Consider the following 72,089-nt stretch of genomic DNA (forward strand, 5'->3'; position numbering starts at 1 on the left):
TGATTGCCCTAGCAACTCGAGTAGACATCCGTTTTCAGGAGCGCTCCAAAGAGCTGTCTCGGGAGAGACGTCCAGTCCGGCATCCCTCTCCTCCACAGAAGACCTCCGTACCTCAGTCTTCTACCGCTGGGATTCCCGTCCACGAGCCCATGCAGATTGACCGGATACGGCAGTCCGAACAACGACGAGCAGAGCGGCTCGCTAAGGGCCTCTGCTTTTACTGTGGTGAGGACACACACCTCCTCCGTTCCTGTCCGGAAAGGCCGGGAAACTCCAAAGCCTAGGGTTGGTAGGAGAGGCCACCCTAGGTGCTGGGACTCTCTCTGATCCGGTCACATGGACCGTGCAAGTGACAACGGGAGAGACGCGGTTCACGGCTGAGGCTTACCTCGATTCCGGGGCAGCAGGCAATTTCATCCAGCAAGCCACCGTGGACAAATACCAAGTGCCTGTTATTCCACTCAACAAGCCCCTGGTGATTGCCTCTGTAGATGGGAGACCCCTTTCTGACACCATCTCCTGGACCACCAGGCCGGTTGAACTGCGGATCGGTGCTCTTCACACCGAGACCATCGCCTTCTACGTCCTCCCTCACATGTCCCATCAGATCCTGCTGGGTCTTCCATGGTTACGGGCCCACGAACCATCAGTCAGCTGGGGTACAGGCGACATCACCCGCTGGGGTTCTTCGTGTCATGAGAGATGTCTAAAATCCACACAACCCATCCGACAACCTCTGGTTCCTGAGAACCTACCGGGGCTGCCCTCGGCCTATTGGACCTTTGCGGATGTCTTTGATAAAAAGGAATCCGAGGTACTGCCGCCACATCGTCCATACGATTGTGCCATCGACCTGCTCCCTGGAACAACGCCACCACGAGGACGGATATATCCTTTATCTCCAGCCGAAACAAGGGCTATGTCTGCTTACATCTCAGAGAGCCTGGCAAGGGGATTCATTCGGAGGTCCTCCTCTCCTGCTGGAGCAGGTTTCTTCTTTGTCAAGAAAAAAGAGGGCGATTTACGCCCCTGCATCGACTACCGGGGTCTGAATCAGATCACAGTCAAAAACAAGTACCCTCTGCCGCTCATCCCCGAATTGTTTGACCGACTTAGGGGGGCTCGTGTGTTCACCAAGCTGGACCTTCGGGGTGCTTACAATCTGGTGCGCATCCGCTCTGGTGACGAATGGAAGACCGCGTTCAATACGCGCGATGGACATTATGAGTACTGCGTGATGCCCTTCGGCCTGTGTAATGCTCCTGCCGTCTTCCAAGAACTGGTGAACGACGTGTTCCGAGACCTCCTCTACACCTGTGTGGTAGTATATCTAGATGACATCCTTGTCTTCTCTCCGGACCTCTCAACCCACAGAGAGCACGTACAGCTGGTTCTACGAAGATTGAGAGAGAATCGCCTGTACGCAAAGTATGAGAAGTGTGTCTTTGAGCAGTCTACACTCCCCTTTTTGGGGTACGTCATCTCTGAGACTGGACTGCAGATGGATCCCAAGAAGGTCTCCGCCATTCTCAACTGGCCTCCCCCTTCTGGACTGAAAGCAATCCAACGCTTCCTGGGATTCGCCAACTACTACCGCCAATTCATCCCTCACTTCTCTGCTCTGACTGCTCCACTTTCCGCTTTGACTAAGAAAGAGGCAAATCCAAAGGACTGGTCGCCTGCGGCCGACGCCGCGTTTGGCTCATTGAAGCGAGCTTTTGCTTCCTCTCCTGTACTCCACCGTCCGGAGTTAAACCGCCAGTTCACCTTGGAGGTGGATGCCTCCTCCTCAGGAGCCGGAGCAGTGCTCATGCAGAAATCCTCCTCCGGGAAGATGGTGACTTGCGGATTCTTCTCCAAGGGCTTCTCAGCGTCTGAACGCAACTACACCATCGGGGACCGAGAGCTCTTGGCAGTCAAACTGGCACTGGAGGAATGGCGCTACCTCCTGGAAGGTGCAGTGTATCCCGTGATAATTTACACTGACCACAAGAACTTGGAATACCTGCGGTCCGCTCAGCGACTGAACCCACGGCAAGCCAGGTGGTCTTTATTCTTTGCCAGGTTTGACTTTCAGCTTCACTTCCGACCCGCGGACAAGAATGTACGCGCTGATGCCTTGTCCAGGTCTTTCATGCCCATGGAGCAGGAGGAAGCGACTACCCAACCCATCATCTGTCCTAGCAACATCGTTCCGGTGGCCCCTGTCACTCTAGCCCAGATACCGCCCGGGAAGACCTATGTCTCTGAGACCGACAGGCAAAAAGTGTTACACTGGGGTCATGCATCAAAAACAGCCGGCCATGCAGGCCAGAAGAGAACATGGGGTGCGATTGTACGCCATTACTGGTGGCCATCCCTTCGCACGGACGTCGCTGCTTTTGTCTCTGCCTGCTCCTCCTGTGCCAGGAACAAGACGCCCAACCACTTGCCCCATGGCCGTCTTCTGCCTCTGCCGATACCCTCAGTCCCGTGGCAACACATAGCTATGGACTTTATTACGGACTTGCCATTATCCTCCGGGCACACAGTCATATGGGTCGTGGTTGATCGATTCTCCAAAATGGCCCACTTCGTTCCTATGGCCGGACTGCCCTCAGCTCAGGAACTCGCGGAAGCCTATATACATCACATCTTTCGCTTGCATGGCTTTCCATCCCACATCGTGTCCGACAGAGGAACCCAGTTCACCTCCCGCTTCTGGAGGGCTCTATGCAAACATCTGGGAGTGACTCTGGACTTTTCCTCTGCTTACCATCCTCAGTCTAATGGCCAAGTGGAGAGGGTCAATCAAATCTTGACCTCATACCTACGTCACTATGTCAACGCCCATCACGACGACTGGTCCTCGCTTCTGCCTTGGGCTGAATTCGCCCATAACCACCACGTCAGTGAGTCATCCTCCAAATCACCCTTCCATGTTGTTTACGGACTTCAGCCCGCCGTCCCGCTGCCTATATCCCCTTCATCGGATGTCCCGGCTGCTGATACTGCTGTCCGTGACTTTGCTACCATTTGGGACTCTGTCAAGGCGTCCCTTGGGCGCGCTTCCCAGCGGATGAAGAAACACGCTGACAAGAGACGTCTGGATCCTCCGTGTTTCTCTCCTGGTGACCTGGTCTGGCTTGCTTCCCAGTACATCCGATTGAAGATACCGTCCTACAAGCTGGGTCCTCGCTACATCGGGCCGTTTAAGGTCCTCCGCAAGATCAATGAGGTATCCTACAAGCTACAGCTCCCGGCCACGATGAGGATACCCAACTCATTCCACGTCTCCCTGCTCAAGCCGGTTGTCCTTGGTCCTTTCTCCGCTGCTGCCAGTCCGGCTCCTCCACCTATTGCCGATGATGACATCTATGCGGTAAGGGATATCGTGGCCATGAAGACCGTACGAGGTCGGCAGTTCTTCCTGGTGGACTGGGAGGGGTATGGTCCTGAGGATAGGTCTTGGGAGCCCAGGGAGAACGTGGGCACTCCTCTTATCCGTGCCTTCATGTCCCGGTTGCGGGGAGGGGGGCGTGGGGGGGGGGGTACTGTCACGCTTCCCGGGTCCTCACCCCCGCTCCCCGGCTCACCTGCCACGCTCCCCGCTCTCCAGCCACCGGATCCCGTCCGTCCCAGGGTCCCTGGACCCCGATCCCGGCGCCCGACAGCTTCCCTGGACCTGGCCGGCTCCCCTGCGTCCTCCTCGCAGCCTCCTTCCCTGGCTTCTGGCACTCGGGCGGCGCGCATGCGCATTAGGGCGCGCGCGCGGTCACTGACCCTTTCTTAAAGGGCCAGCGTCCATTAACAGGAAATGAGGTTGCACAGGTACAGGGTATATAGGGGGTCATTGTCCAAGGGGGCGGGGCCTGATCTTCGTGTTCCCTGAGCTAGGAGTCAGGTCTCCTGGTGTTTATGTGCCTATACTCACCTATCTCTCTTTGTAGAGCCGTACCTGCCGCGCCATCCAGTCTGCCGTGTCCTGAACCCCGCACGCTGTCCGTCTGCCAACTGACAGTCCGTACCATCTCGGATCCCTGCGGTGACCCGTCATCCCGCTCCAGAGGTTCCGGACCCCGCCTACTATCATCTCGGCTTCCGAACCTGAGCTACGTCACCAGTACCACCATCTGTGACTCCGTGGTCCCAGGGACTCCTCCGCTGCCCTCACTTGCACGGACTGTTCTGCCGCCCTTCAGTGCTTCAGCTGCCGGACTCCTTACCACCATCTTAGAGTCCGGTCCAGTGGATCCACCTCCTGGGTCTACCCGACCGCCCGGCCGTGACAGCACGTCTCCTGCACAATCTCCATAGATTGTGCTGGGGAGGCAGGACGCATGCAGTTACGCTGCGGTGCAGATCACAGCGTAACTGCATGCAATTACGCAACGTGCGCACATAGCCTAAGGGTATGGAGAGAGGTTGAATACAATCATAGTATATATAAGGGTATCACATACATGTTTTCAGGGCAATTAGAGGCTTTGTAGCACTTTTAATATGCTGTGAATCAATTTGCCTTAAATTGAACTTTGGGAAAATTTGGCAAAATTGAAAAATGCGAATTTCAAAACATATGCTCTTCTCTAATCTATACCTTTCATTGTTGTTTGTTTACCTAGACTTAACTCTGAATCTTTGACAATTCCTGAATTCATGTGTACACTGAGATATGTCAACTATGCAAATAGTTTAATCCAGTATAACAAAACGCCATTTTGATTCATAGTGCCAACTATGTATTAAGGCTAATAGCATTTTACACTGAGTCTGATTGTTTCACAAGGTTACGTGCTGCAGGTTATTGGGTAATACAATTATGTGTGGCTAGGAAATCCTATTGTATTATATAATTACACCTTTAATAGTTTCACTTATGAGATAATACAGTAAAGAACTAAACAATGACTGTTAACAATGATGCTGCACATTACATTGGAAATGAGAAGAACGCGTAAACAAACAGAAGTTGCTAAGTGACACTGCTATTGCTTGTATGTGCTGAACTATGGACTCTGAACCAACATCAGGGCTAGTCTGGGCTAAATATATTTAAGTGTTTGTAGTTTCTTTACAACCAGTACACTTTTTGTTTGCAGTAGTTTGTGAATATAAAGATAAATGGTTCAGTGGGAAAAGTTAAAAGTTCAAAACTTATTAATAACCTGTAATGTGATTGTTGCGGTCGCAAGCGCTTAGGAAACTCAGCCTGTTGAGGCCTGGTGGATCAGCTCACGGTGGCGGTCCCCCAGAACCGGACAAGAAAAGGGGATATTTACAGGAGAGGTAGGTAGTGATGCCAGCTGGAGTTCTGACCATGGGTGGCCAGGGGCTGCAGTGATGAGTTAAAGGGTAGATGGTGGAGCAGCCTAGAGGTATACCCTCTCCAGCTAGGATAGATCCCTTGCAAGATAGAGGAGGGTGATATAGTAGATGGTGCAGGAAGGGAGGAATGAAGAGGGTAGTGCAGTGCAGTAAGAAGGAGTCAAAACAAAATCTTTGCAGTTCTGCACCTTTTACTCTTAGATGATGGTGGTTACAGTATAGCCAGAGTACAAAGCATGTTATGTGCCCAGGCTCCTACAAGTCTTGAAGCAGCTGGGGTCCACTCATAAAGTGAGAGTCAAATGCCTTCCTGCCCTTTTTTGCTTGTGTGGAGTCTCAGGTGCCTGCGAGCTATCGTGGTTCTTCCTGTATAATTCCTCCAGTTCAGCAGGCAATCAAGCCTAGCAAGTAGTGCTGGACTAGTCCCCACGACTCTGGACTTTTCTATACTGCTGTGCTACTGGGTCTCCACAAATGACCAGCAGATCTGTAATCTGTCAGTCCCCACTTTCTGTCCCCAAGGTCTGCAATCCCTGGACGACCTAGGGCACTGGTACCCCGCTTTTGGCGTTGCCCTGGACTGAGCTCCTCGCAACCCCCAAAAGCCCCAGAGCTCCTTCTCCATGCGTCCCCCTCTCTCTCTTTTTCCCTAGGTACTCGTGCTACCCCTCTCTGGTCAGGGATCAGACTGTGGGAATGCAAAGGGGTACTCTGTGTAGGGAACTCCAACTACCTCCAGACTTGGTACCACCACAGGTTACAGGGGTGATATCGCTGTGGCCGACAGACCTCCAGGGCGACACATGATCGGGGTAGGTAATTGTGGGTGAGATACTTTTCTTCATTGCCATTCCACACTACATGAAAATGGGGTCCGGGATAGGTGTGTGCTGTTATTGTTAACTGGGCAATACACCTGAGCAGACTGTATAGTACTTTTGAACTGGGCAGGCCAGGACCAGATGGCATGAAGATGAACGAGGGAGATTAAAGTTCAACAATATACCGTATTTTTCGATTTATAAGACGCACCCCCAAATTTGGTGAACGAAAAGAGAATTTTTTTTTAATGTTAAATGGGGTCCATCTTATAATGCCAGTGTCCGTCTAACAAATCATATAGGGTATATGTCCCTCATAGCCCCCCATCCTAAAATTAGCCCCCTTAATCTGGATATGGCCCCCTTATATTGAATATAGCCCCCTTGTGCTGGCAGATGTCCCCCAGTGATGCCACATGTCCCCCATTGATGGCACACGTCCCCTATTGCTGGCACACATCCCCTATTTATGGCCCATGTTCCCCTGTGCTGGCATGCGTCCCCTATTGCTGGCAGCCTGGCACAAGTCTCCTATTGCTGGCACACATCTCCTATAGCTGGCACACGTCCCCTACAGCTGGCACAGGTCTCCTACAGCTGGCACAGGTCTCCTATGGATGGCACGTGTCCCCCTGTGCTGCCCATGGCCTCCTATGGATGGCACATGCCCCCCTGTGCTGCCCATGGCCCCCTATGGATTGCACACGTTCCCCTGTGCTGCCTATGGCCCCCTATAGATTGCACAGGTTCCTCTGTGCTGCCTATGGCCTCCTATGAATTGCACACGTTCCCCTGTGCTGCCTATGGCCCCCTATGGATTGCACACGTCCCTTTGTGTTGCCTATGGCCCCCTATGGATTGAACACATTTTCCTGTGCTGCCTATGGTCCCCTATGGATTGCACACGTTCCCCTGTGCTGCCTATGGCCCCCTATGGATTGCACACGTTCCCCTGTGCTGCCTATGGCCCCCTATGGATTGCACACGTCCCCCTGTGCTGCCCATGGCCCCTATAGACCGCACAAGTCCCCCTGTGTTAGATATCACCCCCATGCTGCTGCCCACAGTAAAATAAAACACTCTTTCCTTACCTTCTCAGCGCTATCCTCCCTCGTGTCTCCCTCCGTGCTTCTGTTCCTCCACCACTTCCTGGTTCTTGGTGCCGGTCATGTGATCGGCACAGCAGAGTGATATCATCTCTGCGTGCCTGATCACAGTGGAAGCAGGGACACCGGGCAGAAACGCTGGAGGGGTTAAGTAAAGCTTTTTTATTTTAGGATGAGCAGCAGCATGGGGGCCATATCTAAGACAGGGGGGGCATGTGCCATCACAGGGGGGCGCAGGCACATATAATATGCGCCGCTGCCCCAGCCCATCACTGTGGTGCGGTTTCAGCACCACGGTGATGGACAGTGGCTGTGCATATTATATGAGCGGGAGCAGGAAATCTAACGCTGCCGCCCGCAGCTTTCACCTGCCCCCAGCAGCGCTCCAGAGCTGCCCCCACCTCCCCTGGACCCCGCAGTGTATATACATATATATACACCCCCCCCCGTATATGCGGATTATAAGACGCACCCCCTACTTTCCCCCAAAACTTGGGGGGACAAAAGTGCGTCTTATAAAGCGAAAAATACAGTAATTCTTTTTACTAAATTGTTCTTTGATGCTATCCATAGAAGAATATATGTCACAATATGGTGACCATAGCTTCCTTTCAGTATGGACAATTGAGCTTCTTTTCACCGTGGACAACTGTTACTAGCGTCCTTCTAATACACTTCCTTCTCGTTTAATCCCTCTTTGCATGAGCGGTCTACTTCCCCTTGGTTTAGTTTCATACTGTTTAACCAGCCTACCTGGTCTGGCTTCTGATCTATCCAATATTCCCATCCACCAAATGCTCCAGTATATCAAATATCTTGTTACGTTTCCTTGGTCCTTAGGACGTATTACCTGATGTGTGGCTCTCCCTCTTCTTTGCACAACACCCTCTTACATGCAGGTCTGCAAATCATTCGACTTTAGGACTAACTTGTCTGAATATTCAGCTCTGTCTGCCTTGTTACTAGGAAGTTGCTCCCTGTATGCCCATGTAGCTCCTCTCCCTGAGCTAATCTGAACTGTAAACCCTGCATGTGCCTGTTCATGTGCTTATCAATAAACCAAATACATAAAACTACATTTAATATAGTGCATTGCATTACACAACATCATATTTTCTTTGAGGGTTAACGACCCCTGAACTTAACAGGTAAAGTCCTCCTATCCGGTAACAGTCCATAGGATTTGTCTGATCCTTCTCGGTAAGGCCCCTGGAACAGTAGGGAGTCAAAGTCCATCACAGTACATCAGTGCATATGGATCTTGTCCTTCTTAGTTAAGGATCCTGGAACAAAGCAATTCAGCTCACCAACAGTCCTTATGACAGAAGAACAGTCCACAAAGTGCCACAAAAATCTTAGAAATGGCTTATTCCTTAGCTGAGTGTGTAAAACCCTCCTACCGCTTTTGCAACTTTAATCCAGCATGACAACGCGCAACAGGCGCAGAAAAAAAAAAAAGTTCAGCCATGCGGCTTCTTCAGACTTCATTACCCACGAGGGAATATGTCAACAGTCCCTCTTCATCAAAGGCTCTTGGGATTCAACTGTGTTCTTCATGAGACTGGACTGATCTCCAAACCTTCTTAGACTGAGGGGTTTCTCAGTATTTGCCCCCCACAACATAAACAGGTCCTCCTAACCCAATAGGAACTTTCAGGTTGAAGAAATCATGGTATCTTTCTTTTACTTTTACTCTGGGAATCCTCACTGAAAACCCACCTGGGTGGAGGATCCCTTTTTCTCCAAGGTTGACCTCTGGATCTCGACTGTTCTGGTGCAGATTGAAGCTGGTCGACATAGACAAATGCTACGGCTTGTTGAGAGGTAAACATATTGGTTGACTCTATGATTGCCCTAGGTACATCACCACCAGTTGCACCAGAGAAGGAAGCTGTTCCTCTTGTCTCTGCTATTCTACATCTAAATTGCATGGCCGTTCCACTCCCACAGCATCCTACCCATGTGGCCCATCCACTTTCATAAAGAACACTAATTTCCTTGAGTACAAGCTGTGCAGCCTCTGTGGGAGCTACTCCCTCTTGAATTCACTCCGGTTGATGAACACAACATCTGTGGTTTTGAAGCAGTACCCCTTCTTAACATCAAAATGATGGACCTCCCCATGAGAGCATTGCTCCTCAAGTCATTGTCCTTCTTGCCACTCTCATGCCATCCACTCAGCTTCCCTCTTTTCTTTGACTGCTTCCTCAACCTCACATAGGTATTTCATTAACTTGTTAAACACTCCTTGGCCCTCCACAGACAATTGGGGCCCGGGCTTTAGACGATCCTGCACACACCATCAGGTACTAGGGGATGCTGTGGGGACAGAACCCTGATGGCTTAAGCCTCTTCTGGTGCTAAATGGGCCAACACTTCTGGTTCATCTCCAGACCCCCATTTGTGGTAATACAGGGGATGCCGGTCCATCTTGGGTGGTTTGACTTCCGTCCTCTGGCTATCAGGTGCTCTATCACTATCGGATTGTGCCTTCCCCTGGTGTATAACAGGATGGCTGAGAGAGAACCGGGTTAAATGCTGCGCTAGAAAACCACAATTCCGATGGATAAAGTGAAATCCTTTCCTTTATTGGCACAAGTCTACGCGTTTCGAAGGCATACCGCCTTCTTCATCAGGACAAAACAGTACAAGAAAAGAACAGCATGACATGTGCTGCTGCACGGCGTGAGATATAAAGCATTGAAAAAAATGAGTAACCACGTCATCAGGAATGATGTCAGAGAGCCAGTGACTCATTGCCACGTGGAGCTCTTAGAGAGGAAATGGAAAAAGAAAAAAAAAAAAAAAAAGGAGAGGGAAAGAGAAAAAAAAAGTTTATGGTTGTGATTAGAGATAGGGTGTAACCAGTTGCACTTGCTGGAGTGCTGGATATATAAACCAGTTTGATATAATCAGAACGAAGAAAAAAACAGTGACACTGAAAGATTGATGTGAACAATCGTGAAAAAAATATATATATGTGTATATAAAAAAACCTTTTTTCGCTGTGAATAAATATAAATGTAAATGAATATGCAAATAAAATGATATAAAAAGATATATATCTATTTGATTACATGTGTATGCATATACCTATATGAAAAATCTCTTTATTTACATATATATAACATGTGTATATATAAAAAATGCAAATATAAAAAAATATATATAAAAAAAACATGGGGATAAAATGTGTATGGGTGTATAAAAATTGCTAAAGGATTAAAAGAATTAAAGAATTCATATGGACTGGTATATGAAAAAAGTGTACATAGAAAAAAAATGTTTTTAATATTCGTGTTCTCATCCAACAATTATAAAGAATAATGACCAATAAAAGGCCAAAGAGAATTTTTTTTTTGTTTTGTTTCATTGGAAGTGTAGGGCAAAGTGTATTTAAAGAAGCAGAGTCGCTGCGATAGAAAATATGTGAGACAGAGGTGAAAAGAGTTCAAGCCAGATCGTGAGAAAAAAATGTACTGAGCATGCGTGAGCAGGCACCGCTCACTATTATCTGAACCCACTGCCAGAGGTGATGCAAGGACAAAGCGTGGGAAAAAATAAAAATAAAAAGCGCATGCGTGAATGAAGGAGATAGTCGGAATGAGAAATTAGGGTGAATAAATCTGAAAGATCAGAAAAAACAATTTGAAACAACTATATATAACAGATAAATTAGTGTAAATGATTGTATACTAGCGAAAAAAGAAGAAGCATGATGCAAGAAAGAAATAAGAGGCAACTGTGTGCGCTCCCAAAAGAAAAAACAATAAAGAGAGAAAATATATATGTGTATATATATGCCTTATGGTCGCGATACTCAATTAGAATTATGCACAAACCAAACAGAGAAAAACACATGTACATTAAAAAGGAGGGGCAATTAGCGGATGAAAGGACATACCACCAAATCTAAAGGCATATGTCCATGTACAACACACATATTGAAAAAAGAGTCTGTTTGGAACATAAAAATTAGGAGTTATAATCATGGTGCAGTTTATATGCAAGCTGATTAAAAGAAATATGAAACTGAAAGGATAAAACGATATACTGATAAAAATATGAATATATATATATATATATATATAAAAATGCTATAAAAATGAAATATTGACCTATAAAAATAAGCTGCATGCTGATATTAGAAAACAATGGTAATTATCAAAGGATTTAATTAACAATTAATAAAAATATATATATTGAAGAGATATTAATAAAAGAAATTTATAAAAATTAATAAAAATTAATAAAAAAGATCCATAAGTTCATTAAGGCCATGGGGTTTTAGAGTACCAAGCTTATGTATCCAGTACGTTTCCTTTTTGCTCAACAATTCCATTCTATTTAACGTATCTGCTGGAATTTGTTCAATAGGAGTAATTTTAAAAGACATTGTTTTATCATGGAATAAGGCACAATGCCTTGACAAACCATGCAGCATGAAGCCTATTTTGACATTATGTCTGTGAGAATTTAACCTGCAATGTAGAGGCTGGCAAGTCCTCCCAACATATTGCTTACCACAGATACAGTCTATCAAATAAATCACAAAATTAGACTGGCAGGTTAAATGGTCCTTAATGGGAAAGTCCTCACTTCCCCTGGTGTATGAACACCTTGGACTCACCGAGCTCTCCACATGGAAGATCCACCCCCTGCTGACAATACGGTCTCTTCACTATAGTCTCAGCAACTGCCTGGGGCCTAGCCTCCTCTTCTGGTACATTCTGCTAGGTCCAACACCAAGATTGGCAGATTCAAAATTGGCGCTCTGTGCTCTTCACGGATAAGAGCAGGTTCACACTGAGAACATGACACTGAGAACATGTGACAGACATAACAGAGTCTGGAGATGCCATGGAGAATGTTCTGCTGTCTGAAACATTATCCAATATGACTGGTTTGGAAGTGGTCAGTAATGGTGTGGCATTTCATTGGAGGGCCACTCAGCCCTCCATGTCGTATCTATTACAAAGTTTATTGAGTTTACAGACATTCAATTTTACATATACAACCACACTAACATTTTATCAAAAAAGTGATCCGCGTGACTAAAACCTCCTATTCTTTCTCTATTTTTTCTGTTTCTGCCTTTCTTGTGGGGTTCGGCACCCTATTAGATCGCTAGAGAGATTGGTGCCCCCACACTGCGGCGACTCTCCCTACCTGTTTTTCCTACTGTTGTCTACCTGGATTTTTTACAGGTTTTTTTTTAGAAGAGCTAGGCACCAGTGCAGATTGGTTTAGAGATTTGTGATACAGAGGTATAGGATAGAGTTATATCTTTCCATCAATTGATAGGGAAGGTATAGGATTTCATTAAAAGTGTTGACCCACTAAATGGACTACCCAAATTGAATGACCTAACGCGTTTCTTCCCACACTTTGGGGTTCATGAGGGGTCTTAAAAACAAAGACAACTCTGGTTCTATCTTGATAGGGATTATCCTTTCTTTTTGAGGAGAGTGATTTTTCAGGTCCAATTATTGATAAAGATCTTATTCAAATTCACTTCTCTTCTCCCCCTTCTACTTCTACTCTTTTCATGTGAAAAAACACTATTTGCCCAAAGAGCAACAAGAGGTAACCTAACTAAAGCCCTAATCAAATAAACTTTATTAAATTATATAAATTGGACAAGGATTAAAATTGGCAGGTGGGAGGCCAATTCCGTACTAGATAAGTGCGGCCGTAGACCGATACTACTCTGGATAATTCCTAACGTAATATGGCTGGCTATCACCGACACTGCCTGTTAAAAAACTACCTAACAGCTAATAGCCTCCACTAATAGGGTGGTAGACATAGACATTACACATAGACATTGCTCTCAGGAGCTCACGCTTGGAATTTCAGTGGGCTGCTTTGCTTGGAAAGCCCTATCCCCCTTGTTGCGCTAGTGCCCCCGATCTCTGAGCTTCGTGGGAACAGTCCATATAGGCCCTGTCCTCTGCAGGTTAATTGCCGGGTTGCTTGAAGCTTCTCCCTGACTTAGGGTCCATGTACCCTGATGTTCCTTCGGTCCCAGCCTGGCTATTGAACTGCGGCTGCTGGCTATCCTCCAAGACTAGCCAAGCACCCAGTCTCAATTTCCTCTGACTCCTCCGGTCCAGACTAATGTCTGCGACCTAGGCTGCTTTTCCCTTGGGAGCTCCAACTCCCAGCTTCCCCGAGCTCCTCGAGGGCTACCACTCAACTGACTTGTCACCTCCCACCTCCCTGCCTGACCCCTAGGTGGGCAGCGCTCTTGCAGCTTAACAGCCCACTGGTGTTCCTTACAGGGTGTGGTGCGAGGTGTCACTAGGATTTGTTGATGCTGGTGGAGGCAGTACTGCAAGATGGAGACCCAGAACCATGGAGGGGTTCAGTCCTGCACTGAGAGAGAAAGATTGTGCAGAACCCTGTGACGACCTGACTAGTCCAGGGGCGTCACATATGATCAGCACAGCTTAAAAAAGGCAGCCAGAACTTCTCAATGTGAGGGTGGTTGGGCTGGAAAGCTTAAGGAGACTTTGTGGGACTGTAACTGATGTGCTGTTTACCAAGCTGGACTTTTCCTTTGGAATCCTATCTGAAGTAAGACTGCATTTACATTTATGTTCAGTGTGAATAAACACTGACCTTTTTGGACTAGAAACCTGTGTATGCCTCTTTACTGGGTCCTGGCCATCACCTATCAGACCTGAATCCCTACAATATTCAATAAAGATTTTTCAATGTTTTACTTTTTCAACATGTACATCTGATTGTGTTTTCTTTTTGTGTTTGCATGATTTGTGGTTTGTTCACATCCCTGTACATGACGTTGGCATAGTGGAGTCTGGGTGCCCCTCTATACTGCTACCAAACTTCCACCCCCAATAGTTTAAACCCCTTATTAAAATAACCACAGACACATAAATGGATGAAATGGCCACAGCAGCCTTTATTTAAACATAACTTACAATAACATTATAGAAAAAAGGGGGTTGTGGTCCTCGAAGCTCAAAACAGTCTGGTGATCACCCAATACTCCAATCTTACCTTCCCCCTAAACCCCCATTACTCCCAGCCGCAACCACCAACTCGGGAGCACCAAAACAAATATGAGGGGGAAGGGTTAAACCACCAAACACGGGAACCAGCACCACCAAGCCGACGTTCCCCCATGATCACCAGACCACTCCCCAAACCAGTAAATTAAAGGGGGTTCCACCTCCATTGGGACCCCCAATCCAATTTTCACCAACTTCGAGGACCCCACCCCAACCGCCACAGCCACTATGACCCGAAACAAAAATTAAGGGAGGGTGGGCGGGACAATTTCTTCAGCTGCCACCGCAGCAATGGCTTCTTCCCCCTTGAGCTTCACTATATTATCCCCTACCAGTCCCTGTACCCCCACCCCTTTCTCACCTCACCCTATCCCCCCTAGCCACGTCATGCCGGCCTCCACCTACCCCCTGGGGAGGGGGTGTGGGGTTCCAGCCGGGCACTTGACGTTGGCATAGTGGAGTCTGGGTGCCCCTCTATACTGCTACCAAACTTCCACCCCCAATAGTTTAAACCCCTTATTAAAATAACCACAGACACATAAATGGATGAAATGGCCACAGCAGCCTTTATTTAAACATAACTTACAATAACATTATAGAAAAAAGGGGGTTGTGGTCCTCGAAGCTCAAAACAGTCTGGTGATCACCCAATACTCCAATCTTACCTTCCCCCTAAACCCCCATTACTCCCAGCCGCAACCACCAACTCGGGAGCACCAAAACAAATATGAGGGGGAAGGGTTAAACCACCAAACACGGGAACCAGCACCACCAAGCCGACGTTCCCCCATGATCACCAGACCACTCCCCAAACCAGTAAATTAAAGGGGGTTCCACCTCCATTGGGACCCCCAATCCAATTTTCACCAACTTCGAGGACCCCACCCCAACCGCCACAACGAGAGCGCTTTGACCCCCTCAAACGCTCGAGACCCCCCTCCCTCACTTGACAATGCCATGGCCCACTCAAAACCCTTCTGAATCCCCAAAGACCATAAATCCGTTCCTACTGCATTCAGGTGGACCCCCTCCGCCCACCGGTAATCCTTGTCCACCGCCTCCAAACCAAAGTGACGAAGCGCCACATCCCCATTCCTCGCCCAAAGCTGAAATTACCCGATTGATATTATACGGGTCTTAATCAGTTTTAGTCAGACAGGGCCCTACGCCCCGTCCATCTTGGGACCATGTCTGACCAGCCGTCCAAAATCCTGGCACAGAGACCCACAGCCGAAGTAAATCATGTTTTACATCCCTTATCATATCCTGGCTCGCCACCATCCCCACATCATTTCCCCCAACATACAAGCCAGAATATCTGGCGCCCGATCCAGCCGCATCGCCTTGTGCACCTTGGGCAGCACCCGCATCCTCCGCATGCCCCGGAAACCCAACCACCTGATTACACCGCCCTTCGAGCAAAGCTCAGCTGACGTCCCTCCAAACGAATGCTCACCTGGATCACTGCCCAGTGCACAACGGCGTGGCCCCATATCCAGACCAAATAAGCCAGGTCGCCTGCAAAGAAGACAGCAAAACCTCACAGTACCATGACATAACCAAACAGCTCCCACAGCTCCCCCCATGTAAACAATACTAAAGGCACACGTAACTCAAATATCGCCTAGATGCCACCGACCTATCCTCCATACCACCTAGGGACTCAAACCGCACCCAGCCGCCTCCGTTCCCACTCCAATCCTAAAAGAATGAGGCGCGTAACAACCAGGATCCAGGCCAAAACCCTCCATGCATCTCCGAAAAATTGCCCGAAACTGATAATTTGATAACACAAACCATCTCGTGACAAAGCAACGGACCATCAACCCGTGGTCCCAACCCCCATTTTTTTTTTTTTTTTTTTTTTTTTTTTTTAAAAACCTTACCGGACACACTACTGACCCAGCCACAATACCCTGCACCACACACCGTCCTCTGCCGGCTTGATCCGTCCCTAGCCCCAGAAGCCAAAATTCCACCCCATTCTCGAGTAAAAGCACGTCTCGCGCCTGAATCCTCCCATGACCTTGCCGACTAACCGCCACCAACTCCCTAATCTTAAGCGCTCCAAAGAACGCAAGGAAAACTCAACGAAACAAAATAACCGCAAAACCGAATGACACACCAACACTCAAGTGGGCCCCCCAAGCGCTCCAACAAAGCAAGAGACACTGGCCTCCTCCTATCTACACTATGCCGCCCCCGGCGAAACCCCTTCAAGGCCCATCGTACCAATTCAAGTTTCCGGCAAATCCAGCCTGTTCTCAACTGAAACCAAAAGCCAGGCCCCGCCACCATCCGCCCCCATTTTTTCCTGGGACCAACCCCATGCTGACCACCGCCTGACCCCAAGAGCAACATGCCTACCTGATCCCCCCACCTATCAAATCAACCAAACGACTGAAACCAGTCCCCCCATTGTAACCAAGCCTGCTGATAAGCCGTCCAGTCTCCGCCGCCAACGATCCCTTGATCCAATGTCCAACGGCCCTCAACCCACCCTCCATAGTTCAAGAGGGCACGATAATCCCACGGCCATAGCCCCCCAGCGCCAAATCACTGAAGTGGCCCACTGGAAACGAGAGAGAGCGTCAGCAATAGAATTCAGCACCCCCGGCACATGAGACCCAGATACACTAGCATTGATGGACAAACAAGCCAACACTAATCTCCGCAACACTCTACTCACCGGGGGAGGGTAGCCGAAACTTTATAAATTGCAAAACCGACCCCCATGTTGTCACAAGCAAAACCGCCCCCGACCGTTCCGAAACCGCTCCCCCCACAGCGTAACTGGTGTCAAAATCGGAAAAAATCTTTCCGCCGCGCTAAGTGCTCCACCAAACCCGCAGAACACCCACCTCCGGCCCTCGCTCCGCACACCACTCGCCCCCAAAATAGGCCCCGAAGCCTTGACCCCCAGCCAAATTACCCCCAGAGGCTCCATCAACAGTGACCGCCCATTGCAGTCCCCCCCAGGAATTGTCCCCAAAAAACCTCCAAATCCGCCTCAAACTCGACCGACAACCGCACAAAAATGGTGAGGTGCAAGCGCCCCCACAGAGGCCATCCCAAGCCGCCGTGAAAATTCCGCCGCATCGGCATCCCCCCGAAATGTAAAATCGAATTTGCCCCGCAACGATTGCACCTCCCGCATGATGAGTTATCCAACCCTCAATGCCCTTGCCACCTCCTCCCTGAGGGCCACCACCTTGTCCACCGGTAACCAAACTCCCACCTGTCCGAATCAATAACCATCCCAAGGAAGGAAATACATGCCGCCGGACCCTCCGTTTTCCGGCGCCAAAGGGACCCAAAAACGCAAAGCCACCCACTCAATTGTTGCAAGCACATTCCGGCAAACCACAGAGTCCCCCGGACCGCCACAAGAAAACGTCTAAACAGGGAATAACAGCCTGCAAAACAGAAAACTCCCTAACCACCCACTCCAAAAAGGAACTAAGCCCTCAAACAATAACAAGACAACGAGCATCCCATGGATAGGCATCTATCAACAAAATAACTCCCCCCCCCCCAAGAACAGCCGAGCAAGCGCACACTATCCGGATGAACTGGCAACCGCCGAAACGCCGCGTCGACCTCCATCTTAGCCATCAGGGGTCCCCTTTTCCACACCGCCGCACCCAGTCTGCTGCTTCATCGAAAGACGTATCAACCACCCAGCAAAACTCAGGATCTATACCATCATGTACTGATCCCCCACGGATAAGACAAGAGGTGATGGAGCCGAAACTTAATCCTCTCTCTCATCAGCACCACCCCCAGCGGAGAAAACCACCAAAGCCGGAAGGTCGGGGGCCGAAAAAAGGTCCGCCATATGCCCGAACGACACCTCCCCTGACAACTTTTTCCGAACCACCTCCGGATGCTGGCTCTCCAACTGTAAGTTCTTAAAACAAAAACGCCCCCGCCCCGGACCCGCTCCCGAAGGAATACAAAACCAAATTCAAAAACCCCTTGCTGGTAACTCTGCCTCCTCCCTCCTCGAGAACCTATTTAGCTAAGGGAGCATCTCGTGAAGCTTCACCAGAGTCTCCCCCTGTCGAATTACCAGGCCCCCCCTTTCACCCTATTGCGCCGGAAACACTTCCCCGCCCCATGAATGGGTCCACTACAGTGCAAGCAGTGGTGCTTAAACTCCACAGCTCCCAAAACATGCATTGGTCCTCATAAAAGCCAGTTAAGTCCTGCGTTACGGGATACCAACTGACCTCCGGTTCCCCCGCCGGACTGTTACCCATACCGCCCCCCAGCCTGGCCGGAAACCCCGGCCACCCCTGGAAAGGATTGCCCGTACCTCTTCCGTGCCCTAAACCACAACCAGAGCCCAATATCCTCCTGTCCCCACCGTATAGACGGCCGAATAGCTTTCCTCTGATGAAACTGTCCGTCATATCACAACCATGCCTGCCCCCCATGCACCCAGAGGCTTCCCAAATGAAACCCATATAGCAACAAAAGGTGCGAACAATTGTCCGGCGTCTCCTCTCCTATCACACTGGCTCGAATTGTGTCTTAGGCTGATCGTAATTGTTTTTTTTTTTTTTTTTTTTTTTAAAAGCAGCAAAGAGAAAATTGCAACCTATTCTTCGCCTTATCAACCAAGTGAATCCGGACCTTGCCTTTTCTTGCCGGCACCGAAACCGACACGGGCTCGGACTCCCTTTGTACCCCCCAACCTCCACTGACCCCGGCGGAGCCGCCCGTCCCTGAGCCCCCCATGGCAGCACCCCCGGACCCACCACACTACCCGGAACATAAACAGCAAAAGGAGACAAACAAAAACACAAAACTATACTCACCGAGCTGCGCAGGAGCTGTGATCCCACCAGCTGCCAATCCGGAATCCTGCCGTCCAGCCGCCGCCACTGGCGCTGTGTAACTCTCGTGCCCGTCATCCTCCACCTGACTGATCAGCGAAGGTAACCTCGGATCGGTCCGTCCTGAACCCCATCCAGGTGGCCCCCACACCGCTGCTCCTGGCTTCAGACCACCAGGCTGCCGCTGAGACCCAGAGCCATCCTGCTCTGGCCCGCCGACCTCCTGCCCAGGGATCCCGACGTCCATCCACCGCCGCCTCCGCAGTCAAGCCAGGCCGCCCGACAGGGACATCGCCAGCGCGGCCCGCCGTAGCCTCCAGATCCTCCTGATGACAGGCAGCAGTAGGCCCCTCCCCCCTCACGGGCTGAGGCCTACTAACCACCGCCGACCTCAGCCGCGGCCTGGAATTCCTCCCGGCGTGGAGGGGGCTCCCAAGGTTGGACACCTCCCCCACCGCCAGAGGGTCCCGTACGGGGCTTCCCCCGCTGCCGCTGAGGCCCCGCAGGCGCTGCACCGAACCGCCCCGACTCCCGCCGAGGCCTGCGAGCAGGCCGTGCCTACCCAGATCCACCGGGAGTGAGACGCTCCGGAGGCCTGGACCTGCAGTATGGCCGCCCCCGGGTCACAGGGGAGACCTCCGCGGCCGCCTCAGGAGCCTCCCGCGACCGTGGACCACTACAAGCCGGCCACGCCTGCGGCCTAGCGGGAGCAGACGCGCCCGATGCCTCACCGCCGGCCAGCACTGGCCGCCACTGCTCCTCTAACCAGCCCGGAGGTTGGCGCCGGGCTGCCTCCCGCAGCTCCTCCATGAACCTGCGGACCTTCACAAGTAAGCTGCAGATAACTGAACTTTTTTTTTTTTTTTTTTTTTTTGTGTGCTGTATAAGCTGCTGACAATTTCTTCAGCTGCCACCGCAGCAATGGCTTCTTCCCCCTTGAGCTTCACTATATTATCCCCTACCAGTCCCTGTACCCCCACCCCTTTCTCACCTCACCCTATCCCCCCTAGCCACGTCATGCCGGCCTCCACCTACCCCCTGGGGAGGGGGTGTGGGGTTCCAGCCGGGCACTTTCTCTGCATGTAAATAAGTAATATGAATATTCATTCTCTACTATATATAGCAATGCAATTTTCACTGCTGAATATTGTTTACTTAGAGAGAAAGGAAGTCTCATAGACAATGAATAAAGCAGAAATGTGTATGTTTGACCTCCGGTTCATTCTGAAGATTAGTGGGGTCTTGGATTGTGGTCTGACTGCTATCAATAAGTTATCCAAAGACATAACTTATTAGCGTGATACAACCCTTTTAATTACCCCCTTCAGTTTACACACAGGAATTTACCTTTTAGGGATCATGTGAGGGGCTGATTGCTGAAAACCTTCAGAAGACCATTCTTTTGTCTTGTTTCTTGATGGAAACTAATTGTCCTGCACTGAAAACCCAGATCAGCCAGTATAGCACAATGGAGGCAGGAAGTCAAGTATCAGAGATTGGAACTTTTTAGTGAAACTATTTGGTATAACTGACTGTGTGTGTCCTGTTGGGACCCGGTCGCTCTCAGCCCTTAGCCACATTGAGGCCTAATTTAGACCCATGGTAAGGTTTTAATATTAGAGAGTGTAAGTACTATCCCAACTGGGTACACCTTGACGTTTGGTGGGATAGCTTTATGCTTTTTTTGATCAAAAACAGTGTTTACGAAGTACCCTATGTTTATATGCACTATGCTTTTATTTAGTTACAGCAGGGTATGTTTTCACAATTTTTTCCTTGGTTTCTATTTGGTATAATTGTTTCACTGTATATTTGTATTATTTTGTTTTTCAATATTTGAGCACTGTATTTTGGCTCTGAATATTGGAATTATTTTAGCACTGTAAAGTGATTCTTTCCTGTGTATTTGTTGCATGAATTCTATATTTGTTGTTTGTATTGTCTGTTTAATGTCTATATTGTGTATCTGATGTCTGTCCTGGGTTATTTTTTTTGTCTGAATATTGTATTTGCTGTGTGTATTTATTATGTGTATTTGATGTGTTATTGTGTTTAACCCCTTCACCCCAAGGCGATTTTCCATTTTTGTTTTTTCCTTCCCTTCTTCCAAGAGCCATTACTTTTATATTTTTCCATCAATATTACCATACAAGGGCTTATTTTTTCGTTCTTTTGAATGACACCATTCATTTTACCACATGGTGTACTGGAAACCAGGAAACAAAATGGGAGGAAATTGTAAAAAAAATGAAATTCCACAATGTTTTTTTTTTCTTTTTTTTATTCATTATGTTTATTATATGGTAAAACCGATTTTTCAGGTAGGGACGACTTTGTAGACACCAAACATGTGCTATATATTTTTACTTTTACTTTTAAAGTGGTAAAAAAAATTCAGACGTTCATTCAAAAAAAGAATTGCACTTTTGTCGCCATTTTCCAAGATCCGTAGAGTTCTTATTTTTCGGCATCATCGGCTCAGTAATGACTTATTTTTGTGTCTTAAGCTGACGTTTTTAATTATACCATTTTTGCGTAGATACGATGCTTTGATCGCCTGTTATGCATTGTAATGCAAATGTTGCGGTGACCAAAAAAAAGTAATTTTGGCACTTGGACTTTTTTTCTTGCTACACCATTTACCGATCAGATTAATTGACTTTACATTTTGATATATTGGGCTTTTCTGAATACAGTGATACCAAATATGTGTATTTTTTACATTTTTGTAATTGTTTTATTTTCAATGGGGCAATAGAGGGGTGATTTGAAGTTTTAGATTTTTTTTTCATATTTTTGAAAAACTTTTTTTTTACATTTTTTATTTATTTTACTAGTCCCCAATCACTGCACAATCCAATCGCTTTTCCTGATCAGAGCAATGTTTCAAAATCACTGTAATCAGGAGAAATGCTGATCTCCTGTGAGTGTCAGTGCTTTTGCCGCCTCTCACAGGAAGTGACTCCTGACAGCGTCAGGGGTTATCATATGAACCCCCGCTGTCACAGAAACACATTGGTGCCCCAGGATCATGTCACCGGGCTTCCAGTGGCGGCGGGGAACAGCACGATTCCCGCTGCGGCACTTTAACACTCACTGGCAGTGCTTGACAGCGTGATCTATGGGGTTAACAGGTGCACATGTCTGCTGATCAGATCAACAGACATGTGTGGGGATTAACGTCGTAACTGGTGGGACACAATCAATAATGTAATAGTACGTCATTGGTCGTGAAGGGGTTAATGTCTGAATTGTATATTTAATGTCTATATTGTGTATTTGATGTCCATATTGTGTATTTGCTGTGTGTATGAGATGTCTGCATTGTGTATTTGTTGTGTTTATTTTTATTTCATGTATGTATTATATTTTTGTTGCTGTTTTGTGTATTTGATGTCTGTATTGTGTATTTATTTTGTGTATTTGATGTTTTGCACTGTGTTTTTGATGTCTGTATTGTGTATTTGTTTTCTTGATTGTGTATTTGTTATGTGCTGTGTATATTTGATGTATGTACTGTGTTTTTTATGTATGTATTGTGTATTTAATGTTTAATTGTGCATTTGATGTGTGTTGTGTGGGTAATGACTGTATGGGTACTTATATGTATTGTGTATTTGATGTCTGCGTTGTGTATTTGCTGATGTATGTATTGTGTTTTTTATGTATGTATTGTGTATTTGTTGTATGGATTAGTGATGTTGAAAGCCATGCCATTGGCAATGTATTTTGCCATCAGGGACACCTCAGGTTTCAATTGATGTACCAAACTATACATACTGCTTAGTGCCAGCTTCAGCAGCAGGACTTTGCACGACGAGTCAGTTTGTATTGACAATATACAACTCTGATTCAGTGTGGCTTCTTCATGAGATCCACATTACTGCAGAGAAGAAAAACTTGGCAATCTACCGTATTATGAAAAGAAAACTTGATGGAGAGTATAACTAAAGGAATTCGATATAGTACTAGAACATGCACCCCTAGGTTGAAAGGCACTCAACAATCTACTGAGAAAGAGCAGATGGTTGACCTGAGTATGATCAAGTTTCATGATGCGCCAGGATCAAAGTTGCAAGGGCGGTTTGGTGCTGAAATCACTTTTTTGGAGGGGAAGATTAAAAGCTGCAAAGATATCATAAAGTTTTGAACTTGGAATGTATGAACCATGAACCAAGGCAAACTGAACATCGTCAAATCCGAAATTGACAGAACAGGACTCGACTAACTCGGAATTATCAAACTAAGATGGACTCATGGATTCACTGCAGACAATTCCAGTCAAACGAACATTGGGTATACTACAGTCCCTAACAGAAGTTCTGTTGCTTATCCATGTTATGTAAATAAAAGCTTTTAACCTGACTTTAAATTCATCCATTGGTTTCATAAATTACTCTTTTGAAAGCTGAAACCCTCCCAAATTTGGTTTAGGTTATAAAAATAAATCTGCAAAGCTGAAATATTGATCATTTAATGAACACAGAAAGGTCAGATTTTGGCAAGACAAAAGGTTTGTCGCCTTGTCATATAATGCACCCAATCCTAGTTTACATCCTCACCTGTGCTCACTAAATGATCGGTTAATTAGTGGGTGTGTATAAAAAGAAACCCAGCACCGCAGACCTTCAGTTGAACTGCAACTTGACCTCTGACAACATGCCAAAAATCCACCCTGCGACCAAAGCCTTGATTATCAAGAGGCTGAAGAATAGATCTACTGCAGAGGTGGCTGGCACCTTTAATGTGTCTCAGCGTCAAGTACAAAGAATTAAAAACAGATTTGAAGAGACTGGAGATGTTTTTGACAAGCCCTGGTCCGGCAGACCCCGCAAGACAACTGCTCAGGAGGAATGTTTGTTGGTTAGAAAATCTAAGGCCAGCCCCTCTTCCACTGCAGCAGAGCTCCAAAAGGCCTAGTCACCTCAAGTCCCTGTGTCAACTAGAACAGTTTGTAGGATTCTGTCTCGAAATGGCCTCCATAGTCGAATCAATGTGGCATTTGCTAAGTCCCACAGCCTGCTAAACAGATGGACGCTGGAAAAGTGCCTGAAGGTGGATTTCTCTGATGAATCTTCAGTTGAATTACACCACAGCCACCGCAAATACTGCAGGAGACCCACTGGAGCCCATATGGATCCAGAAAACAGTTAAGTTTGGTGGTGGAAAGATCATGGTCTGGGGTTACATTCAGTATTGGGGTGTGCAAAATGTTTTCAAGGTGGAAGGTAATATCAATAGCCTAAAATATCAAGAAGTATTAGTATGCCGCCCCCACGTCAGCAGCCAGGCTGCTAGGATCCGGATCCGCCGTGGCTTGAGGGGTCTCCGGACCTGGGAGTCGGGGTCGCATGGTCACTCGGATAAACGGGGGGGATATTTACATTGGATGGTATGTTTGAAGTTCGTGATGCCACCCGTGGTGCGTGGTAAGATGGAGTACTACCGCTGCGATTGGGAGTACCTGGTGGCAATGGAGTGGGCAGCTAGGCGTTTAACCCTTCCACAGATAGGGGGGATACCCCGGGACTCGGTGATGGTAACGGGAAGGTGCTGTTGGGATGGTAAGGGTCACTTGTGTACTCACTCAGTCCAATAACGCTGACACCGACAACTGTGGTAAACCAAAGTTCTGGACACCGCTGCCGCTTAGAGGGAGCATGCCTGGATCCCGTGCCCATTGGTGTTGCCTGTTAGTCTGTGACCTTTGCCTTGGCACCTAGTCTTCTGGTTGGTCCCTTTAGCCTGAAACTAATCAGGTCCCGCTCACCAATATGGCTAACTGGGTGAGCTTGCTCTCAGGGTTCACGCTTGGGATTTTCTGGACCGTGTAGTGGGAAAGTCCTATCCCCCTCGTTGCGCTAGTAGCCCGATTTTAGAGTGGGTGGAGAACGGATCTTGAATGCTCCGTCCTCGTTGGGTAAATTGTCAGGACGCCTGAAGCTACTTCCTGACCTAGGGTCCACGTACCCCGTCGTGCCCTGGTTCCTGCCCGGTGATGGCACAAGGCCGCCAGCTGTTCTCCTCGGCAGTCCGTGTCCCTTGTCACGATCCCCTGAGACCGGGGTCCAGCTCCTATCAGGCCCAGACCAACGTCTGCCACCTAGTAGTCTCAAGGAGCCAAGCTCCTGACCTCTCCTCTCGAGAGTCACAACTTCCCTCACTGACTGTCTCCTGACCTCCTCTTAACCAACCCCCCCAAGTGGGCAACCCTATTTCCTTCAGGTGTGTCTGGTGGGTGTGTGCGGAGTGTTCCTAGGATTTTGATTAGCTTGTTCTTGGTAACACCAAAGGTCAGGGACCCGTAACCAAGGAGGAGTTGGATACTGTACAGAAGGGAAGATTGCACAATACCCTATGACGACCTGATAGCCCAGGGCGTCAAATTAGCTACCTCTTACATTCCCAATCATAAAAGGGGTCAAATTCTGCAGCAGGATGGTGCTCCATCTGATATATCCATCAGTACAACAAAGTTCCTGCTGGCAAAGAAGATCAAGGTGCTCGAGGACTGGCCAGCCCAGTCACCAGACATGAACATCATTGAGCATGTTTGTGGTAGGATGAAAGAGGAAGCTTGGAAGACAAAACCAAAGAATCTAGATGAACTCTGGGAGGCATGTAAGACTGCATTCTTTGCTATTCCTGATGACTTCATCAATAAACTGTATGATTCAATTTTGAACCACATGGATGCAGTCCTTCAAGCTCATGGAGTCACACAAAATATCAAATATGGCTCTAATAGCACCACACCTTCATTTACCAATGTTATGCAACATATCTTTGTATTACAAGTTAATTATTTATATCCCTCTTACCTCCCCACCTGTCCTCATCTGCTGACCTGCTCCTAAACCTCAGATCGCTTCTAGTATCGCGCAGACCAGGCCGTCCACTCTCCTTCTCCCACCTGCTCTCCCTTTCTCTACTTCTCCTCACTGCTGGCGACATATCTCCCAATCCTGGACCCCCACAGATGGGACACTCCTCTTTATCACCCCCCTATCGCTCCCCATCTAGTAGTAACTACCGCAACCTCTCCAACATAAAATCCATTCCCCTCTCTGCCACTCCGCAGCCCCCTCTCTCTGGAGCGCTCTGGAATGCCCGTTCCGTCTGTAATAAACTGCACTTCATTCACGACCTCTTTACCTCTAGCAATCTATCCTTTCTGGCCCTCACCGAAACATGGCTGACACCATCCAACACTGCCTCCCCTGCTGCGCTGTGCTACGGCGGCCTCCACTTCACCCACACTCCTCGCCCTGGCAATAGACAGGGTGGTGGAGTGGGCCTCCTCCTCTCTAACAACTGCAGCTTCACCCCAATGCCACCTCTACCCTCCCTTGTCCTGCCTTCCTTTGAAGTGCACTCTGTCCGCATCTATTCTCCCTCCAACCTCCAAGTGGCCGTCATATACAGACCCCCGGGCCCAACCACTGCCTTTATTGACCAGTTCTCTGCCTGGCTTCTACACTTTCTCTCTGCTGACATCCCCACTATCATCATGGGTGACTTCAACATCCCCACTGACACCCGCCAGTCAGCGGCCTCCAAACTCCTCTCCCTCGCCTCATCTTTTGGTCTAACTCAGTTGTCCGCCTCTGCCACCCACAAAGATGGCCACACACTAGACCTTATCTTCACCCGTCTCTGCTCTCTATCTAACCTCACTACCTCCCCTCTCCCCTTATCTGACCACCATCTGCTGACCTTTTCAGCCCTGTCCTCCTCACCTGCCCCCCCTGTCCAGCACGTATCACACCCCCGCAGAAACCTTGCACACATCAACATACACACCCTTTCTGACTCTATCCTACCGCTGTCCTCCATATCTTCACTCCACGACACAAACAGTGCCACCATTTTCTACAACGCCACTCTCACATCAGCTATTGATTCAGTCGCTCCTCTTGTGAACGGCAGAGCAAGACGAATCAATAGACAACCCTGGCACAACAGCCTCACTAAAAAACTACGGCAAGTGTCTAGAGCCGCAGAGCGGCGCTGGAAGAAAACGCACTCCCAGGAAGACTTCACCACATTCAAAAATACAATTCACACATTTCGCTTGGCCCTTACCTCTGCTAAACAGAATTACTTCAAAAACCTCATATCCTCTTTAACACACAACCCCAAACAGCTATTTAACACTTTTACCTCCCTCCTTCGCCCACCGCTGCCCCCTCCAACCTCCCTCATCTCCGCAGAAGAATTTGCCACATATTTCAAAGAAAAGATCGACCAAACCAGACAAGTCTTTTCTGCTGAACCACCACAACCCCTTCATATAACAGACCACTGCTCCTCCCCCATAAACTTCCTCCCCACCATCACCGAAGGAGAGCTTGCACATCTTCTCTCAAAAGCACACCTCACCACATGCGCACTTGACCCCATCCCATCCCACCTCCTCCCCAACCTCACCACTATCCTTATTCCAGCCTTATCCCATCTCTTCAACCTATCTCTAACAACTGGTACCTTCCCTTCTGCCTTTAAGCATGCAACAGTCACACCTATCCTAAAGAAACCTTCCCTCGACCCAACCTCTACTACCAGCTATCGACCCATATCGCTACTCCCACTTGCCTCAAAACTCCTGGAACAGCACGTCCATGCTGAACTTTCCTCCCACCTCTCCTCTAACTCTCTCTTTGACAACCTACAGTCCGGCTTCCGTCCACATCACTCCACTGAAACTGCCCTGACTAAAATCACAAATGACTTACTTACTGCCAAAGCTAACAACCACTTCTCTGTACTCCTACTTCTAGACCTATCCTCAGCCTTTGACACTGTTGACCACTTCCTGCTACTACAGATCCTCTCTTCCCTTGGTGTCAGAGACCTCGCCCTCTCTTGGATCTCTTCATACCTCTCCAACCGCACTTTTAGTGTCTCCCATTCCCACACAACCTCTTCATCCCGTTCTCTCTCTGTTGGTGTCCCTCAAGGCTCTGTCCTGGGACCCTTACTTTTTTCTATCTATACATTTGGCCTGGGACAACTCATAAAGTCCCATGGCTTTCAGTACCACCTATATGCCGATGACACTCAGATCTACCTCTCTGGTCCAGATGTCACATCTCTGCTGTCCAGAATCCCAGAGTGCCTATCTGCTATATCTTCCTTCTTTTCCTCACGCTTCCTAAAGCTTAATGTGGCCAAAACTGAACTGATCATCTTTCCTCCATCTCCCCTACACTCTCCACCTGACCTATCCATTACAATTAATAACATCACGCTCTCCCCAGCACCCAAAGTTCGGTGCCTCGGAGTGACCTTTGACTCTGCCCTGTCCTTCATACCGCACATCCAATCCCTCACCACCTCCTGCCATTTTCAACTCAAAAATATTTCCAGAATCCGCCCTTTCCTCAATCCCCAATCTACAAAAATGCTAGTGCACGCCCTCATAATCTCCCGCATCGACTACTGCAACATCCTCCTCTGTGGTCTCCCTACTAACACACTCGCCCCTCTCCAGTCCATCCTTAATTCTGCTGCCCGAATGATCCACCTCTCTCCTCAATACCACCCCGCTTCTCCTCTCTGCAAGACCCTCCACTGGCTCCCAATCTTCTATCGTATCCAATTCAAACTACTAACCCTGACCTACAAAGCTATCCATAATCTGTCTCCTCCATATATCTCTGAACTAATCTCTCGCTACACTCCAAAACGTAATCTCCGGTCCTCCCAAGATCTCCTTCTCTCCTCCTCTCTCATTCGCTCCTCATGCAACCGACTCCAAGACTTCTCCCGAGCATCCCCAGTCTCCTGGAACTCACTGCCTCAACACATCAGATTATCTACTACACTTGCAAACTTCAAACGGACCCTGAAAACTCATCTGTTCAGAAATGCCTATAATCTACAATGACGCCACTGCCCCACCACCGTGCGGAGCTGCCGCCCCACCACCGTGCGGAGCTGCCGCCCCACCACCGTGCGGAGCTGCCGCCCCACCACCGTGCGGAGCTGCCGCCCAACCTACACCCCACCTACTGTCTCCTCCCCAAAATCATTTAGGATGTAAGCCCGCAAGGGCAGGGCTCTCTTCCCTCTGTGCTAGTCTGTCTATTGTAACTTGTATATGTATTCTGTATGTAACCCCCTCATGTACAGCACCATGGAATCAATGGTGCTCTATAAATAAACAATAATAATAAAAATAATAATAATAATAATAATTATTTATTTGAATTTCACATTACTTTCTGTGTGTGACAAAACTTTTGTCTTGCCAAAATCTACCCTTTCTGTGTTCATTAAATGATCAATATTTCAGCTTTGCAGCAACTTTATTTTCATAACCTAAACCAAATTTGGGAGGGTTTCAGCTTTGAAAGGAGTAATTTATGAAACTAATGAATGAATTTAAAGTCAGGTTATAAGCTTTTATTTACATAACATGGATAAGCGACAGAACGTCTGTCAGGAACTGTATAGAAGAAACGGTGTGGCTTTTATTCTCAACAGAAAATTGGCCAGCACTATCCTGAAGTATAATACAGTTAGTGATAGCGAAAAATGAAAAAAAAAAAAAATTGCATTGGTAAAAATAAAAGAAACGTAGAAGATGCAAATTAATCCATATTGAAAAAGCCATATAGGCATACAAAGTCCTACCATTTTGTGTGATTTTTAAGTGAATTGCAATACATAGTAAATAGTTATGGGCGAATCCAGACTGTAAAAGTCCAGATCAGAGCGGTTTCAAAGTTGCCCCAGTGCAGGGCACAGGATTCCGAGTGTTTAATCCAGATCCGTCACTCGAGAAATAAAAAAAAAACAAATGAGGGAAAAATAAAGAAAATAAGAATGAAGCAAGAGCTTCATACCTACCAAGGCTCCACTGCAGCTGGAAACTGCTCCTGCACGGCTGTACACTGCTCCTGTAGCCTCCCTGAGCCGCTCATCATTGTTTACTGTATCTATATGCACTACTTTCCCCACCCACCAGTCAGCATGGCTTCTGTGATTGATTGCAGTCAGACGCGCCTCCAGCCTGTGTGACAGCATCTGACTGCAACTAGTCATCACTCATCGTGGCTCATTCATTCTCTGTCTGCAGTCACAGTGGGCAGTCATGCTCTATGGCTGCTTGCTGCAGTGACTGAGATATAGAAGAGCTGGAATCGCCGTGGGACCTTGTGTGGATTACGTCAGACCTGCAGGGGTGTTTAAGGGGTTAGTAAAGTGGTGAAAGAGGGTGTTTTTTGTATTATATCCCAAATAAAGAATTTTCAGTGTTTGTGTTTATTTACTTTCACTTACAGATTAGTGATGAGAGGTATTATAGATACCTGCCATCAATAACCTAGAGCTTAATAGCAGCTGTGTACTGTTACTAGCCCCTTATCACCCTGATTGTCACCACATCAGGGCAATGGGAAGAGCCGGGTAAAGTGCCAGGATTGTCAAATCTAATGGATGCAACAATCCTGGGCGGCTACAGGTTGCTATTTTTAGGCTGGGAGGGCCACCAATAATCATGGCCTTCCCCAGTCTGAGAATACCAGCCCTCAGCTATCGGGATTTGTCTTGGCTGGATATCAAAATTGGGGGGACCGCATGCTGTTGTTTTTAAATTATTATTTTAAATAATTAAAGAAACAAAACACAAAACAAAAAACCTGCACGCGGTTCCTCCTTATTTTGATACACAGCCAAGATAAGCACAGGGCTGGGGCTGCAGCCTGTGGCCGTGGACTTTATCTGTGCTAGTATCATGATATGGGGGGCCCTATGTCAATTTTTTTCATGTATTTATTTTTACTGTATGGTTAGTCACACTGGCGTATGACTCACATGAGTGCAGCGAGAAAATCTCGCATTGCACTCGGTCCCAAGTAAGACAATGCTGCAGGTCACATCTGTGAGTTTTTCCTCAGCCCTAATCAGACTGTGGAAAAAAATTTGATATTTAAAAAAAAAAAAAAAAATTTACATTCATAATCCACATTACATATGCTCAGGATGGCTCTGCAGGCAGGAAATCACCTCTTCTACCGGTTACCTTCATAACAGATTCGATAAACAGCGGTAAAAAGTGGAAATTTATCTACCAAGCCCTTCTGCTGCAAGATACGGTACACTTCTACGGACGTCTGAGGTCCGTGTAACTTTTGTTCATTCAGCATCTCCTTTTCAAGTTCCTCTATACTCTTGCGAGTGTTAACAAATGCCTCAGCAACTTTCCGATTACGTCCTCCATAGCAAGTGGTAATGAGATCGGCAACTCCACAGCTCTACAAAAATGTAGAAGTGGAAACTTGACCTTTAGATCTTAGCAAAAGCGATCATTTCCATGAGTCCGAGACGGATAACAGCAGCTTTCGTGTTATCACCACACTTGAGACCATCGCAAAACACCTACAGCCACAATGTTCTTTAAGGCACCGCACAGTTCCACAGTATCTGTATCGTCCACTACAGTAATATAGAAATTTGGGGTCTGTAACAGTTCTTTGAATAAAAGGCCATGCTCAATTACTTTACTTCCTATTGTGGTCTCACAAAATTTCTCTGCTGCCACTTCATTTGCAATGTTGGCTCCCATCAGCACACTGATATCAATGTCCATTTTCTCACGAATTATGTCAGAAATCAACTTCAGACCCTCTGGGCCTTTATCTATACCCTTGATGAGCATTATACCAAGAGCTGTCGAGTTGACTTTTCCAGAGATTTCCTGGCAGATTTTGTGTATAAACTGGTGAGGAATGACAAACACGAGGAGGTCGGCACCTTTCACGGCATCAATCAGACTTGGAATGGCAACCATCGTATTACTGTAGTGGATGATGCAGATACTGTGGAACTGTGCGGTGCCTTAAAGAACATTGTGGCTGTAGGTGCCGGCTTTTGCGATGGTCTCAAGTTTGGTGATAACACGAAAGCTGCTGTTATCCGTCTCAGACCCATGGAAATGATCGCGTTTGCTAAGATCTTCTGTAAAGGTCAAGTTTCCACTTCTACATTTTTGGAGAGCTGTGCAGTTGCCAATCTCATTACCACTTGCTATGGAGGACGTAATTGGAAAGTGGCTGAGGCATTTGTTAACACTCGCAAGAGTATAGAGGAACTTGAAAAGGAGATGTTGAATGGACAAAAGTTACAAGGACCTCAGACGTCCGCAGAAGTGTACCGTATCTTGCACCAGAAGGGCTTGGTAGATAAATTTCCACTTTTTACGGCTGTTCATCGAATCTGTTATGAAGGTAAACTGGTAGAAGAGGTGATTGCCTGCCTGCAGAGCCATCCTTAGCATATGTAGTGTGGATGTGGAAAAAAATTGCAGCATGCTGTGATTGTCTGCAAGTCTCCTATCACTAGCACTGATACAAGTCTATGGGTGCAAGAGATGGGTGCAAGATCTCACATCAGATGCCATACACAAGTGTGACCCCGGCCTACGATATACGGTAGATGAGCATAGTATGAGCAGACACGCTGCCACTCAGTGTGGGGACATGGCTGACTGCAACCAATCACAGGCACTGGAGGGGGGCAGGACATATTCAATGAAAGGTATTTAGGTGCTCTGGAAGTAAATGCGCAACATGGAAGCAGTTTGCCTCCATGACAGATCTTCGGTAAGTAGATTGTGAGCATACTCCTACCCCTTTATCTCTTCTACTAACAATTTTAATCTCCAGTTTCTGATCCCCATGGACTTATATGGGGAACCGGATTCCAGATCAGAACCAGGTTTTAAAAAAAAAAAAAAGATAACAGGGATCCGCCGGTCCCAGTTATTTGCAAGTCCGCCAGCTCTAGTTGTAAGCCGTTTGTTAGTCATTGTTTAAGCATTTGCATATTTAATTGTTTTCATATGAATCTATTTTAACAGGTTTTATAAACTGCTGTTTTCACAGAATTTATTACCTATGAGTAAGAGTGCATAGTGCGCTTGAAACATGTTAGGACTTTGTATGCCTGTATGGATTTTTTTTTAATGTGGATTGATTTGCATCTTCAATAAATGTATTTGTTTTATTTTTACCAATGCTGATTTTTTCCATTTTTTTTTATTATGTCTGCCTGTGGTCACAAGCAATCAGCATCATGGCTTTACACCTAAGGAGCTGCAGTTATACATTATTGTAAGTAGCTCTTCTGTTTTTGGGCTTGTTTGCAGTTAGTGATAGAGTCATCTTGATATGACTAGTGATGAGTAAATATATTCAGCACTATTTGTTACTTGCACGAATATTAAGGTATTTGGGATATTCGTTACTTGTCAAGTATTTAGTTATTTGCCTTGTGAGTTTCAACTCCCCACCCCTCATGTTTGGTGCCTTTTTCTTTCGCCACTAAACATGCAGGGAATGCCTGCCAATCACAGTAATGCAGTACTCATATGTGCTACAGGCATTACTGTGATTGGTAAGTGTAGTGAAAATAAAAATTACATGTGGTTCAACCCCTATTTGTGATACCTAGCAGTAAAATAGAGACTCCAACATGCCATTTAAAAAAAAAAATAAAAAAAAATATATATATATATATTAGAATATTATATTAGAGTTGGAATGGACCTTCTGGGTCTTCTAGTCCAACCCCCTGCTCAAGGCAGGATTCACTAAATCATCCCAGACAGATGTCCGTCCAACCTCAGCCTGTTCCACTCATTGATCACCCTCACTGTCAAAAAGTTTTTTCTAATATCTAATCTGTGTCTCCTCCCCATCAGTTTCATCCCATTGCTTCTAGTCTATCCTTGTGAAAATGAGAATATAACTGATCCCTCTACAGTGTGACAGCCTTTAAGATATTTGTAGACAGCTATTAAGTCTCCTCTCAGTCTTCTCTTTTGCAAGCTAAACAATCCTGTAACTGTTCCTCATAGGACATGGTTTGCAGACCAGTCACCATTCTGGTCACTCTTCTCTGAACTTGCTCAAGTTTGTTGATGTCTTTTTTAAAATGTGGTGCCCAGAACTGGACACAATATTCCAGATGAGGTCTGACCAAGGAGGAGTAAAGGGGGATAATGACTTCACGTGATCTAGACTGTATGCTTCTGTTAATACATCCTAGAATGGTGTTTCCCTTTTTTGCTGCTGCGTCACACTGTTGACTCATGTTCAGTCTGTGATCTATTAGTATACCTAAGTCTTTTTCACACATGCTTTTGGATAGCTCCATTCCTCCCATGCTGTATATGCTCTTTTCATTTTTCTTGCCAAGATGTATGACTTTGCATTTCTCCCTGTTAAAAAAACATTCTATTAGTTGCTGCCCATTGTTCCAGCTTGTTTAGATCTTGTTGAATCCTCTTTCTCTCTTCTCTAGTATTAGCTATTCCTCCTAGCTTTGAGTCATCAGCAAATGTAATCAGTTTACCCTTAATACCTTCATCTAAATCATTGATAAAGATGTTGAACAACACGGGGCCCAGGACAGAACCCTGTTGTACCCCACTTGAGACAGTCTTCCAACTGGATGTGCAGCCATTTATGACAACTATTTGACATATATACAGTATATAAATAATTTAAAAAAACAAAGTGGGCTCCTGCCCATTTTTAATAATTAGCGCAGATAAAACAGACAGCTGGGGGCTGATATTCTCAGGCTGGGAAGGTCCATGGTTATTGGGCCCTCCCCAGCCTTATTGGCGCATCCATTAGAATTGACAGAAGTGACTTCAGTTGAACTCAGTGCTGGACTGTCAGATTGAGTTGCCACCATGACATGCAATCAGACAGTCCAGCAGTGAGTTTACCTAAGGTCACAGCTGGCAGCTCACACAAAGGGTATCTTAAGAACAGCCAGAAGTGACCTCAGGTGAATTACGTGCCGGACTGTCAGACTACTCTGCCACCATCACACACAATCAGACACTCCAGCACTGAGTTCACCTGAGGTCACTTTTGTCAGGCTTTACACTGCTCTTAATGAGTCACAAAGCTGCAATGAGTGGTCATGTGTTCTAATGTTACCGTTCACAGTGGCCTTTTCATGTAGCAGAGCTGGGATCATCCCATCATTAGATACAACTACAAGGAGTGCCGATCCATGTCACAGTTATAGAAATCTATGCACTAGCAACAGATATTGAGGAGAAGGACGTTAAACTATCAAGTTCAAGAAGAAATCGAAAGATACCAAAACATGACTTAAGGCCCCGTCACACGCAACCACATATCTAACGATATATCGCCGGGGTCACAGATTCCGTGACGCACATACGGCATCGTTAGCGACGTCGTTGCGTGTGACACCAACGAACGATCATTAACGATTGAAAATACTCACCAAATTGTCCATCGTTGACACGTCGTTCATTTTCAAAAAATGATTGATTGTTGAGATCGCAGGTTATTCGTCGTTCCCGAGGCAGCACACATCGCTACGTGTGACATCGCGGGAACGACAAACTACAACTTACCTGTGGTCACCGGCAATGCGGAAGGAAGGAGGTGGGCGGGATGTTACGGCCGCTCATCTCCTCCCCTCCGCTTCTATCGGGCGGCTGCTTAGTGACGCTGCTGTGACGCCGCACGAACCGCCCCCCTTAGAAAGGAGGCGATTTGCCAGCCACGGCAACGTTGCTAGGCAGGTAAGTCCGTGTGACGGCTCCGAACGATATTGTGCGCCATGGGCAGCGATTTGCCCGTGATGCATAAACGACGGGGGCGGGTACGCTCGCAAGCGATATCGCTAGCGATATCGCTGCGTGTGACGGGGCCTTTACTCATTATCATGAGAGATTTTAATGCCAAAGTGGGTCATCGCAAGCATGGAACCACTGTTGGGACTTTGGACTTAGTAAACAAAACAAGGCTGGTGTCACACTCGTCTCTCTGCTTAGGTTTCAAGCACAGACTAAGATAGAGTCTGACATGAGCCAAGACATACAACAACAGGGGTAAAACCACAACAAACAAGGGGTACACTGGGGACACTTTAACAACGGAGGGCCCTAGCGCTAGTGAGAGGAAGATGGACACCTCCACTTACCTGCCGCTGTGCCATGCACTCCTAGCCTGTTATGGATGGTATTCAGTATTCAATGCAGATATCCAAAAGTAGCAGGCCTCAAAATGGCGCTTGGACAGTGTACCGCACCCATATCTGCGCTCAGATATGGGATTTTTTTGTGATTCAGTGCTGAGTTAGCTTAATATAAAATAATGAAATAGATATACATATATATCTCAGAATAAGCTCTTTTTGCTGCTTGATCAATAGAAGAAGTGTACTTATTCTTGCATTCTATCCAGAAGGCTTCATATATTATTCTGGTACTTCCTTAATAAGCTCACTCATCCTTCTACTCAGACTCGCGGTCATCTCTGGTCTATATTTGCATGCCTGACATGTGACTCAAGATTTGCAGTGCAGCCGGTTTAAGATGTGAATGTCTATAAGAATGGCATTCCCACAAACTCCCCCTTATCAGTTGGCGCCCAATGTGTGGCTAGGACAAAATGTCTGGACAAAGGACAGCCGTGACATTGTCTCCATTTTCCAAATGGACTGCATGAGGGGGGGATTGTGCAACTCCACAAAAGGTAAAAAAACTTATATCTTACCTTTAAAAACCTTCTATGTTTCCGTGTAAGTGTGGGGTGTTAGCTGCCAGGGCCCAGACACCTGATGAGTGATCTCTGTGAGATAAGTGCTAGTTTCGAATCCGGTAATAACATCCCTTAAACGTTATGTATATAATATATATTATGTGAAAAAGTGTGTTTTATGTGTTCTGTGAAAGTGAAAGTAAACTTGCTGAATTATTGGGTTATTGCTGTGAAAAGCTGCACAGCAAAAAAAGGGGAAGTGCTCTGACACCTTGGTGGAAGAGGAGGTCAAATCTGGCATAGCTCTACATGATTGCCTTGCTCTCATGAGGCAGGAAACCTCTGGATTTGATACAGTGACTGATACATCCTTGGAAGATCCTGACTTAAATCTCTTCATGGATGAGTCAAGATATGCAGATCAAGGACAGTTCCACATGGGCATGGTGGTGGTAACATAAGATACTGTGCTGATAGAACAGCGGCTACCCACATCCCTGTCTGCACAAGAAGCAGAGGTATGTGCTCTCACTGAAGCCTGCAAGATGGCCGCCAACATCTACTGTATGGAAGACAAAAGACTTGATCACCGCCAATGGAACTCCTGTACATCCCCATGAGGCCATAGAAGAAATGCTTTGCTATTGGCAGACAGAGTTGCGGTGATCAGGACTGAAGCCCACATTGGAGGAACCTCAAGAGAAGCAATATGAAATGCCATCAATGACAAAACAGCCAAAGAAGCAGCAATGTGACCACTTACCATGGAAACAGTCAGTAAATCTGCGCTCCTTAAGTGACCACGATGTGAGGAAGAAAGAAAAAGATGGAAAGTGTTGGGAAAACATGGTCTTGACCCTCCAAAAGCAAGCCTTAAAAGAAGAAAAAGATAAGTGTATCCAGGGTGGAGCTGTACAGAACGAGAAACAGCTGATACTGAGATAATGTGCAGCTCTGGGCTCCCGAAGACCATAGGAAGTGACCAAGGACCTGCTTTCACGGCCAGCCAAACAGATTTGGCAGGCCTTGGGGACAGAACTGGCCCTACACACCCCATGCCAGGGGCAGAATAGTGGGAGTGTTTAGAGCTTGAGGCAGTGCAAGAAACAGGGAAACAAGGGCATGAGAGTCTCCCCCTTGAATTGCTCAGTGTCAGACATACCCCAACAGGCACCACCAAGTTGAGGCCCTATGAGATCCTGTTTGGATACTCTAACTGAATTTGCTGTTGAATTAACTAAACATTTGATTAACGAGTTTTCTCCTCCAGTCCAGATCCAACCAGGTCCTTATCAGGAGATTCACCAGACAAGCCCTGGAACCAGATACGATGTGGCCTTCAAAGTCCTCCTGATGACCAGCTTTGCTGTAAAAGTTGAAGGGAGACCCACATGGATGCACGCATCCCACTACAAAAAGATGCCAGACCTGGGACCAGGAGATGGCTGTCTCCCCTCGTCTACCAGATAATGCGTAGCTTCATGTGTCAAGAAGATGGCATTGAAGGTTGTGGACTAGACGATGACTATGCATACTGCATTTGATGATGTCTCACCAACATCACCGGAATAGTCTCTGAGTGCAACCAATCCTGATGAATATAAACTGATGAGAGGACTACCACCACCTCCTTCCCCCAAATACTGTATGCCAGTATGGAACATAGCCATGAGGGAAGCCAAGGGGATAGGGAAAGGATCTCACTTCCTTATGCATACTCTGTTGGGTGAATGAAGGGGTAAATCCACAAGGGATGGGTTATCTCATAGGCAGCGAAGTAACCATTGGCATTAGGACAGATCGATAGACTCAACAGAATTAGGGAAAGATTTTTTGCTATCTCCAAAGGGGGGACTGTTATGGATGGTACTAAGTATTCAGTATTCAATGAAGATATCCAAAAATAGCAGGCCTCAAAATGGCGCTTGGACAGTGTACCACACCCATATCTGCGCTCAGACATGGGACTTTTTGTGATTCAGTGCTGAGTTAGCTTAATATAAAATGATGAATAGATATACATACAGTATATATCTCAGAATAAGATCTATTTGCTGCTTGATCAATAGAAAAAGTGTACGTATTCTTGGATTCTATCCAAATGGCTTCTTATATTATTCCGGTACTTCCTTAATAGGTTCAGTCATCCTTCTACTCGGACTATGTAGCTATATCACATGCAAGCCTGACATTTGACTCTTGATTGGAAGTGCAGACGGTTTAAGACGTGAATCCCTACATGGATGGCATTCCCCCAAATTCCCCCTTATCAAGCTAGTCCCTATACAGGTTCCTCACCTGTTGCCAAGCCAGAACCTGAACTCCTGAGATGACCTTACTATTGTATTGTCCATGGCTAGGGAGTGGGCAGTTGAAGGACACTAGCCTCACCACTAAACTGAAACCACACACGAGGAAAGGAAGACATACAGGGGGAAAATTCAACAGCAGACTGTTGCAGTCAGCACCAAGACTGCAGCCACACCAGCAACTTCAGCAAAGGGTATTAAACAGCTCCTTCCAGCTCCAAGGTCAGCATCCCAATGGCAATGAGAATAACTGGCACCCTCTGCTTGAAGCAGAGGGTATATACAGTCATATGAAAAGTTTGGGCACCCCTATTAATGTTAACCTTTTTTCTTCAGAACAATTTGGGTTTTTGCAAGAGCTATTTCAGTTTCATATATCTAATAACTGATGGACTGAGTAATATTTCTGGATTGAAATGAGGTTTATTGTACTAACAGAAAATGTGCAATCCGCATTTAAACAAAATTTGACCGGTGCAAAAGTATGAGCACCCTTATCAATTTCTTGATTTGAACACTCCTAACTACTTTTTACTGACTTACTAAAGCACTAAATTGGTTTTGTAACCTCATTGAGCTTTGAACTTCATAGGCAGGTGTATCCAATCATGAGAAAAGGTATTTAAGGTGGCCACTTGCAAGTTGTTCTCCTATTTGAATCTCCTATAAAGAGTGGCATCATGGGCTCCTCAAAACAACTCTCAAATGATCTGAAAACAAAGATTATTCAACATAGTTGTTCAGGGGAAGGATACAAAAAGTTGTCTCAGAGATTTAAACTGTCAGTTTCCACTGTGAGGAACATAGTAAGGAAATGGAAGAACACAGGTACAGTTCTTGTTACGCCCAGAAGTGGCAGGCCAAGAAAAATATCAGAAAGGCAGAGAAGAAGTGACTGGGTGTGGCCCCCAAATCGGAAACACCTAGGAAAGGTAATGGCATACTTGCTGTCGAGCAACACAGACATTAACCCTCTGACTGCTTAAAGAAAGGAAAGTACATTTAAATCTGCAGAGGCAAAATGAGACTCAGACCCAGAACCTGTTACTCATCTCTTATAGCAGAGAAAATGACTGTGACATTGGGTGTTTCTGGTTTGGACCCCTCACAGTTCCTATATATACTTTCTGGGTGCCGGTTATTCTCTGATCCCATTCAGTTGGAAGCTTGGCCTGGAGGTGAAAGCAGCTGGAGGAGCCCTCTCTGCTTCTTGTTGTGTTTGCTGCGGCATTGGTGCTGACTGCAGCAGTCTGTGAGGTGCTTACTGTACGGTGTGGAAGTTTCCTGGTAGTCTGTTTACTGAAACCTTCAGTAGATTAGAAATTCTTCTTTAATCAATTCCATCAGTATGTTTTGCAACAATTTGGGTGTGAAGATCTTAAGACAGCTCACTGGTTTTACCCATTATGAGATGTTTCTTGTGTGGCACCTTAGTAATGATTTTTTTTTTTTTTTTTTTAAATTAGTGTGCACTCAGCTTAGTTTTACTTAGAGGTGCTAGTGAGGGGACCATGGTCCACAACATCTATATTGAAAAAAACACTGCACTCTCTCACTAATTAACAAGACAGAATAACGGATTTGCAAAACGTCAGTGTAAATTTATTTTTGGCGACTAATGTAGGAGACATTTCGCCTTGGAGAGCCTTTTTCATATCCAGTCGCTCCTGAATAGAGAAAAGCAGATTCCTGAAATGTGATGGGTGAAAGAAAAAGTATCTATCCAGTATACTGTGTAGGGAATCACAAAAATTGTTTTGATAGCTTGTCTGAAGGGTGCTTTACACGAGACAATCTATCGTGCGATAGATCGTCGGGGGTCACAGTTTTTGTGACGCACATCCGGCATCGCTTGCGACGTCGGGCTGTATGACACCTACGAGTGACGCAGTATCATTCACAAATCGTGAGTCGTGTACTCGTCGCTCGGTTTCATAATCTCGTTTAATTAAAATGGCGCTGGTTGCTCATTGTTCCCAGGGTAGCACACGCCGCTCCGTGTGACACCCCGGGTACGATGAACAGCAGCTTACCTCCGTCCTGCGGCACCCGCCAGCTATGCGGAAGGAAGGAAGTGGGCTGGATGTTTACGTCCCGCTCATCTCCGCCCCTCCGCTTCTATTGGCCGGCTGCTGTGTGATGTCGCTGTGACGCCGAACGTCCCTCCCCCATCAGGAAGACGATGTTCGCCGCCCACAGCGACGTCGCACAGCAGGTAAGTGCATGTGACGGGGGTTAACGACTTTGTGCGCTACGGGTAACTAATTGCCCGTGATGCACAAACGACGGGGTGGGTACGATCGATTGTGAAATTGCACAATAGATCCTACCATGTAAAGCAGGCTTGACAGTCACTGGATCATTACAGGTTAATGCCAGTACCAGATTCTCAATAGGGACACCTTTTTTGCCTCCTTCCCAAGATGTGGCCATGTGTCACATCCTGGGAAGGAGGCGAAAAAAGTGTCCCTATCGAGGTCCCCCGAAGAAGAAGTGGCAAAAAACGTATTGGGGTTGAAGGACGTGGATCTTTGGTCTATAGTAAGTAGCATTATATCAGTGGTTTATCTATTGCAGTAGATATGTGGATCTTCTAATATCAACGTAGCAACATTGCCATATATAATGAACAAGTGGAGGAATCATTAGCCACATAATTACCATGCAATAGATATAACTGAGTAACTACAAGTCCTAAACTAACTTATAGCATATAGTACATAGAACTTTAAGTATATCAGTCAGTAATCTGTTTTAATGATGAAATATGTACTATTAATGCATTTTTGTAACTTGTATGGTTGTTAATATTGGCAATGATGCATTATGAGCAAGTGGAGGAATCATTAGCCACAGAATCACCATGCAGTAGATAGAACTGAGGAACTACAAGTCCCACACTACTTTTTAGCACATAGCACTTTAAGTGTTTTAGTATGTAATCTGTTTCAGTGATGAAATGTGTACTATTAATACATTTTTGTAACTAGCAATTGTGATGTCTGTTGATATTAACAACATAAATATAAATATATCCTAGAGATAGATTATATTGAAGAGATACATAACATCTGTTTAGTACCAGAATTTATACGGTTGTTATGATATATGCAACTTAGTTACTTATATTTTCTATGAATTGATATGAGATTCATTATTGTGATGGGATATTGTTTCATTATTTTGATGCTGATGCTAGTAACACATGTGTGACCTATTTTCCATGTCTTTGGGTACTATACTGTAGAATTGAAATAAATTAAAAAAAAATATTTTCAATAAAAAGTATATTTTTTTATCTCGATTTCTTGAGCTTCTTTAATCTGAACACCATTATCAGATTATTGTGTAAAATCAGTGTATAGTGGTTTTTCATAAACCCACTTCTGACAATACAGTTATACACATTCAACCAGGCCGTCCACTACATGTCATTAAAGGTATTCCTGTTCTGAGTTAAACTATTGTTCCTTCACCTTAGAATATGTTAAACACAGTATAGTCATCTGCAATCATCTGGTGCTCAACAGAATTATTTAAATTGTAGATGGATATATTCAGATATACTCAGAGCACCTTCTTTTATGTGCCTTATAGGGGAGGAAAGTGCTTTGGTCATACGTAACTAAAGTAAAAGCTTTTGGAGTAAATGGAAAACATTGTGTGGTGGAAAACTAACACTGCACACAACCCTGAAAACACTATCCCACCATCAAACAAGGTGGTGGCAGCATGATTCTGTGGGGATGGATGCTTTTCAGTAGGGACAGGGAAACTGGTCAGAGTTAATGGAAAGATGGAGGCGCAAAATACAGGGAAACTATGTACTAAAACCTGTGAGAGACTGTGGCATAGGTTCACCTTCCAGCAGGACAACGATCTGAAACATACTGCCAGCACTACAATGGATGGTTTAGATCAGAGCATATTCATGTGTTTAAATGGTGCAGGCAAAGTACAGACCTAAATCCCATTGAGAATCTGTGACAAGATCCGAAAATTGCTGTTCACAGATGCCTCCATCCAATCTCACTGATGTAGAGCTATTCTGCACAGAAGAATGGGCGCAAATGTCAGCTCCTAGATGTGCAAAACTGGTAGAGATGTATCCCAAAAGACTTACAGCAGTAATTGCAGTGAAAGGTGGTCCTACAAAGTACTGGCTCAGGGGGACTGAATACAAATGCATATCACAATTTTCAGATTTATATTTTTAAAACATTTAGAAAAGCATGTATCATTTCCATTGCACTTTACAAATACTTGCCACTTTGTGTTGGTATATCACATAAAATCCCAATAAAATTTAAGTATGTGGGTATAACGTGAAAAAAATGTAGAAAAGTTCACATGGTATGAAAAAGGGAAGGAGGTGTAAAGAAAGGGGAAAAAAGGAATAACATATTTTTTTTCTTTTCTTGGATCTAAGGAGTAACCATTCTCCTTGAGGAGAGTGACATGTCTAGCATGGCTGAGTGAGGAGGCTTAAGAGGCATGCAATATTCGTCTGGGAAATTAAATATGCAAATTGTCACTTCAGAGAGGAAGAGAATTTAAACTCTAGCGGAAGTAGCAATTCTATAAGTCAATATATCCATACTTTAACTAACTTTGCCATATGGCTCTACTTCCAATAGGTGGCACTAGAGTTCAAGTCTTCTTCCTCTCTGAAGAGGCAATTTGCATTTTTTTTCTTTAATATATGATATTGATTCTGATAATTAACAGAAACCTGTGCTAAGTATCATTCCCATATCCTGTTATTTTCTGTCATTTACAATTGCTGTTTGGACATATAGCGCCTCCTATGAAGAGCATTATTTTCCCAAGTGTTAAAATTAATTTAACATGTCAGTGGTGGTTAAACGATCCTATGTTTCCTCTCTTTTATTTCACACTATTACTAAGGGCTGAAAGAGCCTGCAATGCTTAAATGAGGGAATACTTGCTCCTGTATTTTTATATAATTTGTTCATTATTTTAATAGGGAAGAAGTGTTCTTACCAGTCAATGCCGGTTTCCAATATCTTTGGATTATACTATGGACTGAACCTTGCTGTGCATCTCTTATTGCAGAGGGTGAGTTGACAACCTCACCTTCCCTTATGCTATAACAAATCTGGTACATTTTAAGATTATCTAATGTAAGGGAAGCCATACAAAGTAGACCTGTTTGGCTGGCCTATCAGGTCGTCACAGGGTACTGCACAAACTGCCCTCCCGTGCAGTATTCCAAAACCCCATGGTTCTGGGTCCCTATCTTATGGTGTTGCCTCCAACAGCAAATCAAATCCTAGATACACACTGCACCACACAAACCAGGCACACCAGTGGACGGCTTGAGCGGAATAGAGTCGTCCACCTGGGGGGTCAGGGAGGGGAGGTAAGTAGTGTAGTGAGTAGTCAGTCTGTAGTGAGCAGAGGTAGTGAGAGGAGCTTGGGAGTGGTGGTTCCCAGGAGAGGCTGTCTAGGTTGCAGACGGTGGTCTGGACCTAGAGGAATCGGACCCCCTGTCGCAGGGGATTGGACCTGTCAAGGAGGACGGTCAGCAGCCTGGCACTGTCACCGGTCCGGGACCAAAGGCACGACAGGGTACATGGACCCTAGGATGGGGAGAAGCTTCAGGCACCCCAACAATTCACCAGAGAAGAATGGAGCCTTTATGATCTGTTCCCACCCACTCCAGAATCGGGGCATTAGCGCAACGAGGGTGATAGTGCCTTCCAACAAAACAGTCCAGAAAATCCCAAGCGTTAGCCCTGAGAGCAGGCTCCCACACTTAGCCACAGTGGGGAGCGGGGCCCAGCAAGTTTCAGACTACTGGGCCACCATGTTGAAGTTAAACTTAGTGCCAGAAGGCAGGTCACGAATCACCAGGCACACCATAGGGGACGGGACCCGGACGTGCTCCCCTCAAGCGGCAGCGATACCCGGAGATTTGGTTTACCCGGTTGTCAGCGTCTGCTTCTTGACTGAGTGAGTACCTGACTGACCCCGGCATCCCACGGCATCCCATGGCATCTCACTGAGTCCCGGGGCCTTCCCCTACCCGTGGAGGGCGACGACACCTTAGCTGCCCCACTCCATCACCCCGGGTACTCCCAACGGCAGCGGCGGTACTCCCAATTACCGTACACCACGGGTGGCATCACGAACAATATCTCCCCTGTAAATACCCCCTTCTTCATTCGTGTGTGGCCCCTGGGACCCGGGTCCGGAGATCCTCAAGCCATGAATAATCACCCCCGGATCCGAGCGGTTCGACCGCTGCAGGGGCGGCACACCCTCGAAAAACTTGGCGTCATGAACAAGATCCGAACAGGACCCACTAACCTGGGTGACGTGCGCCTTAGAGTCCAAACTGCGTGTCAAAAAATCCCGTTTCCCGCTATCTTCCCGCCATCCTCCGCCATCTTTGGCGCCAAAACGCCGTCTTCTCGACCAAAAGCGCGGACAGACAAAGCCCCGCCCTTCGACCTGAGAGTCTGCCCAGAACCGTAAGTTCCCATAGGGCCCCAGCGCAGCAGTGAGTGGTGGGCAAAAACCAAGGGGGAACGCAAGGATGTCCGCGCCAGCCCATGGAAGTGTTGCAGCGCTACCTCCACCAGACCAGGGTAATGTGGGTTGAGGCGGTTGCACCCATCATGCCGATCACCTTACCTTAGTGGCTGGCGCCGCCTGGCTCCCACAGTATGATGGCTGACCTGATGCATTATAGGGGTTCAAGTGGAAGATTTGCAACGTTCTTGATATGTACGCCCTGACCGGTCGGCAGCGAGCATCTGTGGTACTCGGTCAATTGACAGGTGCTGCTGAGTTGGAAGTGGAGACGTGGACCTCGGTCCCTGCCATCTTTAAACGGCTGGGAGCTGCATTTGAGACCTGCACCGAAGCTGAGCTGAGGATGAGATTCTACAGTTGTAAACAGCACCCCCAAGACAGCATTAGAGATTATGCCCTGAGAGTACAAGGGGTGCTACGGACCCTGAAACTGATCAATGACATCGGTGAGCCGGAAGGGAACAAGATGCTTGTGGAGCAGTTCCTGCAAGGCCTAGGATCAGTGGAAGATCGTAAGCAGCTACGTCTGTGGTCCCTGGAGCATCCTACCTTAGACTTTGCTGTCCTGAAGGAACGGGCGATCAAGGCCCTGCAGCCCCCAGAGGCTCCTGACTCTCCGCTCCCACCCTGGCAAGCCGGCACTTCTCCTTTGCATGTGAAGCCCCTTGCCTTAGCATTGCCGGAAGCCACTTCACCGGTAACACCCGTGAGCAGAATCAGTGATATGTCTTCACAGGTGCAGCAGCTTAGTAGCGACGTCGCAAGAATCCTAGAGGCGATGCAACTTCAGCCAAAGGCCACGCCGGCAGGAGAGATTCAACTGGCCGACTGCCTGGGGGACGTCCCCTGTATGAGAAAAAAAACCCCGGCGTACAAAGGACGGAACAACGACTGGTAGTATGGACAGCTTGTTTGTTATAAGTGTAATAAGACTGGCCATTACGTGCGGATCTGTCCTTTAAACGGGCAACCCCTGGGGCCAAGGGCCAGTCCCCAGGAATAAACTCCCAAGGCCCAACAGACTGGCGAGAGTGGTATGTGAGGGGACGGCCCATCGCTTCCATCACCCTGGATGGGATCCCGACCTCTGCACTCCTTGATACCGGCTCCCAGGTAACAACTATTCCCTATGTACTGTATAAGAAGTTTTGGCTTGATGATGAACTCACCCCACCAGATGACAGCATTACCTTCTACGCCGTCAATGGGTTACCAGTGACTCAGATTGGGTTCAAGGAGGTGACCATTAAGGTGGGTCGGGTAGAGTTAGCAAGGCAAGGCCTCATAGTCGTACAGAATGACCCTAGTGATCGGAACCCTAAGATCATTTTAGGAACAAATGTTATTGAGAACTGTATGGGGGAGGTGTTGTTTTTGCTTCAACAGCTATCTGAAACTGCAGGAGCAGAGCGGCAGAGAATCCTGCAACGTGAAATCCAAGCCCTCCTGCAGCAGCAACAGGTAAATCTTTCCAGAGGGGAAATTGGTGATGTACGGGTAATGGATGTGGCCCCTTTTATAGTGCCCCCACGGAGCGAGATGATGATATGGTGCAGGGCAGCTATAGGCTCCAGTGGACAGGATTACCAGGCAGTGGTTGAGCCCCTGCCTTCGGAGCATTGGCCCACAGTGTTAACGGCCAGAGGGGTAGTCGATGTCCGGAAGGGGAGGGTGCCCGTGCGAGTGTTGAATTGCAGGGAAGAGGAGATTACATTACCAAGGTATGCCACAATAGCTAAGCTGTTTATATTAAACACAGATTCCATCCATGCAGCTAGTTCTCCAAACCCGTCAGACCAGCTCCCAGTCCGCAGGGTCCGTTAGAGAAGTGGTGCCAGGAGTTACATGTAGGCACCGACTCTACACCTGCACATCACAAACAAGGGGTTTACAGGGTTGTACAAGAGTACGAGCAGTTCTTTAGTAAGCATCCACTGGATTTTGGGCGGATAAAAGGGGTACAACATCACATACTAACAGGCGCTCATCCACCTATCAAAAAGAGGTATAGGCTCATACCACCTGCCCATTATCAGTGTGCTAAGGACCTGCTCAGAAACATGAAGGAAGCCGGGGTGATCCATGATAGTTGCAGCCCCTGGGCAGCCCCCCTGGTACTGGGGAAAAAGAAGGATGACACCATGAGAATGTGTGTGGATTACAGACAAATCAACAAAATCACACATAAGGATGCCTACCCCTTACCCAGTATTGAGGAATCATTGGCTGCCCTGAAGTCTTCTACTTATTTCTCTACTCTTGATCTCACTAGCAGATACTGTCACGCTCCCCGTGTCCCTGCGCCGTCTGTCACTCACCGCTCCGGTTCCCGGTCCTTCTGCCCGCGGCTGCCCCCCTCACTCTCCCTCCTCTGCGTCCTCCTTGCCTCCTGCTCGCCGGTCCCAGCATCCCCCTGCGACCCAGGACACTCTGACTGGTCCCCCTGCATCTCCTGCTCTGGTCTCCAGCACACGAGCCTCGCGCATGCGCATTAGGGCGCGCGCGTTCACTCACCTCTTCTTAAAGGGCCAGTGTCCCGGAAACAGGATATGGTCAATTACAGGTACAGGGTATATTAGGACTTCCTTTCCATGTGGGCGGTGCCTGATCAACGTGTTCCCATAGCTAGGTGTTCAGGTCCCTCTGTGTCTTGTACGCAGATTAACCCTGTCTCTTCTGCAGAGCCTGTCTGCCGTCCTGACCTGGTCCAGAGTGCCGATTAACCAGTAGGTGTCCCGGTGACTGTTTGCTGATGATCCTGCCATCTCCCGTCAGCCTGAACCCGTCACCTGGACTTTACCTGGAAGCTCCAGCCTGCACGTCCCGCTGGATCCGGACCCCGTCGGCTGTGACTACTTGGCACCTGTACCCGATTCCAGTCATCTGTCCTGCCTCCGGTTCCCGTTGGACTATTAGTCATCTCCCGTGCCAATCTCTGAAGGACCCGTACCCCGTACTCCCTGTGTTCCGGCTGCCGTGCTTTTAGGCCCTCTGGTGGGTTGACCAGACAGTCCCTGTATAGGGGTTAGCTCTTGATTGCTTCTCTGGGGGAGTCCGGTGCACGGTCCCGTGAATCCACCTCCAAGACGTTACAGATACTAGCAAGTGGCTGTTGCTGAGGAAGACCGGGAGAAGACCGCATTTGCTACCCCGATGGGATTGTGTGAATTCAATAGCATGCCATTCGAGCTGTGCAATGCACCAGGGACGTTCCAGAGACTCATGAAATGCTGCTTGGGTCACTGTAACTTCAAAACTTTCCTGCTGTACTTAGATGACGTCATCGTGTACTCTAAAACGAACGAGGCACATTTGGCGGAAGTATTCGAGGCACTATCCAAGTACAGCATGAAGCTAAAACCCTCCAAGTGTCATCTACTGAAGCCTAAGGTGCAGTACCTGGGCCATGTTTTCAGCGCTGAGGGTGTGGCATTCTGAGAAGATCATAGCCATCCAGAACTGGCCAAGGCCCAACACTGTCAGGGAAGTACGGCAGTTCTTGGGCCTAATGGGGTAGTACCGAAGGTTTGTTAAGGGCTACACTAAGATGGCGGCCCCCTTGCAAGACCTCCTGGTGGGACAATCCACGCATGGCAAGCCCTCTGACTCTCCGTTCAAGGGGGGTAAGGAACAGGAAGATTCCTTTGAACAAATGAAGTCAGTTCTGATGGGGACCGAGATCCTTACATATCCTGACTATGGTCTCCCGTTTATACTGTATACGGATGCCAGCAATGTGGGACTGGGAGCGGTCCTGTCGCAAGTGCAGAACGGCAAAGAGAAGGTAATCGCCTATGCTAGCATGAAGCTGAGGCCCCCAGAAAGAAACCCAGAGAACTATAGTTCTTTCAAGCTGGAGTTCTTGGCACTTGTATGGGCCGTGACTGGGAGATTCAAGCACTACCTTGCTTCCACGAAGTTTACTGTGTACACGGATAATAATCCACTAACCCATCTGGACACGGTGAAGTTCAGAGCACTGGAACAACGCTGGGTTGCAAGATTGGCAAACTATGATTTCATCATAAAGTACAGGGCTGGCCGCAAGAACACTAATGCAGATGCACTGTCCAGAATGCCCCATTTGTGTGATGATGGGAGGGATGAGGATGACCTGGAGGAGATTGAATTGCCTGCTTTTCACCGGCCCACTAACATAGAACGGTCTCGGCCCTATAGCTATCAGCAAGAAGCAACCTTTGATCCATTGCCCCATCACGGTTGGCAAGAGGCCCAGGATGGTGACCCTGCAATCAGGCTGGTTAAAGCATTGTTAGTCCAAGCTGGTTCCCGCCTCGAGCCGGGCGCCCCAGCAGAAGCTAAGAAGTTGTGGCAGGACTGGAGTCTGCTATATCTTCACCGAGGCAAATTATGCAGGAGTCTGACCAATCCCAAGACGCGTGAAAGAATCTGCCAGATCGTGATACCCAAAAAGTATGTCCCGGTGGTCCTGGAAGCGTACCACGATGGATCAGGGCACTTTGGATGGAAGAAGTTGGAGATGTTGTTGAGAAGCTGCTTCTACTGCATAGGGATGAGAAATTCCATAGAAGCCTGGTGCAGGAACTGTGGTCCCCGTGCCTTGAGGAGACAAGATGGTACCAGTCAGCGAGCACCACTCCAACTAATAGTCACCAAACAGCCTCTGGAGATTGTAGCTTTGGATCACGTCAAGCTAACCCCAAGCAGAAGTGGTTACACTTATGCACTCATGATGGTGGACTACTACTCCCGATTCCTGGTGGTGGTACCTGTTAAAGATTTGACTGCCAGCACAGTGACAAAGGCATTCCAAGCGCACTTCTGCAGGCCGCATGGGTACCCTGATCGAGTCCTCACCGATAAAAGTCCGGCGTTTGAAGCTGAAATCTTCCAGGAATTCTGCAGTCTGTACAGGTGTAAGAAGATACGCACTACACCCTACCATGCGCAGACGAATGGGATGTGCGAGAAGATGAACCACTTGGTGATCAATTTGCTGAAGACTCTTCGGCGGGCTTTGCACGCTGCGACATCGGTAACTATGTGTTACCGATGCTGCAGCGATAGTCCCGCCCCCGTCGCACGTGCAATATCTAGTGAAAGCTGCCGTAGCGATTATTATCGCTACGGCAGTTTCACACGCACATACCTGCAGTGCGACGTCCCTCTGGCTGGCGACCCGCCTCCTTCCTAAGGGGGCGGGCCGTGCGGCGTCACAGCGACGTCACACGGCAGGCGGCCAATTGAAGTGGAGGGGCGGAGATGAGCAGGATGTAAACATGCCGCCCACCTCCGTCCTTCTCATTGCAGCCGGCGGCAGGTAAGGTGATGTTCCTCGCTCCTGCGGCTTCATACACAGCGATGTGTGCTGCCGCAGGAGCGAGGAACAACATCGCACCTGTTGCTGTACCGGCATTATGGAAATGTCGGAGGCTGCAGCGATGATACGATAACGACGCTTTTGCGCTCGTTCATCGTATCAAAAAGGATTTGCACGTTGCGATATCGACTGCGACGCCGGATGTGCGTCACTTTCGATTTGACCCCATCGACATCGCACGTGCAATGTCGCAACGTGCAAAGCCGCCCTTCCACTTGAGGAGGGGAACCTTGAGCCCCAATCTGCGAGGAGCCAGCTGCAGATCTCCCGACCCCGTCACCCAACCAGGTCACGGCAGCGGTTACCGTACTTTGATATGGACCACCCAGACTCTGCATCCCCGGCTGCGGAGCAGTCGGTCCTTCTTCCTGTAATGGCGGAGGCGGAACCTGAGAAGCTGCCAGTTCCGCCGCTGCACGGCATCCCGGCGGTTGCTGGGGCCACAGGAGTACACCTACAACCCATGCCAGCAAGGGAGGGGAAGCCGGACGCTGACACCCCCTACTGGGAACGACAACAGCACAAGCTACACGTGGAGATGACAACACGAGACCGGAAACGACGGGAAATTGCCACCCGTACCAAAAAAAAGAAGGAGCAGGTGAGGAATGCCGCTTCCCGAGTCTGAGGGCCGCGGTACCGTGGCCTCATGGATCGTTTTGACCCCGACCAGGGATGGGGGTTCATCCGGGAAGCGGGCCTCATGGCTGGGGTCTTTGTCCCTCGGCGAGATGTGGAATAGCAAATCCCCAGGGGGCATCCTGGGTGGAATCTGGAACCGGGAGATATCGTTACATACACCCGGCATTGTGGAGAGCGGGGCTGATATGCCCTGGATGTAACCAAGCAAGTGATGGTTGAGGAGAAGCTTTTGCCGGCGTCCGTGGTGCGTAGCCACAAGGAATCATGGCTGCGGGACCCGGCTATTTAAAGTTAAAATGTTAGAAAAATCTGTGCTTTCCTTTCTTGTTTTTCATAGTTTATTATTTTCCTTGAGTAATGATAAGTAATGTTATTAGACAAAAATGATCACTTGGTTTAATCAACTGAATACCTCTGATTCTGAAGTTATATAATGTTTGTGTGATGCCCTGGACCCCAGGGGTCACAGGTTACAACACTCACCACATACATCCCCACACTAGAAAGGTACCATCAGTCAACCACAAAGACCTGATTGCCTCCCTCAGTGTTAGACAGGCACACCAGGTGGGCGGAGTCAGGCGGAAAGACACGCCCCCGAGGAGTCTGCTGGCCTGAGGCAGGAAGACAGACAGTTAGTTCAGACAGTCAGTGCGGACAGACAGTAGACAGTTCAAACAGTCAGGCAGGTAGACGGCAGTGGCCGCCTGCAGGAGACCGGGAATACGACCAGCGGAACCGTAAGGGACTGGGACAGGGTAGTGGCCTGCCGGAACCAAACCGGGAGCTAACTGGATACCGGAGCACCAGGCAGGCTACTCAGACCCCGACTAGGCTATATGTCACCACCATAGTCAGATTAACTGATTGTGGTCTGGACCTCAGGGGTTAATTCCCACCAAAGTCTTGTTTGAAGGCAACAGCACAACCCGTCTCCGGATAGTAGCCACCGCCAGAGGCCAGAGATCCAAGGGCCAGCGTCTGCGGGCAACAGGGGCTCCTACGACACATACACGACGGGGAGCGGACTACCAGTGCCCAGGCACAGTGGTCACACTACAAACACAGGTACAGGAGAAAGGCGGACATTGCCAACCCAACTAGGAAGCTGCAGCCGGCTGCGGGCCCCGTTCATTCCTCCGTTTGGTTTACCAGTGACTCTGTGTGGTTTAATCGTGAGTACAACAGTGCCATCAGGCAACGCACCGCGCTGCACCGCAACACTGCGCCCTGCACCCCTGCCCACAGCCTGACCAGGCCCCGGGACCAACATCCCCTACCCACGGAGGGGTCAACACGTAGCTGCGCCACTACACCCGTACCTTCACCGCAGCGGTGGTGCCCACTATCACCACAACCCGTGGGTGGCGTTACTAACAATCATCCCAAAACCAAATACCTGCATCCCCCGTGTGTAACGCCAACCCCCTTGCCGAGCGACATGACCCCCGGGTCCGTGAGAGGCTTGAGCCACCACCCGTAGAACGCGAGCATGGATCCGAGCGGCTTGGCGGCCGCAGCCGAGGCCGCGGGGCGGTACACTTGCATCAGGTGCATGGACTCCAGTTCTTTTATATATTTTTAGTAGTAAAAATGGACCGTGGCTGCGGGACTGGTTGCGGCCAGCACGGACTTGTGCTCAATGTAAATAGTTGCACCTCCTGTGCCTACCAGAGTCGTCTTTTCAACACCCGGGACCTTAACCTGGTCACAGACCCACAAATAGGAATGCAGCGGGTCAGGTTGTTTGGGTGACGGGTTGATGGGATCCGGGACGTTGGGACCGGACTGTCGCAGGAAGAGGCTGCAACAGAGCAGGTTGAGCCTCCGCTACTAGCATAACCGTAAAAAACAACAAAAAGAGGAATAAAAATCCTCCAAAAACTAAGCAATTACTCGCAGACTAATGGCAGAAGATGTAAACTGCCCAGGCTAAAAAGACTAATGCACTGCCAGGATGCAGCAAGACCTCCATTAAATGTAGACATTAAAGGTGCAAAGGGAGATGGTAAAATTGCACACTTGTGGCTTGCATAGGTCACTGTTCACACATGCAGGTTCACAGTATCTGGTATACAGCCTATTAGTTACGCCCAGCACAGTAGGTGCAAGCAGGCTGCGCCAGTACTAAATTTGTGCTCCATGCAGGGATAGTGAGTATAGTATGCAAGGCTTTTTGGCCCGGGCAGTTTACATCTTCTGCCATTAGTCTGTGAGTAATTACTAGCATAACCAGTAGCGTTCCATAGTTAAAGGACGAACTCTAAGAGTTTAAAGTACGTTTAAGTAATGTGCCTCCCTAATGGGGGATGTAAACCTGTAAATAAAATGTTATTCTTTTTCTTTTCCCAGTTGCAAAAATAAACCTCTGGATGTCCTGTAGCTCGGGGACGAGCTACATTTAACCATGGGGGAATGTGACACCCCTGGCCTATAAGGTCGTCACAGGGTACTGCAAAAACTGCCCTCCCGTGCAGTATTCCAAACCAGCATGGTTCTGGTCCTTATCTTACCTCCAACAGCAAATCAAATCGTAGATACACACTGCACTACACCCACCAGGCACACCAGCAGACGGCTTGAGTGGAATAGAGTCGCCCACCTGGGGGGTCAGGGAGGGGAGGTGAGTAGTGTAGTGAGTAGTCAGTCTGTAGTGGGGAGAGGAAGTGAGAGGAGCTTGGGAGTGGTGGCTCCCAGGAGAGGCTGTCTAGGTTGCAGACGGTGGTCTGGACCTAGAGGAGTCAAACCCCCGGTCGCAGGTGATTGTGGCTAGGTGCCTGGACCTGTCAAGAAGGACGGTCAGCAGCCTGGCACTGTCACCAGTCCGACACCGAAGGCACGACAGGGTACATGGACCCTAGGATGGGGAGAAGCTTCAGGCACCCCAACAATTCACCAGAGGAGAATGGAGCCTTTATGATCTGTTCCCACCTGCTCCAGAATTGGGGCATTAGCACAACGAGGGGGATAGGGCCTTCCAACAAAATGGTCCAGAAAATCCCAAGCGTGAGCCCTGAGAGCAGGCTCCCACACTTAGCCACAGTGGGAGGCGGGGCCCGGCAAGTTTCAGACTACTTGGCCACCACGTTGAAGTTAACCTTAGTGCCAGGAGGCAGGTCACGGGTCACCAGGCAGCACCATAGGGGACGGGACTCGGACGTGCGCCCCTCAAGCGGCAGCGATACCCTGAGATTGGGTTTACCCGGTTGTCAGCGTCTGCTTATTGACTGAGTGCGTACCTGAGTGACCCCTGCATCCCACGGCATCCCACCGAGTCCCGGGGCCTTCCCCTACCCGTGAAGGGCGACGACACCTTAGCTGCCCCACTCCATCACCCCGGGTACTCCAAATGGCAGTGGCAGTACTCCCAATTACCATACACCACGGGTGGCATTACGAACAATACCTCCCCTGTAAATACCCCATTCTTCATTCGAGTGTGGCCCCTGGCCCCCGGGGGATGGAGACCCTCGAGCAACGAATAATCACTCCCGGATCCAAGCGGTTCAACTGCTGCAGAGGCGGCACACTGACACCTCTCTTCCCACCTCCTCCATACAGAGTTACTGACAGATATCTCTGATGGAGGCTTATCTCACCAGAATCAAATAGTTTTTGGCAATCCATAAACCGACATGCCGGATCCTAATCATCTGTTTGGCGGGGGGAAAGTTGTAAGGTACCATACATATTAGATTACCAGCCAAGCCCACAAATATCAGTGGTTTGCCCTATGTTAGTCTAATATGTATTAATATATATGGGGGCCTTTATTTGGCACTAACCAATAATTAGACAGTAAGTAACTGATAAGTTGATTTATTTCCATATATACATTTCTAGGCTGTACTTGTCATAGTTTTCATCTTACTATCTGTACTGTCCTCACCTCTTTCCTTTCACTGATGATCCTATTCGATCCTCTAACTGTCATTTTCTACCTGCCAACTCCACTAGGCTATGGATTAGTGACATGATCATCAAGCGCACCATTAGGTGTCACTGTTGTGTATAGATATACATAAATATACATATATATATATTTATATATATATATATATATCTATATATATATATATATATATATATATATAAAATATGTGCACATATATATATATATATATATATATATATATATACACAGGACCTTTTTATATATATATATATATATATATATATAAAATTATATAAGACCTCGTCCAGCAGTGCAACACAGACTGGTCTCTCCTCTGCAAATAATAATTGTCATTCCTATAGCGCAAACATATTCCACTGCCCTTTACAATTCAGAGGGTACTTGTGCAAACAAGATAAGACTTTACAGAGTTAAGGTACCGTCACACTAAGCAACATCGCTAGCGACATTGCTGCTGAGGCACAACTTGCTAGCAATGTTGCTGTGTGTGACATCCAGCAACAACCTGGCCCCTGCTGTGAGGTCGCTGGTTGTTGCTGAATGTCCTGGACCATTTTTTAGTTGTTGCTCTCCCGCTGTGAAGCACACATCGCTGTGTGTGACAGCGACAGAGCAACAACTAAAGGCCCAGTCACACTAAACAACTTACCAGCGATCCCAACAACGATACAACCTGATAGGGATCACTGGTAAGTTGCTAGGAGGTCGCTGGTGAGATGTCACACTAAGCGACACTCCAGCAATCCCACCAGCAACCTGACCTGCAGGGATCGCTGGAGCGTCGCTACACGTGGAAGCATGCTGCGCTTGGTAACTAAGGTAAATATCGCGTAACCAACCCGATATGTTCATTGGTTACCAGCGCACACCGCTTAGCGCTGGCTCCCTGCACACCTAGCCACAGTACACATCGGGTTAATTACCCGATGTGTACTCTGCTACGTGTGCAGGCAGCAGGGAGCCGGCTTCTGCGGACGCTGGTAACCACGGTAAACAGCGGGTAACCAAGAAGCCCTTCCCTTGGTTACCCGATATTTACCTTCGTTACCAGCGTCCTCCGCTCTCACGCTGCCAGTGCCGGCTCCCTGTTCCCTGCACTCCTAGCCACAGTACACATCGGGTTAATTGCCCGATGTGTACTGCAGCTACATGTGCACAGAGCAGGAGCCGGCACTGACAGCTGAGAGCGGCGGACGCTGGTAACGAAGGTAAATATCGGGTAACCAAGGTAAGGGCTTCTTGGTTACCCGCTGTTTACCGTGGTTACCTGCGTCTGCAGAAGCCGGCTCCTGCTGCCTGCACATTTAGTTGTTGCTCTGTCGCTGTCACACACAGCGATGTGTGCTTCCCAGCGGAAAAGCAACAACTAAAAAATGGCCCAGCACATTCAGCAACAACCAACGACCTCACAGCAGGGGCCAGGTTGTTGCTGGATGTCACACTAAGCAACATCGCTAGCAAGTTGTGCATCAGCAGCGATGTTGCTAGCGATGTTGCTTAGTGTGACGGTACCTTAAATGTGCAGGCAGCAGGGAGCCTGCTTCTGCGGACGCTGGTAACCACGGTAAACATCGGGTAACCAAGAAGCCCTTACCTTGGTTACCCGATATTTACCTTAGTTACTAGCGTCCGCCACTCTCAGCTGTCAGTGCCGGCTCCTGCTCCCTGCACCCGTAGCTGGAGTACACATCAGGTAATTAACCCAATGTGTACTGTGGCTAGGAGTGCAGGGAACAGGGAGCCGGCACTAGCAGTGTGAGAGCGGCGGACGCTGGTAACGAAAGTAAATATCGGGTAACCAAGGGAAGGGCTTCTTGGTTACCCGATGTTTACCGTGGTTACCAGCGTCCGCAGAAGCCGGCTTCCTGCTGCCTGCACACGTAGCAGAGTACACATCGGGTAATTAACCCGATGTGTACTGTGGCTAGGTGTGTAGGGAGCCAGCGCTAAGCGGTGTGCGCTGGTAACCAAGGTAAATATCGGGTTGGTTACCCGATATTTACCTTAGTTACCAAGCGCAGCATGCTTCCACGTGTAGCCACGCTCCAGCGATCCCTGCCAGGTCAGGTTGCTGGTGGGATCGCTGGAGCATCGCTAAGTGTGACATCTCACCAGCAACCTCCTAGCAACTTACCAGCGATCCCTATCAGGTTGTATCGTTGTTGGGATCGCTGGTAAGTTGTTTAGTGTGACTGGGCCTTTACACATAGTTCAACGTATACCAATAAATAAGGGTAACGTAAATGGTAAAAATAATGTGCTTATACTGTTAGGTCCAGCCATCAGTACAATAAAATGTGCTAAATTAGTGGTAAATTTAGGTAAATATTTTTGTGTTTATTTGTGAAAATATCGAAAATTTGATGAAAATCTTGAAAATGTAACAATTTTCTTTTTTTTTTATTTTATGCCCTTAAACCAGAGAGTTATTTCACACAAAATAATTAATAAATTACATTTCCCACATGTCTATATCAGCACCATTTTTGAAACATTATTTTTGTTCGGAAGTTAAAAGGGTTTAACGTTTATCAGCAATTTCTAATTTTTACAACAAAATTTATGAAACCAATTATTTTAAGGCCCATATCACATTTAAAATGATTTTCAGGGGTCTATGTGACAGAAAATACCAAAAGTGACATGATTTTAAAAACTGTGCACCTCTAACTGCTCAAAACTAAATTAGTTGCTTAACAGGAACTAAAGCAAAGGAAAAAAAAGAAAATTTTACATTTTACTACCAAAATGTTGTTTTAGCTCCATTTTTTTTTATTTGAACAAGGGTAACAGGAGAAAATACCCCATATAACTTGTGCAATTATTCATTAATACGCAGGAATCCCATATGTGGTGGAAAACTACTGTTTGGACGCACGGCAGTGCTCGAAAGGGAAGGAGTGCCAGTGACTTTTGGAATGTAAAATTAGCTAGAATTGATATGGGACACTATGTTGCATTTGCATAGCCCATGATGTGCCTAAACAGTGGAAATCCCCTACTAGTTACCTTATCTTGGAAAATACCGCCCTCAAGTAATTTATTTAGACGTGTGGAGCACCTTGGACTATCAGGTTCTTCACAAAATTTTATAATGTTGAGCCATGAAAATAAAAATTCTAATTTTTCCCACAAAAATGTTCCTTTAGCCCCAAATTGTTAATTTTCAGGGTAGCTGGTGAAAATGGTCCATACAATATGTTGTGAAATTTCTCTTGAGTACAAAAATACCCCATATCTGGTGGAAAACTACTGTTTGGGTGCATGGCAGGGCTCGAAAAGGATGGAGCACTATTCGAGCACAGCTTTGGCAGGAATAGACTACTGAAGGCACCATGTCACATTTGAAGAGCCATTATAGTACCAAACCAGCAGAAACCACCCATATGACCCCATTTTAAACCAACAGATGAGTCACAGAATTGTGTAAAATTCGGCTGCGGAAATGAAAAAATGGAAATGTTTCCACTAAAATGTTGCTTTAGTGCCAAGTTTTTAATTTTAAAAAGGGCTATCATTAGGAAATGGACCACATAATTTGTTACGCAATTTCTCCCAGATTCACCAGTATCCTATATGTGGTTAGGAACTACTTTTCAGGAAAAGTGCAAAGCTCAGAAGGGAAGGAGCACCATATTGTAGTGCAGATTTTACTGTATTGGTCATGTCAAATTGTCAGAGCCCCTTAGGTGTCAGAACATCTGAACCCTCTATAAGTGACAACATTTTACAAACTGCACCCTCAGTGAGTACATCTAGTTATATAGTGAGGATATTGATACCACAGGTGTATAAAAGAATGTTCTACCATTCTGCAATGAAGAGCTAATAATTGCATTTTAAACATTAAAATATTGTTTTAGCCCCAGATTTTTTATTTTTACAAGGAAAAATTGTTAAACAAATCCCCATAGTCTGTTATAAAATTTCTGTTGAACATGGCAATACCCCACATGTGATTGTACAGTTCTATTTTGCCACATGGCAGAGCTTGAGAGGGAAGAAACACTATTTGACTTTTGCTGCGCAGATTTTTCTAGAATAGTTTGTGGACTCCATTTGTAGAGCCCTTGATGTGCCTAAACAGTGGAAATCCCACTCAAGTTACTACTTCTTAGAATGTTTTGTGAGTTGAAGCTTTTATTAGTGGCATTTTAGGATACAGAACATTTTGGATCAGTTCACGTGTATCTCAGTACTTTTCATTGGGGTTTCCATCTAAATATCTGAAACATGTGATTCAAATGAAGCCCCCGATGGAACCATTCACTAATCAGACAGGAGGAGTCAGTCCAGACTCCATTTTTTCTTTGTTTTGTGGTGTCCGGCTTTTCAGAGGTGCACAAACCTGTGGGCGCCTAAAAAGAAGAAAACCGCTGGATCATAGGCCAGACAGAATCCACAGTGACTCATGACTCCCTCTGCCTCATTATAGGGAATCTTCCATTGGGAATTCTGTCTGAATCCTGTATTTCAGATCAGAAATTTCCACAGAAAACCTGGTGTAAGTGCTCAGGATAGAGTACAGGATAAGTGTGAGCTAGGTCTTACTGTGATCTTTGGGAGAAAGAATGAACAAATAAGCAACAGGTCAAGAATTATTTTTATTTATATTTTACATTAGTCTCTATGTGTTAAAATTATTAGATGGCTTGATTCTTTGGGTCAGCGCAATTACAGCGATACCAGATTTACAGTATATTTTTTTATGTTTGACACTAAGAACCACTTTTTTTTTACCTAGAAAACTTTTATTATTGCCATATTTTGAGAGCTATAATTTTTCTGTATTTCTGCTGAAAGAGTCATGTGAGGTCTTGTTATTTGCAGGACAAGTTGATGTTTTTATTGGCACCATTTTCAGGCACATACCATTTTTTGATCGCTTTCTATTCTGATTTTTACTAGACAGAATTTATTTTTATTCCACGTTTGATAAAACAGCTTTATTCTTTGGGTTAGTATAATTACAGCAATACCATATTTAATATATATTTTTTATGTTTTGCTAGTTTTGAACAATAAAAGCTATTTTATAGAAAAATAATTGTTTTTGCAATGATATATTCTGAGAGTTATAATGTTTTTATTTCTCTGATATATGAAAAAATACACACCAATGTCCTAAAGGATTTCAATGAGTACTAAATTGTGAAAATACCACTTCAGACAACCAAAAGGGTGGGGATGAAGTGGCCAAAGGGAGAAAGATTCTATATAAAAGTTAAATCACTGGCATGCATGTGGCTAGAAAAACTACCACACAAATCAATGGCTGAACAACATAGATAATATCATTTACAGATTCAAAAAAACCTCCAAGAACAAATCCATTTTATTATATTGGCAATGTGTAAAAAATGCTATGCGCAATAAATATTGTTTGATCGGTGTGTAATACATTTTGTATGAATGCATCGCTGCGTTCATTAATAGTGTGCTGTACAAACTAATAATATAGAACAATGATCATGCAAATTAATACAATTTGTGGTTGGTATTATTTACACAACAATATTTACACAACACTAGAGCCATAAGGGTTAACTGCACTGTATGAATAGATAGCTCTATTCACTAATAGTATATTGTACAGGATAGTAAATCAAAAGCACAAATAACAAAGGCTAGCGAATAGAGTTTAGCGAACCCAAGGTTCGGTGTTTGGTGTTTGTACCAAGCATAGACTTTACAAAACAACAGAGTTCAGGTTTGGCATTCCGGTGCTTTACTATGCAAACTATTTGTGCAAACAGTGCTGTGCTCCGGTACACTCGGTGCTCAGCCCAGTGTTAGCCGCGTGCAGTGTTTGAATGACTTACACTGGGGGTAACAACTGCATGATGAGATATACTGTGCATCCAAAAAAAATGGAAAAGCCCCACTCACCTGCTCCATGAAGTGATCTGTTTATGGCTGGCTGCATATGGGTGGAGACCCGAATTTCCAATTAGTGACTTTCAGTGGAGTTCAGGTCAAGTCCGAGTCCCAAACTGAATTTTATCTAAAGTCCGGCTGAACCTGCCGAACCGAACTTCCACAGGTCCGCCCATGTCTACTAGTGAATAAAAATGTAATGGAGCTGAACACTACTCGGTAAATGATAAAGTAGGAGAATACTCCAAAGGACTTAAAATGTTGCATTCACGCCCAACACTTGTCCATAGTATACTGCTGAAAAGTGTCCTGTGGTTGAATCAAATATGTGTGGTCCTGATGCCTTGAAGAAGCATGCACTGCCTACACATGCAATGCAGCGGACCAGAAGGCCCCAGACTGTGGTGTCCCTGGTGATGGAAGCAATGCACAAAGCTGTGTTGCAGTGTGTGACGTCACACAGACAAGTATGGTTGCCGAGCTGGACCACACTTCCCTATGCATTTTGGAACACCTGGGTTCCTTCGTCAGAGGATGAGCCAGGTGTTGGGGGTGAGTGCAATAGATCATAGTGTTTAGTAAAAACACAATGCCTAAAACATAGCCCAAATGTCATTAAATAATCTTTGTGTTTCTGCAGCGATTTCTTTCTAAAGCGAATACACTTCTTGAGAGAACGTGACTTCATATGAGTAGGACATAAGCAATTAGGGGTTTCAGTCTTTCAATATGGTTGCTCTTGTCCAAAGCTGATGTGGGTATGTGAAGAACATCAGTTATTTCGACTGACACTATTCCTTGTGGTTTCTTTAGTTCCGTCAAACTTAGGAGGAGATAAACCAGAACTGTTCAGCACACTGTAGGAAAAGCTTAGGTATTCTTGCATGCAGAGTTCTGGATAAACATGCAGCAGTAGAAAAGCACAAGAAAGGGGACTTGTTTTTCATTTTTGCACTTTGTCTCAAGTGTAGTCCACCTTTTCTGAATATTGTACAGCAGATAACAAATTATTGGGTTTTCTCAACACTGTCTAACTAACTAAGGTTAGGTGGACTTTAAACCAGAAGTTTACATACACTATCTATAGAGACACATCTGCATGTTTTTCTCACTATCTGACATGAAATCAGAATAAACCTTTCCCATTCTTAGGTCAATTAGGATTAACAAAATTATTTATATTTGCCAAAGGCCAAAATGGAGACTTGTGTTCTTGTGGGTTGAGTTGAATTTCACTTGTTGACAATTTGGGTCAGAACATTGTGGATCAGTTCACATTTATCCTGTGTTCTATGTTGAATGCTTGCATTGGGGTTTTCCATCTAAATATCCAAAATACGTGATTCAGGTGAAACGCCCGACAGATCCATTCACTAATGAGGCAGCAGAGTTACTCTGGACTCTGTTTTGCCTCAGTTCAGTGGTATCAGTCTTTTCAAAGGTGAACATTGATGACAGTACTTTTGTGCATACCTAAAAAGATGAGTAAAAAGATGGGTACTGCCGCACGACAGACTACAGTAAATGGGAGTTCAAAGTAACTCCCTTTGCCTCCTTACAGATAATTTTCCATTGGGAATTTTGGCTGGATCACATTTTTCACACATTTACACATAATCCCCAATGTAAGCGCTCAGCGTACAGCGCAGGATGAATGTGAGCTGAGCCAAAGGCTGTGTCCGCACTTTGCGTCGTCGTAGTTGCAGTTCTAAACGCATCCTCTGGCAGAAATTGCTTTGCCAAAGTTGCTTTTAAGCACAGAAACTCGATAAATACGCGTGCGTGTTTACCACGTTTTAGCCGCGTCTTTAGCGCTTTTTACATGCTTTTCCATTGCTTAAAGACATATGCATTTTGAACATAAAGACACTGCTAAATAAAGTTTAAACAGTCAAACACAATGAAAAAGGGCAAAAAAATGAAAACAAATATAATTATTTAAATCATAACGAAATTAGTTATATTTAATAAAATTATAGCGGTTTTATACAATTTATCGCTAAAATTCCAATAAATTAATATTTTTCATTAATTTAATTGTTGGATTATGTGTGTGTGTGTAAAGGGACATATCATTCCATTATTTTGATGTCAGAAACGCATGCTTTCTGCAGCTAAAAAGCAGGTAAAACGCTGGATTTTTGATGTTTGTTGCTTTTTACAACTTCTCATTGACTTCAATGTTAGCAAAACACAGCCGAAATGGCAAAAACAATTGACATGCTGCTTCTTTGAACGCAGAGTTTTGCCCAAAATTATGCAAATTAAACGCAGCGTTTTGAACTTCAAAGTGCGCACAAGAAATCCTCTTTTCCCATAGACTTTGCTGGAAAATCAAAACGCATTTATTTTGGCATGAAAACGCTGCAGTTCAAAGCGCAGCAGAAAAGCAGGTGAAACGCAGATGAAAACGCAAAGTGTGGACACAGCCTTACTGTGATTTTTTGGTAGAATAAACAAATCAACAGCAGTTTAATAATTGATTTTATTTATTTATTTTTTTATGCCGTCCACCATGTGGTGTAAGTGATTAAGTGATTAGGCGGCTTTATTCCTCCGGTCAGTACAATTACAGCAATACCAGTTTTTTTTTTGTTTTTTTGGGGTGGAGGGGTACTTGGCTACAATCACACTAAAAATGTATTTTTTTTCTACAAACTAAAGGTTTTTTTGCATCACTGAATTTTTAATTCTAAAGTTTTTTTTTTATTTCTCTGCCGACAGAATCAGGCCCCCTTCACACATCTGTGTCTCCGGTACATGTGACGTCTGTTTTCACACGTCACACGTCACACTTGATGTGATCGTGGAATAAATAGATTTCCTTTATCCTGACTTTGGAGTGCGACCTATTCATCTCTACACTGTGGATTTTGCATCGTCTTTGCTTTGGGACACGCACCCAGGTCTCTACCAGCATGGAAGCACAGCTTTATTAGCCATACAGGGATCAGCAGTGCCCGGTATCCTTCACTCAGCTTTATATATATATATATATACTAGAAGGTGGCCTGATTCTACGCATCAGGTATTCTAGAATTTACGTATTGTGAAGTTCATGTATGATTTTTGTTATATATATATATATATATATATATATACTGTCACGGCCGGGCGGTCGGGCAGACCCAGGAGGTGGATCCACTGGACCGAACTCTCTGAGATGGTGGTAGGGAGTCCGGCAGCTGAAGCACTGATGGGCAGTAGAACAGTCCGTGCAAGAGAAGGCAGCGGAGGAGTCCCAGGGACCACGGAGTCACAGAAGGTGGTCTTGGTGACGTAGCTCAGGTTCGGAGGCCGAGGTGATATCAGGCGGGGTCCGGAACCTCTGGAGCAAGATGACGGGTCACCGCAGGGATCCGGGATGGTACGGACTGTCAGATGGCAGACGGACAGCGTGCGGGGATCAGGACACGGCAGACTGGATGGCGAGGCAGGTACGGCTCTACAAAGACAGATAGGTGAGTACAGGCACATAAACACCAAGAGACCTGACTCCTAGCTCAGGGAACACGAAGATCAGGCCCCGCCCCCTTGGACAATGACCCCCTATATACCCTGTACCTGTGCAACCTCATTTCCTGTTAATGGACGCTGGCCCTTTAAGAAAGGGTCAGTGACCGCGCGCGCGCCCTAATGCGCATGCGCGCCGCCCGGGTGCCAGAAGCCAGGGAAGGAGGCTGCGAGGAGGACGCAGGGGAGCCGGCCAGGTCCAGGGAAGCTGTCGGGCGCCGGGATCGGGGGCCCGGAGCCCTGGGACGGACGGAATCCGGTGACTGGGGAGCGGAGAGCGTGGCAGGTGAGCCGGGGAACGGGGGTGAGGACCCGGGGAGCGTGACAGTACCCCCCCCCCCACGCCCCCCTCCCCGCAACCGGGACATGAAGGCACGGATAAGAGGAGTGCCCACGTTCTCCCTGGGCTCCCAAGACCTATCCTCAGGACCATACCCTTCCCAGTCCACCAGGAAGAACTGTCGACCTCGTACGGTCTTCATGGCCACGATATCCCTTACCGCATAGATGTCATCATCGGCAATAGGAGGAGGGGCCGGACTGGCAGCAGCGGAGAAGGGACCAAGGACAACCGGCTTGAGCAGAGAGACGTGGAAGGAGTTGGGTATCCTCATCGTGGCCGGGAGCTGTAGCTTGTAGGATACCTCATTGATCTTGCTGAGGACCTTAAACGGCCCGATGTAGCGAGGGCCCAGCTTGTAGGAAGGTATCTTCAATCGGATGTACTGGGAAGCAAGCCAGACCAGGTCACCAGGAGAGAAACACGGAGGATCCAGACGTCTCTTGTCAGCGTGTTTCTTCATCCGCTGGGAAGCGCGCCCAAGGGACGCTTTGACAGAGTCCCAAATGGTAGCAAAGTCACGAACTGCAGTATCAGCAGCCGGAACATCCGATGAAGGGGATATAGGCAATGGGACGGCGGGCTGGAGTCCATAAACAACATGGAAGGGAGATTCGGAGGATGACTCACTGACGTGGTGGTTATGGGAGAATTCAGCCCAAGGCAGAAGCGAGGACCAGTCGTCGTGATGGGCGTTGACATAGTGACGTAGGTATGAGGTCACGATTTGATTGACCCTCTCCACTTGGCCGTTAGACTGAGGATGGTAAGAAGAAGAAAAGTCCAGAGTCACTCCCAGATGTTTGCATAGAGCCCTCCAGAAGCGGGAGGTGAACTGAGTTCCTCTGTCGGACACTATGTGGGATGGAAAGCCATGCAAGCGGAAGATGTGATGTATATAGGCTTCCGCGAGTTCCTGAGCAGAGGGCAGTCCGGCCATAGGAACGAAGTGGGCCATTTTGGAGAATCGATCAACCACGACCCATATGACTGTGTGCCCGGAGGATAATGGCAAGTCCGTAATAAAGTCCATTGCTATGTGTTGCCACGGGACTGAGGGTATCGGTAAAGGCAGAAGACGGCCATGGGGCAAGTGTTTGGGCGTCTTGTTCCTGGCACAGGAGGAGCAGGCAGAGACAAAAGCAGCGACGTCCGTGCGAAGGGATGGCCACCAGTAATGGCGTACAATCGCACCCCATGTTCTCTTCTGACCAGCATGCCCGGCTGTTTTTGAGGCATGACCCCAGTGTAACACTTTTTGCCTGTCGGTATCGGAGACATAGGTCTTCCCGGGCGGTATCTGGGCTAGGGTAACAGGGGCCACCGGAATGATGTTGCTAGGACAGATGATGGGTTGGGTAGTCTCTTCCTCCTGCTCCATGGGCATGAAAGACCTGGACAAGGCATCAGCGCGTACATTCTTGTCCGCGGGTCGGAAGTGAAGCTGAAAGTCGAACCTGGCAAAGAATAAGGACCACCTGGCTTGCCGTGGGTTCAGTCGCTGAGCGGACCGCAGGTATTCTAGGTTCTTGTGGTCCGTGTAGATGATCACGGGATACACTGCACCTTCCAGGAGGTAGCGCCATTCCTCCAGTGCCAGTTTGACTGCCAAGAGCTCTCGGTCCCCGATGGTATAGTTGCGTTCAGGCGCTGAGAAGCCCTTGGAGAAGAATCCGCAAGTCACCATCTTCCCGGAGGAGGACTTCTGCATGAGCACTGCTCCGGCTCCTGAGGAGGAGGCATCCACCTCCAAGGTGAACTGGCGGTTCAACTCCGGACGGTGAAGTACAGGCGAGGAAGCAAAAGCCCGCTTCAAAGAGCCAAACGCGGCGTCGGCCGCAGGCGACCAGTCCTTTGGATTTGCCTCTTTCTTAGTCAAAGCGGAAAGTGGAGCAGTCAGAGCAGAGAAGTGAGGGACGAATTGGCGGTAGTAGTTGGCGAATCCCAGGAAGCGTTGGATTGCCTTCAGTCCAGAAGGGGGAGGCCAGTTGAGAATGGCGGAGACCTTCTTGGGATCCATCTGCAGTCCAGTCTCAGAGATGATGTACCCCAGAAAGGGGAGAGAAGACTGCTCAAAGACACACTTCTCATACTTTGCGTACAGACGGTTCTCTCTTAGTCGTCGTAGAACCAGCTGTACGTGCTCTCTGTGGGTTGGGAGGTCCGGAGAGAAGACAAGGATGTCATCTAGATATACTACCACACAGGTGTAGAGGAGGTCTCGGAACACGTCGTTCACCAGTTCTTGGAAGACGGCAGGGGCGTTACACAGGCCGAAGGGCATCACGCAGTACTCATAATGTCCATCGCGCGTATTAAACGCGGTCTTCCATTCGTCACCAGAGCGGATGCGCACCAGATTGTAAGCACCCCGAAGATCCAGCTTGGTGAACAGACGAGCTCCTCTAAGCCGGTCAAACAATTCGGGGATGAGCGGCAGAGGGTACTTGTTCTTAACAGTGATCTGATTCAGACCCCGGTAGTCGATGCAGGGACGTAAATCGCCCTCTTTTTTCTTGACAAAGAAGAAACCTGCTCCAGCAGGAGAGGAGGATCTCCGAATGAATCCCCTAGCCAGGCTCTCTGAGATGTAAGTCGACATAGCCCGTGTTTCGGCTGGAGATAAAGGATATATCCGTCCTCGTGGTGGCGTTGTTCCAGGGAGCAGGTCGATGGCACAATCGTAGGGGCGATGTGGCGGCAGTACCTCGGATTCTTTTTTATCAAAGACATCAGCAAAGGACCAATAAGCCGAGGGCAGCCCCGGTAGGTTCTCAGGAACCGGAGGTCGTCGGATGGGTTGTGTGGATTTTAGGCATCTCTCATGACACGAAGCACCCCAGCGGGTGATTTCGCCAGTGCCCCAGCTGACTGATGGTTCGTGAGTCCGTAACCATGGAAGGCCCAGCAGGATCTGATGGGACATATGCGGAAGGACGTAGAAGGCGATGTTCTCGGTGTGAAGAGCACCGATGCGCAGTTCAACCGGCCTGGTGGTCCAGGAGATGGTGTCAGAAAGGGGTCTCCCATCCACAGAGGCAATCACCAGGGGCTTGTTGAGTGGGATAACAGGCACCTGGTATTTGTCCACGGTGGCTTGCTGGATGAAATTGCCTGCTGCCCCGGAATCAAGATAGGCCTCAGCCGTGAACCGCGTCTCTCCCGTTGTCACTTGCACGGTCCATGTGACAGGATCAGAGAGAGTCCCAGCACCTAGGGTGGCCTCTCCTACCAACCCTAGGCTTTGGAGTTTCCCGGCCTTTCCGGACAGGAACGGAGGAGGTGTGTGCCCTCACCGCAGTAAAAGCAGAGACCCTGGGCAAGCCGCTCTGCTCTACGTTGTGCAGACTGACGCACTCGGTCAATCTGCATGGGCTCGTGGACGGGACTCCCAGCTGTTGATGACTGAGGTACGGAGGGCTTCTGAGGAGGAGATGAATGCCGTAACGGGCGTCTCTCACGAGATAGCTCTTTGGAGCGCTCCTGAAAACGTATGTCCACACGAGTTGCTAGGGCAATCAGGGCATCTAGGGTGGAGGGCACGTCCCGACCCGCCAACTCATCCTTGATGCGACTCGAGAGTCCCTCCCAGAAGGCGGCTGTTAGGGCCTCATTATTCCACCCGAGTTCTGAAGCCAACGTGCGAAAACGGATGGCGTATTGGCCCACCGTCAGTGTTCCTTGACGTAGGCGGAGGAGTGATGAAGCAGAGGCAGAAGCGCGTCCCGGCTCGTCAAAGGTGCTGCGGAATGCCTGCAGGAACTGTTGAAGATCCTTGGTCATGGGGTCCTCCTTCTCCCACAAGGGGTTCATCCACGCCAGCGCCTCGCCCTCTAGGTGGGACATTATAAAGGCGACCTTGGCTTGGTCGGAGGCGAACAGATGTGGTAGCTGCGTGAAATGAAGGGAACATTGATTTATGAAGCCCCTGCAGGTCTTGGGATCTCCAGCATAACGAGGAGGTGACGCCAAACGGAGTCGGGAAGCATCTGACGAGGTTGCCACTGGTGCGGGGGCCATGGCTTGCCTGGCGGGGGACCTGGGTGCCGCAGGCGTCATTGATGCTTGTAATGTGTACAGGCGGGTGTCCACGGAGGTCATGAATTGCAGCATGCGGGTCTGGACTTCACGCTGGCGTTGGAGTTCCTCTTGCAGAGCCATTAGTGCTGCAGCGGGATCCATGGCCTGATCTTACTGTCACGGCCGGGCGGTCGGGCAGACCCAGGAGGTGGATCCACTGGACCGAACTCTCTGAGATGGTGGTAGGGAGTCCGGCAGCTGAAGCACTGATGGGCAGTAGAACAGTCCGTGCAAGAGAAGGCAGCGGAGGAGTCCCAGGGACCACGGAGTCACAGAAGGTGGTCTTGGTGACGTAGCTCAGGTTCGGAGGCCGAGGTGATATCAGGCGGGGTCCGGAACCTCTGGAGCAAGATGACGGGTCACCGCAGGGATCCGGGATGGTACGGACTGTCAGATGGCAGACGGACAGCGTGCGGGGATCAGGACACGGCAGACTGGATGGCGAGGCAGGTACGGCTCTACAAAGACAGATAGGTGAGTACAGGCACATAAACACCAAGAGACCTGACTCCTAGCTCAGGGAACACGAAGATCAGGCCCCGCCCCCTTGGACAATGACCCCCTATATACCCTGTACCTGTGCAACCTCATTTCCTGTTAATGGACGCTGGCCCTTTAAGAAAGGGTCAGTGACCGCGCGCGCGCCCTAATGCGCATGCGCGCCGCCCGGGTGCCAGAAGCCAGGGAAGGAGGCTGCGAGGAGGACGCAGGGGAGCCGGCCAGGTCCAGGGAAGCTGTCGGGCGCCGGGATCGGGGGCCCGGAGCCCTGGGACGGACGGAATCCGGTGACTGGGGAGCGGAGAGCGTGGCAGGTGAGCCGGGGAACGGGGGTGAGGACCCGGGGAGCGTGACATATATATATATATATAGATGTTGTTGTGTGTAGTTACCAAGTGTTTGTGTAGGCGCTTTACATGTTCTGGGTGTTGTCTGGGTGTGACAGGGGGTGAGAGCGGTGTTGTATGTGTGTTGCGTGTGTTGCGTTGTTTGTGGAGCGCTGTGTGTCTGTAGCGTTGCGTGTGTGGTGTGTTTTGGGGGGAGGTATGTTTTGTGCAATGTGTGTGTTGTGCGGTATGTGCGTATATTTGTGTGTGCCGCGGTGTTTGTGTGTTGGGTGTTGTGTGTGTGCAGCGTTGTCTGTGTGTGTGGGTGTCTGTGTAGGGCAGTTGTTTGTGGTTCCCAGTGTGTGTGTGTGTGGTGTGTGGTGTGTTGTGCAGTGCGCGCGCGTGTGTGTGTGTGTGTGTGTGCATCAGCCCCTCTTCTCTCAGCCTACCTCTCCCAGCCTCCCTCCTTCCAGCCTCCCTCAGCATCAGCCTCCCTCTCCCAGCCTCCCCAAGCATCAGCCTCTCTCCTTCCAGCCTCCCCCAGCATCAGCCTTCGCCAGCATCAGCCTCTCTCCTTCCAGCCTCCTCCAGCATCAGCCTCCCTCTCCCAGCCTTCCCCAGGATCAGCCTCTCTCCTCCCAGCCTCCGTCCTCCCAGCCTTCCCCAGCATCAGCTTTCCCCTCCCAGCCTCCCTCAGCATCAGCCTTCCCCAGCATCAGCCTCTCTCCTCCCAGCCTCAGCCTCTCTCCTTCCAGCCTCCCCCAGCATCAGCCTCTCTCCTTCCAGCCTCCCTCAGCATCAGCCTCCCCTTCCCAGCCTTCCCCAGGATCAGCCTCTCTCCTCCCACCCTCCTTCCTCCCAGCCTCCCCCTCCCAGCCTCCCTCAGCATCAGCCTTCCGCTCCCAGTCTCCCCCAGCATCAGCCTCCCCAAGCATCAGCCTTTCTCCTTCCAGCCTCCCCCAGCATCAGCCTCTCTCCTTCCAGCCTCCCTCAGCATCAGCCTCCCGTTCCCAGCCTTCCCCAGGATCAGCCTCTCTCCTCCCAGCCTCCTTCCTCCCAGCCTCCCCCTCCCAGCCTCCCTCAGCATCAGCCTTCCCCTCCCAGTCTCCCCCAGCATCAGCCTCCCCAAGCATCAGCCTCCACCAGCATTAGCCTCTCTCCTTCCAGCCTCCCCCAGCATCAGCCTCCCCAAGCATCAGCCTCCACCAGCATCAGCCTCCCTCGTCCCAGCCTCCCCCAGCATCAGCCTCCCCCTCCCAGCCTCCCCCAGCATCAGCCTCTCTCCTCCCAGCATCAGCCTCTCTCATCCCAGCATCAGCCTCTCTCCTCCCAGCATCAGCCTCTCCTCTCTGTCCCCAGCATCAGCCTCTCTCCTCCCAGCCTTCCCCAGCATCAGCCTCTCTCCTCCCAGCCTCCCCCAGCATCAGCCTCCCCCAGCATCAGCCTCTCTTCTTCCAGCCTCCCCCAGCATCAGCCTCTCTCCTTCCAGCCTCCCCCAGCATCAGCCTCCCTCTCCCAGCCTTCCCCAGGATCAGCCTCTCTCCTCCCAGCCTCCGTCCTCCCAGCCTTCCCCAGCATCAGCTTTCCCCTCCCAGCCTCCCTCAGCATCAGCCTTCCCCAGCATCAGCCTCTCTCCTCCCAGCCTCAGCCTCTCTCCTTCCAGCCTCCCCCAGCATCAGCCTCTCTCCTTCCAGCCTCCCTCAGCATCAGCCTCCTCTTCCCAGCCTTCCCCAGGATCAGCCTCTCTCCTCCCAGCCTCCTTCCTCCCAGCCTCCCCCTGCCAGCCTCCTTCAGCATCAGCCTTCCCCTCCCAGTCTCCCCCAGCATCAGCCTCCCCCTCCCAGCCTTCCCCATGATCAGCCTCTCTGCTCCCAGCCTCCTCCAGCACGCCGTGCTCCTCTGCCGACACTCACACACCCGATCGCATCCACTCACACACACCCGATCGCATCCACTCACACACACCCGATCGCATCCACTCACACACACCCGATCGCATACACTCACACACAC

General features: G+C 47.9%; 2 pseudogenes; one reads left to right on the plus strand and one right to left on the minus strand.

The window, feature by feature from the left end:
• Positions 1–31,085: 31,085 nt before the first annotated feature.
• Positions 31,086–31,908, minus strand: LOC142244379 (glycerol-3-phosphate dehydrogenase 1-like protein pseudogene; annotated as a pseudogene).
• A 3-nt stretch (positions 31,909–31,911) lies between these two features.
• On the plus strand, positions 31,912–32,391 carry LOC142243944 (glycerol-3-phosphate dehydrogenase 1-like protein pseudogene; annotated as a pseudogene).
• Positions 32,392–72,089: the final 39,698 nt, after the last annotated feature.

This window comes from Anomaloglossus baeobatrachus, chromosome 6, assembly GCF_048569485.1.
Source record: "Anomaloglossus baeobatrachus isolate aAnoBae1 chromosome 6, aAnoBae1.hap1, whole genome shotgun sequence".
In the NCBI taxonomy this organism is placed as follows: Eukaryota; Metazoa; Chordata; class Amphibia; order Anura; family Aromobatidae; genus Anomaloglossus; species Anomaloglossus baeobatrachus.